The sequence below is a fragment of the Condylostylus longicornis genome, unplaced genomic scaffold (genome assembly GCF_029603195.1).
Source record: "Condylostylus longicornis isolate FDR11 unplaced genomic scaffold, ASM2960319v2 ptg000049l, whole genome shotgun sequence".
NCBI lineage: Eukaryota > Metazoa > Arthropoda > Insecta > Diptera > Dolichopodidae > Condylostylus > Condylostylus longicornis.
The window spans coordinates 2,622,415-2,694,503 of record NW_026578018.1 but is presented as its reverse complement, the minus strand read 5'-3'; the positions used below and the strand labels follow the sequence as shown (position 1 = coordinate 2,694,503).

At 24.5% G+C, this 72,089-nt stretch overlaps 1 protein-coding gene across 1 annotated transcript; it reads left to right on the top strand.

Moving 5' to 3' along the window:
• Nucleotides 1–29,625: 29,625 nt before the first annotated feature.
• Nucleotides 29,626–68,564, top strand: LOC129611370 (uncharacterized). Its single transcript, XM_055524494.1, has 2 exons — nt 29,626–29,739; nt 66,189–68,564. The coding sequence occupies exon 2, from the start codon at nt 66,434–66,436 to the stop codon at nt 68,183–68,185; it is 1,752 nt and encodes a 583-aa protein (XP_055380469.1). The 5' UTR covers nt 29,626–29,739; nt 66,189–66,433; the 3' UTR covers nt 68,186–68,564.
• Nucleotides 68,565–72,089: the final 3,525 nt, after the last annotated feature.

Below are 72,089 nucleotides of genomic sequence, written 5' to 3'. Positions count from 1 at the left end.
TATGTAACGTACGTATTATATACTTTATATTACTGAAGATAAGTGTGCTTATTTGCTAGCAGAAGTCTTTTTCTAATAATAACTCATACTTTTTGTTCCAAATTTAATTGGAAATTTTGGTTGTTATTCAAAATATGCGTAAAATTAAAAAAAAAAACTTTATCTACAAATTTTTGATAAGAGATTGTCATTTGCTCGTTGTTACTAATGTTTATACGTAATATACATGGGTGTAGTAGATTTTTCTTAATGATTAGATTTTTCTAGTAGTGAAGCGTATAAATCCCGTACACTGAACGCTCAATGACATCATGTAACAAATTCTGCAATGGTAGAGTTTACATGCTGTTAAAAACTAGAATGGTTTTGTTAAATTAATTAAATTTTATTGATCTAATTGATGATTGACAGGGAAATCACAAATTTTCAAAAGAATGTGTTATGCAAATTCCGAATATCTTATATAAGAAATTTTAATTCCGAATTTAATTCCGAATATTACAATAGATTTAGTTTTCTCTGAAAAATTGAGAAGAAAACTGATTGAATTCTAATTTAGACTATTCTATACAATATTTGTACCAGTTTTCGTTCCCTAATTCTGATAATTAGGTAGTCTTTCTTGGAGAAGTATATTTAGCGAATAGCAATCACGTCATTTTTAATTTGATATCAAAAATTCGTCGCAATAGTAATTGTGATTTGAAAACTAAAACTCTCTACACTTTAATTGAATACCGTAAAATTTGTAATTTTCATCTAAGTGCTGTATACTGAGCGTTAATCATAGTTCATAATTCTATAGTATACTTAAAGTAAATGAGCATAAATAACATAAATAAAATTAAATAATGTATCCGTTTATTCTCTAATCTAAATGACTATAACTACTTACACATATTAACTAAGTTCCTGTCGCCATTTTTATTATTGTATCGTATATATATAAATGCAATTTATGTAATGCCTAAAGTTCTTATATCAGAATCTAAAGTTATTCATATAAGTTTTAAAATTTTATTTTATTTTTTTGCTTTTTGTTATTAATAAATTTAATTTACGATTTTCCTTTTAGTTTTTGCTGTTTTCTAACTAGTAATGCCAGTAGTAATATAAAAGTACGAGCTTTATTAAATTGATATTGTGTAATTTGGTCCAAAAGAAATAGTGCCGAATTGCTATACTTAAAATTATATAAGAGAAATATAATCGTTGATGTATATAAAATTATATAATCGTTGCTGTGCAGGATTCGAAAACCTAAATCAGGCAATATAACAGGAGAATAGACGCGTTCGAAAATATGAGCAATTTATTTTCAGAAATTTATATATAGGAATTTAAGGAAAATTTAGATCTTTTGTCGCCAAAGTCGGATATTATTGTAAAAGTTGAAATTTCAAGATTTTCGGTATATACCGAAAAGATTTTTAATATATAGCAAATTAAATAACTTCAATTCGATTGAATTTCGAATATGCACTTTGTATAATTTATATAAAATTTGTTCGCATCAAAGAGAAAAAGTAAAACTTATTTGGTAAATAAGGGATAACAAATGATATCAGTATACCGAAGCTTCCCACAATAATGTTTGTCAAATAATCAATAATTTCGCTAACAATAGTTTAGAACCACTACTAATTAACATTCTCAAATAAACAAAATTCTAATGAATTTCTCTGCATTTTACTGAAATTCATTAGTAAATTACTATAGGGAGCTCGACGACATTTAAAATTATGTGCCGTTAAGTAATTAGTGGATAAGAATCAATTTGATGTTATTTCTTCCGACCTTGCAATACTAGTACATCAATAACATTAAGTATACCATCTTGAAATGCATTCTTGAAATGGTAATTAGAATTAAAATATGTTTAGTATTTATAATAAATGCATGAATGCATGTGAATTTCTGCCATTTTTGCAAATAAAAAAAAATTTCAAGATTTTGACCGGATGTTTTACAGAAGATTAAAAAATGATATGATCATGATTATGAATTTAAAGGCCACCTTTTTATTTTATGCTTGCTTCATTCTTTCATATATATGTACACACTTACCTTTATATTATTTAAAATATTATTATTTTATTTAAATGGCCGTAAAAGTAATTATGGCTCAAACGGAATATAAATAACGGAAACTAAAACAGAACACGTAAATTAAAAAGAAAAATAAAAATTTAAAAATTTTTGATAAAGAAAGAAGCAAAAAATTTAATTATAATTTGAAAAAGTAAAAGCAAAATAAGATTTCCTTCCTTAAAATTCATATGTTTGTCTTAAAATTATAGTTTTAGTACAAGTAGCCCAGCCTATAACTTATTTATTATATGATATCCGGTTCTCTTATATTATATAAGAGCGACAATGATACAAGTAATACATTGTACGCGCACCATCCATTTCTAGTTGCTTCAATGAAATAAATTCGTAATTGCGAAAAATGCTTCCCTTTCTGTAACTGTTGTCGTAAGCCGATATCAGTACAATAACATAATGATTAGTCGAGCTGCAATATACTAGACTGGAAGGTGCGAATCATATGGAAAATGTTCTAGAATTAATAAATTGTAATCGCGTTCCATGTTGCAAATTAAGATTTTCTCATGTTTTAATTTTTGCCAAAATTATTTCGAACACTTGTAAACATTTTATTTTTATTCTGGTCCCATATGTATGAAATGAAAACTCCTCTAAGAACGATAATAAAAAGTGTCACTAAATTGCCAACGGTTTTACTATTACCTACCATTTATAATAATTTTTTATTTTATAGTCTCAAAATTTTTAAATTTAAAAAAAAATTAAGCAAATAAATACTAAAAAATTAACGATAAAGGTAAATCTAATTCAAATTTTAAATCCTGTGCATCATAATTTCAACAAAATTAGTCCTGCTCAGTTGTAGGCTACTATAACTGTCATTCCTATAAATATGAATAAGTTAAAAACTCCCATTATTGACTATATATTCAACTTACTTCCAAAATAAACTTCTAATTTTCTAAGTGATTTAATTAAAAAGATTTTTTCTATATGAAAACTTCATAACTTTAATTTACTCCTGAGACTTACTACTTATATAATATTTTTAGTGTATGTATTGCTAATTTATTGGTCAACAAATATCTTTATATATGTATGTATATACTTAACTTATTTACTTATACGATAACAGGAAAAATTATCAGATTCCTTCAAAAGGCTTTAACACACATAATATTTTTTGGTCTTTTTAGAATATTTTTGATAATTTTGTAAAAATTTCGTCCGTTCTTATAGAAAATTATTATCCGCGAAATATGCAATTTTTTGTACAACTCGTTTACATAAATTTTTTGACGTCTTCGCAGGAAATAAGGAACACATGAACATTTGAATCGAAATTTTCCTTAAAAATCATTTGTAATCATTTGCTCATCAAAATGGCATTTGGGAAAAATCCTACATTTTCGTGCGCTATTATAAATATTTTATTACTTAGTAGAAGAGGATTAACTTTGCCTTCTCCAAATTTCGAGTTGTTCGCCGTGGAAATTTACAAAAATTACAATTTTTTGGTTACTTATTTTTTCGAATCTATAAATTAAAGAATAAAACAATAAATTTAATTTGTTTTCAAAATTATTTTCTGAAGGATTCTCCTAAGAGTATGCAACATGAATATTAGAGTGAGATTTATATATTTGATCTCTTTGTAGTAGAATATTGTAATATATACTTAAAACTAAACTGACACAGTTCAAGAATCCTAAAAAATATAGTTATGTGAGAAATGTGCTGTCCCATAAACCCTGGTTTTTATTAACACTATGCAGTTTTAGTTCTATTCTTCATTCTTTGCCTATTTTTTTCATTTATGCTCTTGTAATGTATCTATCTTCGAGGGATATTTGCAAAATTTTTTATACATATGTACACATATCCTTATACTATGTATGAAAATAAAATCCTTTATGGGCTTGTACTCTCATACTTATTTTCTTAATATATTTTTTTTTAGTATATTTCCCTATTGAATTTCGATTATTATCAAAAGTTATAAAAATAACAAATTTCTAAAAAAACAATAACAACAACAAAAATCATGAATATAAATAAAAAAAATTATCCTTAAAAATTGTTAACATATTTAGTTCCCTATAGGGACTAATATCCTTTTTTTCTCTCTACAAATATATATGGAAGTCTACACAAAATGATGTGTAAAAAAAATAATAATAAAAATGAATAAGTTGCAAAAAATAAGAGAAAACAAACTAAAATTGAGGACAAAACTGATAATGTCCCAAAAGCGCCTCTTCTACTTATATACTAACGTACAAACATTTTTTGTTTTAAGGCAGAGAAACATGAGAAGAATATTGAATAAGTCGATTTTTTTGCCGTATAAATACCATGTCGGAGTTAATAAACAAACACACGAATATAATAATATATTTATTTTTAACCCTAGTGTAAACTATAAAATTTTTTGGCTATATAGGCATCTAATGAATTTCAGGACCCCCGGGCATCTCTTTTTTTTCGAAATTATAGTTTTGAGTATTTACTTTAATAATTGAAAGTAGTAAAAAGATTAACTTTATTTGATTCTTTTAAAATAGAAAACAAAACTGGCCCGATATAACGCAGCCGACTATATTTAATACAGTGGAAACATTGTGTCTCCAGAACGTAATTCTTTAATTGCCGTTTCGAATAGCTTAAGCCAACAAGACATAGCAAAACTAGCGAAGGTACTGTAAATCAGGCTTCGGTCTCTTCAAATTCTAAAATCACGCTAGGGTTAAATATTTATGGAAAATATCCTTATGTAGAGAAGTAAAAAGCATAAAAAGACATGTTATAAAATTATTTTCTATATTATTTATTCTTTTTGTTTTTCTATTTTCTCATATAATAAAAATTTAAGCCAATTTTATTTAAATGCCTAGATATGTTTCTCTATATTCAAAGTTTTCCTTCATATACAGACATACATGTAAACACTACAGTAAGTGGTATAGAATTTCCTTAAGAACAAAAAGAAACATAAAATATGTCAACGGTTAAATAGCTTATGTCAGATATCTCTCTCTAATCATCCACTTATATTTTGATTGTCTTTTTTTTTTCTCTCTCTCTTAACATTTTCACCCTACCTACATGTATATATATACAATGTTGCGTATATTGAATGCCATCTTCAGTTTATTTTTACTATAATGAAAATTGAAATGTTATACAACATAACAATAAAAAGAGAAAAGAAGAAAAATATATGTATAAAAGATTATATTAGAAAAATATAGAATTTAATAAGTTAAGATATAAAATAAACAAAAAAAAAATTCAAGGAAAACACTATAAAAAGAAGAAAAATAAAATAAAATAAAAATGGTATCATCCTTGATACGTAAAATATGTGAGAAAAATTTTTCACCTCCATTGAACTGAACTTTATTTTAAAATTGTGTCTGCATGGTCTGGTGTTTTTGAATTAGAAAAAAAAGTTTTATTTCCGTTTTTTTCTAATAATACACAAAAATATCACAAAAAAATGTGAAGGAGGGAGAGGGAACAAAAGAAGAGAACGGCAAAAGAATGTTTAGAAAATTCTTGGAATCAATTTAGAATTAAAGACGACGATAATAACAAGGGGAAATAAGGTTCCTTTTTTATTTTATTTTTGTAATTCATTGATATTTCATTTTAAATATTATTCGGAATTAGTTGGTTCTTTTATAACATAAGAACCCGGAATTTGAAACTAATTTTTTTTAAGAGATTCTTATAAATGGCGTTTGAGAGAGTAATAAAAACTCTTACGTTGAGACCTTGATAAGAATGAGAAAGAATCGGATATACTTCAAATATAATTGGGTGTTCTCTCTTGTAATATTTACATTTCCTTCAGTGATTTGACAGTATAATATTTTAGATGAAATAGAAATTTGTTAATAGAAATTTTTAACTGCTTTGTTCAAATTGTTTTCAAAATTGTTTGTAGAAATGATAATTCGTGTCATATGTGGCAATTTGTGTAGCAGGTATCATTGGAAATATTTGTACTGATTATTAAATTTCTCAAAATGCCTAATGGGTCACTTATTTAAGTTGCTAATATAAAGTTTAAATAGCTGCCATAAGAGCTTGTATTCTATACCGAAATCAATGTTTTTGACTCTTATTTATCAAAAATTCCTTTGAAAAATATATTGAGAATTTTCTTTTAATTAAGTGATTTTGTACAATTTCAAGCTTAGTCAAATTTAGTTTACTTTTAGTAACAGCTTTAATTTTTGGGTTACAATTACAAATTAAACAACTATTAACACACTACGTAATTAAATAAAATTTTACTTGGAATATGCTTTATTACACAAAGAAATTTAATTTATTTAAAGAATCTTAGATTAAATATGGTTCAGGTATCTTAGAGTAAATATGGTCAACTATAAAGCATGTTTTTTTATTTATTTTCTTATAGTATGTTTGTTTATTCAAAAAAATTTCTCATGTGGTTTGAAAAAAATTTGTTTACATTTTTTTGGTTTTTTTTTTAACATTTTACACCTTAAATCCCTTTTGTTAACACAAGTGTCAAAATGAAAAGAGCGCCCTTTTAACAAACATTTACTTTAAATTTATTCAAAATTCTTTTCATACTTGTTGAGGTTTTTTGTTTTTTTTTTTTTTTTAATTTTAAATTTAATTGTAAATAAGCCGATTTATAAATAATAAAAATTATTTGCAAAAAACGTTTGAAAATATAAGTGTATTGTCAAAATTAATTGGACACAAGTGCCATAGACAGTCATAAATATTTGAATGTTGTTAGACAAATAAGAATGAGCTAGGATTAAACGGTCTAATCAATATAGATTTGTAGGACAGTTCAACATATCAAATATTTCATACAACATTTTGTATGATAGCATTGAATTCGAACACAAGATTTCATACAATAATCAGTATTGAAGTAGAATTCTTTTTAAATTAAATAATTAATTGTACTTTAATTTTAATACTTTTATTAAGTTTAATTCGAGCTTAACTGTTAAAACCTTGAGTATTATTACTAATATTAATAGGATTTAAATCAAACTTTAATTTCCCTTCCTATTGTATAAAAGGCTTTTTGTCTTAGTAGTATAACACTTATTAATTTACTCAGAATTTATCCAATTTAGTTTTTTGAACGTTTGCTTCAATTTTATTGGCATCGTTTGTGGATAATTAAAAAATTTATATAAATTTGAATTAATAAAAGCAAGTAAGTGATTATAGCACAAGACGAGAATGGATATAGTTGAGTGTGTCAACTCTTTGAACCCGTACGAATAAATAATTTTAAAGTTTGGGTGATTTTAAATTGGCATACCGTTTCATACAACCTCTTGCCTTTTATATGTCTAGTACAATTTTATACATGTATGGTAGTTACATTATAAGTCCATACATTCTAAAAGAGTTTTATTGAAAATGGTGGTCACATCACGAAATTCCTTTCGATCTCAACAATTTTTAACGAATATAGCTGCCATTTCATCACATTTGGAACAATTTTAACAGGCGGGCAGACATTATCAAATTGACTCAAAATTCGACGCTAATCAAAAACATACACTTACTTATGTCTATACTTCAGACCCGTATTTTTTAGCGTTACAAACAGTAAGGCAAATTTAGTATACCCTTAGAACATACGTTCGTACTGGTATAATTAATTTAAATTAAATATAATTTCAATTGCCTGAGTGCATTTTGCATTTTGAAAATATTAAAATTATTTGTTTTGTTTAATACTATAGAAGTTTTAATTAATAAAGTTAAATACATATTAACAAATAAATAAAATTAAATTTTAAAACTGTTAAAAAATTTATGATATACGTACTTGCAAAATAGATTAACTTTTCAATTATGTTAACCCTTTAAGCCCCGTTGTAAATGCTTGCGTTTATAAAATATAAAGTAACACCATAAAGTTAAGCAATACACGTACAAACAACATTTTTTATTATTTGACAATTTACTGTTAAGAATGCAACTCACATTCGAATAAACGTTTGACAGGGCACATTAAAGAGTTAAAGATTCTATTTACTCTCGTTCCAATTTATAATAAGTATGTTTATAGTTTTTTTTTTTCAATTAAACCTTCTTTGTTATTCTCAATTTTGAAATTTGTTAATTAACTAAAATTTTTCGCTTAGCAAAGAAGCGAACCCATTGAAGAAAGTCATTGTATTTGTTGAAAAATCCAATGCATATTCGGCACGTTCTTTCTTAATTTTCTACTACACGTATAAAATCCTACGTATATATTTGCAATAGACATCCAATGTACCATAAAACCAAACTTTTTAAATCCAAAATCTTCCAAAATATTCTCTAGCGTTTTCTCTTCCTTGTTTAACAAAAAGAAAAACAAAATAAAAATAGCAAACAAAATAATCCAGTACAGAAAATAATTCGAAAATTTTTCCAAAAATGAAAAACTTTTCTTCCCTAAAAATAAAAGTAAAAGTTAAAAAAATATTATATAAGTAATAACATTGTTAAAGAATTTCAAAAAACAAAAATTAAGAAACCAAATAACAAAAAGGGAATAAAAGTAAGGAAAATTTTTATAATCAAACAACAAAAGTTTAAATGAAAAAAAAGTACTAAAAAGATTTTATATAAGTACACATGCTTGCATATACACACATAATAGGTTGTTATAAAAATTTTTATCGCACCCACCAAAAGTAGAATATTTTATTTTAAACTTGGAAAATATAAGCGAAATTGTTGATGATATTAAAATAGAGGTTAGGTAATGTAGGATGGTGTACTAAATTATAATCATTTTCAAATATTACATTGATAATATGTGGTCTCATGTTGATATCACCTCCTCAGTTAACTCAGGAACTGAAGTGCTTTAAGAATTTTCCATTTACTATAGTAGAATGCGCTGAATACTACAATAAATTCAAAGGAAATATGATTATGTCTCGTTTATTTGGATAACAAAATATTCTTGTTCTGATACTAAAGGAACCTAACACAGTTTTCATTCTAACACCAAAGAATAAGAGATATTGATTCCACTATATTGAATTTTTGGATAATCTAATTATATTTTTTTTCATTGTGGGTTACTTATAAAGCGCAAATCAGCGAAAAGAATATTTTTCTGCAAAATTCCTTGATTTCCAAAATGTAGTTATACGGTATTAATACACAATTCAGCTAATAAGTGTTAATTGCTGAATTGCTTACTAATACCATATTACACCATTTTGGAAGTGAAGGATTTTTAATATTGAGGGGGTGCAATATATTTTTTTAATATACATACATACATGTATTTATTATTATTATTATTATGTGTGCATGTAAATAAAAGTAAAATAAAACAGAGAAAATAAAATTTATAACAGTACAATTTTCTATGATATTTTCAAGTAGGATTAAAATCTAGAATAAGAAAAAAATAAGAATAACAAAATTAAGAATATTAATAAAGAGAAAAAAAAAGAGTACAGTTTTTGATTACCTGCGGTTCTACCGACTAAAATAAGGACACTTTAAATATTTTTATAGACCTAGAATTGAAAATTCTTTGAAAAATAATTTTAATTCTTACCGTGCTAGTTTTTATTTTAGAATTTAGACAATGCTGTTATGACACTACTGCAGAATACCATATGCCATGCCTATCTAAAATTATATTGTTGCTTAAAATTATAAAATTTCATCTTTAGCCAATTTGTTATTGAAAATAACCATGGCAAAAATTAATAAATTTGCTGAGGGTCATTCAAATTTCGCAATTTCAGATTCTGAAAGACTAAAAATATTAGGTTATTTGGTAAAATTTTTTGTAAAACATTAAAATGTTTCGGAACATTAAAATTGTGCGTAAAATTATAAGCAGTTTGAAACTTTTGAGTTATCCAAATTCTGGAATTTAATTAAACTCAACCCGTATTATTATGATTCCAAATTAAATAGTTAATATTCGGAGCAGCTAAGGGGTGCTTATAACATCTTTACAATGTTTTAGATCAAAAAACCTTCTACTATTTGGTCAAAATGTACATATGTAGTTATTTATTTACTTACCTTTACAGGAGTAGTACAAAAGAGATGCTTATAATATACGAATAACAGCTTAAAGTTTTTGTTGAAATGAAAATTTATTCATTTCATTCTTGTAGGTACCAAAAGCAAAATCAAAAAAAAAAATTTTTTTTCTTTTATAATATAATTTCTTTATAAAATATTTTTTAACTGAGATTTTCATATTTTTGCATTTACATTAAACAAAAATATTAAGAAAAAAAAAAAAAAAATTTGTAATAAAAGAAAACCAAGTTCAACTGACAACAACTACCATTCATAATAATCAAGTGAAAGAAAGTATACAAAATACATACACTTTTTTCATCAGACACAGTAGGGGAGAGAAATATTTTAGTAGAGTACTAGAGTAAGAGTTGTCATCAGTCGTCACATTTATATTGAGTGGAGAGATTCCTGTTGTTTGTTATCATTATTATTGTTATTTTTTATAGTTTGTTTTGTTTTCATTCTTTGTTGTTCTATTTCTTTATTACAGAGTACAGCCCTGATAATATACTAACGGGGTGTAATGTTTGTGTATGTGGTTATACTTTTCGTTTTTTGCACCTACCAAATCTTTTGTGCACCTTAAAAAAATATTAAATTTTTCAATTTATTTAATTTTTTTTTTGTTCTAATTTTTTTTTGTGGGTTTTTTGTTTGGGGTTTATGAGAGAGTTGTTATGCATGTTACTTTTTTATGAAATTCGTCATCATACATAACTCTCACTATATAACAAAAAATTGTAATAATATTGTATTATGAATAACAACCACAAAAAACGAGGTAGAAAAAAAATATTAAAATATTTTCTTTTTTATTTAGAAAAAAAATTTTCAATATTCTTTTCGTAAATTTCGTAATTTGAAATACGAGAGAAAGAGAGTAAAATGTTTAAAGATTACTTGTCTCTAAAGAACTTTAAAGTGTTCTCTTTTCTAACAATATGAATTGAAATTTGATAAATTCTCTTTTGAATAAATTACAGTAAGTTGTTCGCATGATTCACATTACATTACAAATCTATGATATATATACACGTAATTATAAAAACTCTCAGTGTGTATCGGGTGAAAAAGAGAAATTAAATTTTTTCGACAATTTTGTCTCAATATTCATAGTTGCCGATTTATAATTAATTTATTCGTTATTAATTTGGTGTAATTTCGTTATATCCTTTAGATTTAGGGAATATTACATTGAGTTAAAGAGAAAATTAAACAAAATTTTCTGGTTCTCGGATGAGATAAATTTTAAGAGTGTATTTAGTATTAAATGGGTACATGTGCGAGCAATTAATCTCTTATACCCTAGGTCTGCGGGTAATTAATCTCTCATATATCTAAAAATAATAAAACCTGAATAGCTTTAAAATTTCATTGGTTCAGCTGTCTTCTTCACATATCTGGAATACTTTGGTTTCAGATAAGTACACAATTTACCCCAAATTGATTTATAATACACATTTGGTTGTTTATAACACTTAAAACGTTTTCTTTGACTTTAAAATATTCTACAAATTAACTTCGGTATTAAATTATTATTAAAACATTACGATGACTCATAGTCAGCACTAAATAAACATTACTATTTTTAGTCTCAGAAATCAAACAACTCAACAAGATTCCAATATGTTTATTTAACATACTTCAAAAATCTTGTAATTATCGAATTCTTCTGAGCAAATAAAACTTAAATTTATGAACTAAAATCAAGTAAGTATAAACATTTTTGGCATTTCAAAATATTTCTTGTATTTATTAAAATACACCTGCAGAGTTTCTTACAATATAAGCATCACTTATTAAAGAAATTATTTTTGAACTGCCAAACAAACCACACATCCCATAAAAATCACATATTATATTTGATTTATACACAAACTGCTACATATACATAGTGTTGGCAAATAACAGAATTTAATTTTGATTCTCTTAAGTAAAATTATTCCAAAAACTTTTATTTACAAAAGTTGCAAAATAATTTTTTCTTTTCTTATGTTGACGTGTGCAGTATTTGAAAATTAAATAATTTTTCCAAAATAGCTAGAAAACAAACACATGCATACATACACAGTTTGCACAAAATTATATTTAATGTTGGAGCGCGTACACATTTTTTTTTTTAAATATTATGTTTTTTAAAATTAAAATATATTTACATTAAAAATAAGTAAAAAGTTTATAAATAACAGGTGTGTTTTGCGTTCTTTTTCATAAGGTAAAAATTAATACATTCAAAAAAAAAAAATCAAAAAAAATCATTCGAAACATAAACATTTCATTTCTTGTGTTTATGAAAACTAGCAAAATAACAACAGAACCGAAAGGAAATTTTGAAATTTTCTGATGAAAAGGTAAAAAAAAAATAAAAATAAATTTTCAAAACTTTTATTATTACATTTTCATATAGTAGAATATAAATTGAGGTTATGTTTACAAATTAAATGAAAAAAGGGCAATCCATTATTTAATTTGATAAAGTGTCGCTCTATATTATTCTAATATAGAGTCACAAGGCTTAATATACGTAGTCCATTTTAATTTCATTTTCTCTTTAAGTCGATCTTACAGTTGAAAATTGTTCTCTTCGATTTTGCAATTGAATTAACACTCCAAAAACCTTTAATTGCGTTTCTTTTCAGTTCGAACATTCTTAATATCTAACTACACAAATATTTTAGAATATTTTTTAGTTTTATTATTTAAAGAACATAGTGTCACGATAGGCTCAATAGTGTTGAAGTACTGATTAAACAAATTCGATTATTTTCTTCCATAATTTTCATTGCAAACTAAAATCTTAAAATCTACATAATCGATTACTTGTGTGTGGTAAAATTTTGGGAGCAAGGACGGAAGTTATAAGCAAAAAAAACTTAAGTATGTTAAAATTTCGGAAAGTTTCCTTGAAATTCCTGTAGCTTGGAAACGGTTTCGATTTAACACTATGTGTCGAACAAAAATTTTACTAATTTTCGTTCCTCTATCCGGTGGTATTAGTTGGTGAATCACCCTGTATATAATAATACACATATTGCCCACCTAAATTATGAATTGCCCATTCAATATGTTTAATAAACTTTATGTCTAGCATATTTAATACAAAATTTTCTATTTTCAAATAGATTATTGAAATTATTTGATGTTCCTCAATATCTCTGTGTGTTTGTGTGCATATAATAAATTCATTTTCTTTATGTTGAAATCAAAAATCTACTCAAATCATATTATTGAACCATGGCACATATTGAAAGAAACCAGATGTGAAAATTCATTTTCAGTTTGTTTTTATTTTTTTTATTTATTTATTAAAATTTTATTTTTTTTTTTGTATTTTTTTGTTTTATAGATCAAAAATTGAATGATTTTGGAAAATTTTATTTTCCGTTCGGTATTTTGTTTTTTTTTTTCTTTATTTGTGATAATAATTGATATAATTGATGCTGCTATAATATTTTTGTAGAGAAAATTTTCTAATACAATTGAAATGAAAATCGAAAACCTTAATAATAACCTTAATAAGGGAAACAGGATGTAATTTTGATTTCAACAGAAAATTCAAAAAAACAAAAAAATTTTTTTCTCAAAGGAACTCAATATCAAAAGATTGATTGAAAATTTCAAAGGAATGATTTGGTAAATTTTTAATTTATGACTCTGAAAAGCCTAAATTTAATAAAAAAATTGAGAATTTTTGTATTATTTTTTCGTTTATGATTTGGATTTAATTAAAATTCCTGAAATATGAATTCGGTTCAATATGGGTTTTTGAGAACATAATGTTCGTAGGCAAATTCAATATTATTTGAGAATTGTTTTAATCAAAGAAATTCATTAATTTCATTCAGATTTCTTTGGTTTTTTAAATGTTAATGAGAATTTTATACAATAAATATGTTTTCGATTTGAATCAATGTTTCCAGGTTAATTAAGTTTTTTGAGCAAAAAATGTTGCATACTTTCAGGGGTACTTAATGAATATGTGTTTAAGCAAGTTAATTTTTAGAGTAGGGTTCATCAAAAAAGTTAAATGATAAATATTTCAAATTATGGGAATATAATCAAATATTTTTAGTTAGTTGGTAGGCCAATGAGTGCTCGATCTTTATTTGGAACAAAACTTGATCAATATTAATTGATTAATTGAACATTTTTAATGTCAATTATTGGCACATAGGCTCTAAATTATAGCGGCGTTATTATGCTTTAAAATTTAAAAAAAAATTTACCAATTAATTTTTAACATTACTTAAAATTTTATAAGAAAAGATTCCATAAGTACAGTAATTTTGTGCAAATTCGTCAGATTTCTTTAGAAATTCTAATTGTTATGAGTAGTCTTCGTAAATATTTGCAGACTTGTTCACTTATTAGTAAAAACTAATATTATTGATGTAGAACTGAAATTGTTCGTTCATTATTTTTGCCTCTAGCTGTGCAATAATGTTTAGTTGCAATTAAATTTAATACTGAGAAATTGAAGAGAAATGATTTGCCCTAAAATTTTCAGTTCAAAACAAATTATTTAAACTATTGGAAGATTCATTATTTTTGTTAAAAATTTCCATTATTAAAATTGGTGTAAAATTGCTTTTTTACTAATACCTGTACTTCATTGGTCACAGCAATGTTACAGTTCCGAACCTAACATTCATTGCTCTTTAAACTCTTCATTTTTCCCTATAAAGTGTCTGGAATAAATTAAATTGCATTTGTATCTCGTCGCTTTTATTGCTTATGGCTAAAAATATTTTAAAACTTAAATTGTCTTATATTAAATATAAATATAACCGAAATTCCCATATATATATATTAACTCTCTCAATTTCATATACTCATAAAATCTATTCTCTATTCCAAAATGTATAAGTATATGTAAAATTGTCATTATTGTAACATAAATTGGTGCTTAAATACCTTAAGAAGATTTCATGAAGGTGATTTAATTTTTTAAAATATTTTCTATTTTATTACAATGTTTACTATATTAAAATGTTCATATACATATATACAAATTCATATAAATATACATGCATATTTGTAAATTTTTATTTTTTCTATTTCTTCATTCTATATAAATTCAATTTTTAAAATATTTTCTAAGACGAATAAATTTTGTGGTATTTCACTTATGTAGGTAAATAATTTCTGCTACTATATTATGTATATTAAGTTCTTATACCCATACTTATGTATATAATATGTGCATACATCTACGGTTATATTTAATATTACAAGGCATCATTATTCATATAACATTTTGTGTTCTATAAAGTACCTTACTTGAAATTGTTTTTCCCCATTATTTAAATATACTTACCTTACATATATAAAAATTTCAAATTAGAATATAAAGAATATTTGTTAGGTACTTGTACAGTATAACATACATATATCCTCCTATAGTATTTTTATGAAGTACAGATAATTTTAAATAATCTATAGGGTCGATCCTTGTTAATAAAGAAATTTGGAGCGTAATTGACGTGATTTTTTTGCTAAAATTTTGATATTTTTTTCAAAATTGCTTTTCTTTCAAAACTTTCGACTTAAAAAAATTTAAAAGTACAAAATTTTCAAATTATTTTCGGCAACCACTGCAGTTGTAACCGGTCATAAACGGTGAAACCCCTCTTAGTCCCCTGGACGATTTGCGATAACTATTGTTGTCCAGTTTTCTATGCTAACTATTTGGGTAATCAATTAATTCTGTGTCTCTTTTAATTACTTAAGTGTGGTTTGCTAATTTTTAATTATCAGGTTGAATTCTTCATAGCTTAGTCCAATAATTTAATATAGTTATATAGTTAAAAAAGTACTTTAAAAACTGAAGGTATTAAATTTTTCAACAAACACAGAGGCAGTATTAGCATTACTAAGCTCTAGGACTAAATGAGTTTGGCGAAAGTTTGAAGAATAAAAATTGCTTTCTGACTTTCCAATTTCGCCGGCTACTCATTAAACTGCTTATGGGAAACATAATACGAAAGTTAAGTTTTTGTTTATAAAATAAAATACCTCTGTTTTCTAAAATGGGAACCGTATGAATATTTAGTAGACAGACTTGATTATCCTTAAATTTTGTTATACATATAAATTGTATGTTAAGTACATTTAGGAAATAAAATGGAAACAAAAGTACAATATTCTATTTTTCTCTATAAATTTTTGTGTTTTTTTTTTTTTTAGAAAAAGCTCTTGTGAAATTATTGTGGACTCATTTTCTTCTACTTTTCATTTAAGTTTTATAAAATGTATAGGGAAAATTGTAATGAAATAAATTGTTTTTTGTTTTTTGTTGTTCCATGTTTTATGGAGCGCTTTTCTCATTCAGTTATTAAAATGATTTAAAAGAAAATGTTAGGAAAATTTTTGGTCATTAAATTGGGAAAAACAACATCTTTATATTTTATGAAACATTGAAACAATACCAAAAAAAAAAAACTCAAAAACAACAAAACTTCAACATAAATTAAGTAAATAATATATATATATACATATATACATACACATATATGCTATTCTGTATCACAAATATTTTTGTTAAAATTTACTGTTGATTCTTTTTTCTACCACATTTTATTTAGACACACAGTTATTTTGTATATAGATTTACTTTAAAGTACACTCAAGTACATACACTTAAAATGTATAAAAATAGTATGAATAAAATTATTTGGTTATATTAGAAGTTATTTAAATTGCATAGCCGCCATAATACTTACATTTAAGTAGTATAGCCGCCATAATAGTTATTATACTAGGAAAAGATTTTTGATTGTCGAATCTTATATACGTAATTTTCAAATTAATATAAAATATTAAAGAGTTAATGTCAGTCTATTGCCAAACTCCTTAAACAGAAAAATTAATTCTGGGTTCGAACATTAATTGGTTACTTATTCTAAAATTTACTTTAAATTACTTGATATACTATAAGTTTCACTATTTGACGAAGATCAAAATTTTAATCGCTTTTCCCGAATTTTATACAAGAAAAAATGTGTTATACTTGGGTATATTACAAACTGGATGGACGAAATTTAGTTTCAATTTGAAAGGGTTGAAATCTTTACTACTTGGCTAAATTAAAAGTATTCATTATTTATAATATTGCATACTTTTAGGGGTATATTTTAAAAAATATATATTTAATAAATTTGCATTAATATTATTAGTTTTGTCATAAGTTTGCTGCATTAATTTGTACATTCATTATGTAAAGCTTTTGAACAAAAATGGTCGAATTTCTACAAAAATATTAATGCTTAGTCCCAAACTGTGAGTAGAATAATAGCATGTTCCAACAAAATTACTGACAACATGATAACACCAATAAAAGGGAAGAAGAACAAACATGTGAGAAAATAAGAAAAATTAAAATTGTTTCCCACCTCCTTCAAAATAAACACGTGTTTTAGTTAAAGCAATTAAAATATTACACACAACATCCTTTAAATATATTTTTTTTTGGATCCTCTACTATACGATCTCATATTATTCCTAATCGGATGTGATTTGTGGTGTTTTTTTTTTTTTTTTTTTTGGAATTTTGCTTTTTTTTTGTACGGTATAACAATTATATTTTCGGAAATACATGAATATTTTTAGCATTTTGTTTATTTAAGTAAAAATTATTATCAAAACATAATGGATGGAGGCGGGATGTATGGTATTTTATGAGCATACAAAATGTGTTTTGTAGTTAACGATGTATTTTCCCAACATAATAAGTTTTCCTTAATTTTAGGCATTTTATATATACACATAGGTGTACATGGGTGTGGGCTCGAATAAATTAATGATAAACTGAGAAAAAAAAATAAAAGTAAAATAAAATAAGAGGAAAAAAGAGAGCTAAAAATCCCGTAGTAAATTTACAACTCTCTTTTAACCTTTCATGTTATTTTTTATTATTGCAAGTTTCTTTTGAATTCTATATAGTTAAAGAGCTTCATTATAGGTACATCAAAAAATTGTTGTTATACAATAGTAATTAAGCTTGGGATATTAAAAAGAACTTGAACGTCTTGAGTGCGCAATTTGGAATTAACAGCAAAATATATGCTCTAGCCATACTATTCGTTCGTTTGCAATAAAATCCGAATTTAGTGCCAACCATAATAATTTAATACTTTCATCTTTTTTGGTTCGATCCGGAGGGGGTTATTAAGAATATGCAATTGTATACAGTATGCTACTTGAGGTTTCAAACGTTATCTGGGGTTAAACTTTCATGTTCATGCTTTTTTTTTTAAATTTAAGGCTGGCTCCCGATCAGCTCTTTTATATTATTTAATATTTAACAGAAAAATGTTAAATGAGGATACCTGGGTGCTCAAATGATTTTATATTTCGGACTAGTTGATTGGCTGGCGAGATCGTTTCAATCATAACAGTTTTGATAGGATAATTATATAGGAATAATTATATATCAGATTTTTATATAATACTTATAATGTTTAACAGTTTTATGTAAAAATCATAATAACTTTTAATATTTTGATATTAATGTTCTCTCTAATTGATTCAGAGGAATACGGTAAGAATACGGTAATAAAACGGTTAAGAATTCTAACATTCACAATGCAATTTTTGGAGACTTAAAATTTTATAACCGTACGGAGTCTACTAACGTTTAGAGATAGAATCACATAATTTTAAATCAGATATCCGTTTTATGTACGGTTGATGGTCATCTTAGAGTAAGCCGAACTCTATCACATTCACCCTAATATCTTTTTATTACTTTTCTTTATACTTTTTACCTACACAAAACATACACTTATATTTTTTGTTATTTTCATTTTGAAAATTACTTTATGGTTTTTACGATTTTAATTATTATACGTTATTTGTTTTCTTACTGTTGTTTTCTTTTGAAACAAAAACTTCTTTTTTCAAAACAAAAAAACAAAAACTTGAAGAAACAGAAAAATTATTGTTTTATATTTCTTAAGAAGTTCTTTATTATTTTTATTCTCAACCTTTACATATCACTTGTACAACAACATACACATAAAGTGTGCAAAACGAACACTCGTGAGATGTGATGAATTTATTACAAAATGAATGAATTTTTTCCTTTATCTTTTTTTTTTGTGCATTAAAAATTATTTTTCTTCTACAACAAATTGGGTGAGAAGAAAATGATATACAGAGTGTCTAATATCACAGTACAATTGCAGTCTCTTATTGAATATAGACAAAACTTTTGTATGGACACCATGTTCTACAGCTCCACAGGTTTTGAGTTACAGGAGCTTAAAGTCATATAGGCCCATTATTAAATATGATTTGGAAACTTCAGAATAAGGGCTTTTTTATACTTAATCTGTTATAATCTGTTCAGATTTCGGAATCACATGATTTTGTATTTCGAAAAATTTTAACCTGTAATTTCAAACCGGTCATGAACTTATGAGCACCTATGCAATGGTGTTTTGTACTGCACTTTGATATTAGTCACCCTGTATAAAACGAGGAAATGAAATTTTCAATATTAAGTGTAGGCAGAAGGAAAATTTATTTTTTTAAGCACTGCTACTATTACTTATAACTGTTTGACTGGTAGCTGCCATAGCTTAGATATCATTAATTTAATTTTAGTTTTCCTACTATACGCTCTCGCCTCTATGTATATGTACAAAAACATAATGTAAGAGGTTAATTATCTTTTTTACAAGCGTTTGCAAATTTGTTATAGTTTTGTTTCTTCATCCTAACATTAAATTTAATATATTACACAACATTTATAACATTAACATTTTTTTATTTATTGTTTTACATTTTGGTGTAAATTTTTTGTTTTTGTATAGTTTATATCAAGAGATTTATTGAGATTTGTTCGTATATTCAAAGTAATTTAAATTACAACATAATTTTTTTTAGTATATAGAGATTTTTAGTTGGTGTCCAACAGTATATAAGTTGTAGTTTAAATATAAAGTTATTAATGTTCAATGTAAAATATGGGAGTTATCAAATATGGTTGAATATTAATTTGATTGTGGTAGAAGATTCTTATAATTACCATAATAAGAATAAGGAAATTAGATTTAAAAATAAATTTAGGAAATGGTCTGTGCGATTTGTAAGAATTGAATCAAATTATAAATGTAATATAGTAGAATAGTTTGCGAAATTAGATGAAAACTGAAAATGAAAGTAAAACAGGTGCGAGTGCTCGTGTAAAAATTAAATGTATATTTTTATATTTGGACACCCTTAGAAATCAGAAACGAATGTAATGGTTCATAAGAATTTACTCTAGGTCTTCACCTCACGGATTCTCACTTGCAAGATACCATCAGATTAATTTTGTGAGGAAAATCGTACGTATTTTTGTCTTCTGCTGTTGCATATTAGTAGAAATATTTCTTAATTGCCAAAATAATAGTACATATTTTGCTGAAAATTTTGTTATGTAGTTTAAAAATACTTAAAAACTACTGAAAAAGGAAAAGAGCTTTGGTCATGCGAAAACAAGCAATTTTGACAAGGAAACATTTACAGGGTGGGACTAAATACAATTGTTACTTCAATGTGATATATTCAGGATTATTATCTTACACAACCCTTCCTTACAAAAATTTACACAACCCTTCCTACATATTTAGTTTACTTTGTGCTCTGTGCGTAAAATCCGTTATGTTATAACTAGCAATTATTAACATTTTCATTTTTCGCAAAAAAAAAATATTTTAATATTACTATAAAATTTTAATTACAATAACATCTATTTTTATTTTAAGATTAAATTCCTTATAAAAAATTAATATTATCTTCACTTTATTCAAATTAAACTCTTTCAAAATCTCAATTATTTCTAGTAACTAAACTACTAATCATCATCACCTGGAAATTCATATTACAATGATTCTCATTATTAAAATTTCTTTTATATTCTTAATAGAAATGATGAACTAAAAATAATTTTAAATAAGTATAAAAAAAAAAATTTTAATTTAATATTTTATTCAGCATAAAATTTTTATTTAAAAAAAACAAAAGCAGGGAAAGAGAGCGAAAATTTTCCAAAAAGACTTTCAATTTTTCTTGATTACAATTCAAATAAGCATAATATAAAGAAGAGCATTATGATAAAGTACCAGGAGCAAAAAAGTAGCATAAACGAGAGTAGCATAAACAAAATAAAAAATTTCCTTTTTCTCTTAAAATATTTTAAAAGTAAAACATGAAAATTATATAATGTGAACATTTATATTTACAAAAAAAAACTGAGTTTAAATAAAATATTAGTTTTACCTCCCTGTAGAAGAAACACCTACTTCTCTCTCTCTCCCTATTTTCCTTTGCCTTTGCATATTTATTTCATACATGAAGAAAGTGAACGAAATATTGAGACTTTTATAACACAGAAAATGTCATCGTATTTATAAATTTACCTTTTGGTATAGAAAATTCTCAAGTGTACTACTTTCACAACACATACAAACTCTTATACTATTTATATATCTTATATAACATAACACGTTTCAATTTGAATAAAGTTTATTTCACCATTTCCACATATGCTATACAAATATGTATGTATGAATATTCTTAGAAACTCTTACTATTTTTATATACTGGCGGTATAACAGGTCTTATATATTTTTTATGTATTATATGTATAATACTTCTCAAAAATATTAACACATTGCCCTAGTCCTTGAAGACTAGATTTTATGAAAAAGATATGATGAGCGTGCAAGTAGAATTTGGTATATTATATAACAGTAAATAATAATAATTAAATTTTACATATCTATGCTACTTTTATGCTAGGTTATCCCTAGCATAATAAAAAATAAAAAAAAAATTCTATTAAAATATACATAAGTAACTGTTATGTTTTATTATCTATTTAAATATTTAAAAATGTTAAACTAAAAATATACTAACAAAGTGTTATACATATACATAGGTGAGAAAAACTATATAAGAAGGAATTGTATATTACATAGATCGAGATAGAATGTAAGAAGTAAAGGTACTTAAGAATATAAAATGTTGTACGAGTACATATAGAATAGTTAAGCAAGGCAATGAGTATACTCGTACTAAAAATTTAAAGATGACTTTAAAATAAAATGGGAAATTTTAAATATGCATTATTACCGTTTTATATATTACATATTCACATACATAAGTATACACATACATTTGTCCCGTTATAATATAATTTCTTGTTATTTAACATTTATAAAAACAAAATGAAAAGTCGAAGAGGGCAAAATTAATTGGAAATTAAAGTGAAAAAAAAAATAAATGATAACTGCATTTAAAAATTCTTAATTTTATATAGTTTGAACAAAGAAGAAAACAATATTTTGTGTATAAGACCTTCACCATATTAAAACTAATTATGTGTACTAAAGGTTGTAGTGAAACTTCCCAAATGCAAACTGTTCAAGGAATATAAGTGTTTCGCTCTCAAATTTAACTCTTTAGTTAATTTTTAAAAATTATAGTTTACTATTTTAGTAAAATAGTAGAAATTTAGTTATAATATTCTATTGATAGAAAACGGACATTTTTATATTTTTTGTATTACATATTTTTTTCAGACAATTTAAGATTTTAGAAGATTGTAACACGTACATGTTAGTAATAAGCGCCATTAGATGAGAATATTCAAATTTTCAAACTCACAAAATTCATTTCGAAAAATTTATGATAGTTTTATAAATTTCAATTACAGTTCAATTAAACTGAAACCACTTTTGCAGTTGAAATGGGAAAATTCCAGTTGAAACTGACTGCGTTCAACCACAATTCATATTTGTGAATCAAACATGTTCGTATAGAAGTTACTTGTGTCTAAGCTGTAGTTACTTTACTTGTAAGTTACTTGTGTATAAGCTTTAATTACATTAATAACTCAATATTATAAAATTTTATTAAGAAAAATTCAAAAATGGTTAGACAAACTTATAAAAAATAATAAACTATTTTTGCGGTAAAAGCATACATTCAACACTATCCAATCAAACTTGTATGGCTGTATTTTTGTTGGTGATCAAATATGATTTCATCTAAACCCTAAATTCACACAAAGTCAAAATGTCATTTTCATTTCATTTTCACTTGTTTCTAAAATTACTCTGTTTTTTTCATATATTTTTTTATTATAATAAGTGTGTCATTGCATTCTCACTAATTTCGTGTTTTAACATTGCAGCATTCACAAATTCCACTAAAATTTTCAGAAAAATTTTATTTTCTTCGAAAATATGGAATTGCATTAAAAGTGTATGAAAAAATCCCACTCAATTACCTTCATAACAAAGGCAGAAATACTCATATGAGAAACTAAAATTTTTATCTAAAAAAAAACTAGAAGTAAATCAAAAAATTTCATTTAAAATTTTGAAATATTATTGCTGTTTTATTTTTCGGCTAATTTAATTCTAAAATTAAATCCTGACCAATTTAATTTCAACAATAATTTATTAATATCTTTGAAAATTTTTTCATCTTAATAATAATGTTGAAAAAAACCCAAATCTTTTTTCTTTATCACTTCATTTCAACATTATTTTTAATGGAAATTCACTATCTCACCGTCTATCATACCCGTAAATCAGCTAACAAGTGACAAAAAATAAAATAAAATTTTTTACAAAAAAAAATCTAGTTCAGTGCACCACCGCTTTAAATGTCTAGCGATATGTAAGCATTCTTATAAAAATGTGATAAATTGTTGACAATTTAAAAATTATAAATATAAAAAAAAAACTATAAAACATAAAAGAATTATTAGAAACGGAACTGAAATGGGCAAAATATTTCGTAATTCAATTTATTTATTTAAATTTAAATCAGACAAATACCCCCACACACACACAAATACATTAATCAAAATCATTAATGAAAATCTTAAATATTTTTAAATTGAAAATTTTAATTTATAAATGTTGTACAGATTGACTGATGAGTGTGATGATTAATGTGTTGGCAATCAAAAGTTTTTGGTTTTTAAGATGTAAATGTGAGGTTTTTGTTAGTTTTGTTTTTTTTTTTTTATCAAATTTTAATGAAAAAAACAATCAACCTTTAAAAAATGGGTGGTTGGTTTGAATTGTACTTGACAATAAAATTATTCATTTTTCATTTCATTAAACTATTAATAAAATATAGAGTAAAACAAGTAAATTTAGAGTATTTTAGGTTAGATGTGTAGGATCAACGAATATTTATTCAGCAAAAAATTTATATGTGATTTGTAGAATGACGTCATATAAAATTTTAAATTAATTTCGACTTTTTTATGTTCTAATTTAAAAAAGAATTGTAAGTAAATGGTAAAAAAAAAATTTAATCAAATCTACTGTCAAGTTTGGTTTCTGAATTTTGAATATGAGGAAAATATTGACTTTAACAATTATAATTTGCAAACGCGTAAAGGCAGTGGTTTGTTTCTCCTATCGCGGTATACTATAGCGAAATTTGAAAAAAACAAAATGGCCGCTAAAATGTACCGTTACATAAAATCCGTTTTTTTTCAAATTTCTGATATAGTTTTGCCTGTAGACCCCAGGTTGTAGGAGGCGCTCTCCTCCACCCCCTCTCAAGTTATCGCCTTTTGAAATTTGTAAAATTTGAATTTTTGACACCTTATATTTCCGAAACCGCAAGCGTTATTAAATTTCTATAAACGCAGAAAGCTAACGGTAAATTCCATGCCATTAAAAAATATAACTATTTTTCTTAACTCACACAATTAACCCTTGAAACTGAGCATTGTGTTAACCCCTCTTTATATTAATTTTTGCGTTATTACAAAGACTGCATAAATCGTTCATCCTAAATATATGCAATCCTATAAATAGTTTCGGTTATGAGTGAAAATAATTTTATTAGTGTAGTAGGTATTCATAGACTGTTCTATAATACCAACCATTAGTTTGACCTATCTTTATTCTATCATAATTTTCTCTTTAAATCTTTGATTACTTACTCACTTTCACTTATTTAATTAGAACTCTCAATTTTCTTTCAAAGATATAAATTTTCTCTTAAAGAATATCAAATTTTTAATTTTCTCTCAATTGTAATTCTTTTTATGTTAAAATAGTGATTTCAAATTTAATGTGAATTGAAATAAATACGCTGATATTGGCAGTTGATAGCACGATGGTTCCGGAATTCAACGAAGAATACAACAAATTCTTCCGACTTTTAATCATAAAATTTAAAGCAAAATTTTTCCGATGAGATTTTCAATTCAACACTGGTTGAATCAATAGCATCACTGATTTCAGATCAATTTTAATCTCAATTTATTTAGAGTATTAAATGTAAATGTACAATAATTAATCCGAATCATTCAAATTGCTAAAAATCTAAAACTAAAAATATTCTCAAAATATTTAAAAAAATTCAAAATTTAAATTTTCTTTTCTCGACTCCTACAATTAATTTTTAAAATTTTATTAAAGCAATGAAAGTCCTTTAAAAAATTATTAATGGCAATGAAAAAAAAAATTTTTAAACTAGAAAAATGTAGTGAATGGAGAACAAAATAAATGAAAATAAAAAAAAACTTGTACACGAAAACGAATAGATTTTAGGTCCCCCTACTACCCTATTTTAAAAATATTGAATAACACGCACTATTTAAATATATTCATATATAAAATTTATTTATGCATAAGCCATATTTATGATCATAAATTTTCCAAGGATTCGTTAAGCGTATATCCTTTAAACATCATTATAAATCCGTTTGGTTGGTTATAGGTGGTTTCTATTTTTAAGTATACGTTTCATGCACATTTTAAAGTACACGTACATAGTTACAATTTTTGGATATACATAAACGATTTGAGTAATTTATTACAACAGTTTTTGCTATCAAAGTCGAGAGTGGAAAATGTCAAAATCACAATAACATCATTTTACATTAATAACAACCATTTTAAAAAGTCATTGATATCCTTGTAAGTTTCTATTACTTTTTTATTTTTATTGCTGTTATGAGAATTATTTTTTTTTATGCCTTCAATCATATTGTATTCTCAATGCTATCAAGGTTTTTCCTCTGTGTTACTTTCCTATCAAAGTTATTGTCATATATCAAAGTAATTTTAACAAAATAATCCTTATATGAATGGCAACAGTAATGTTTATTATAACTATAAAGACATATTTCAAAAAATTCTCTATATGATGCCTTCATGTACAAAACTTTGTTACAACACAGTACTTTAATAATAAAATTATGGATTGATTGTGTGGGCAATATTTCGAGTAATGATTTTATCGTTTATAGTACACTATAAAGAGAAAAGAGTACGTGTATAATTGAGAATATTTTGTAAATGTATTTTTGAGCAGTAAAAATTTTATAATTAAGGAGAGAAAATTAACTTGTAAGCTATAAAAAGCAAAAATTCATAAAAATACTGTAGCCATATTTATTGGAATACGGTAGTCGGGGTATGCGTTTATTGCTTTTACTCAATATCTTTTATTCTTTATTTTAGTTGACGTGATGGAGAGTATTGAACCAAATCAGTAGAGCTATCAACTAAAATAAATTGCTTTGGAGAGCTGAAATTGTTTGAATATTAAAATATTTTTAATTACTTGTAAATTTAAATTCTTTGAAGGACTCAATGCATGGCATCTGAATTTAAATACCTGAATTGTCCGAATTTGCTTTAAATATCGTAAATTAATGCTGGCGACTTTAAGTAGAAACAGGAAAAGCTCTTGTAATAATTAGATAATTTGTGAAATTTTATTTGTTCGATGATTAAAAGCAATTTTTTCTACATTCTTCATTTCACATTGTCCACATTTTGCTACTCAATTTTTAATTTATTTTTAATTAAAAAACTACTTCTTTTCAAAGATACGGATTATATAAAAATAGAATTTATCTGTGTCTTCCTAGTTTCTTTTTTCTCTCAATTACTTTCCCTCTTATTGCTAAGAGGAGATCTACTAGATAATTTAAAAGATCTTTTAAAAAGTACTTATTAAAATAAAAAATATTTATGGATTTAGAATTTTCTGTTTGAATATTTTAAGGACTGATGATTTACAAGTACTCATGTATAGACCTTATATATATAGGAAGGCAATTGAATTTGCAAAAAAAAAAGAAAAATCTAGCAAATTATTAAAGTGCCTTGCCTACCATAAAATTTTTATTTTTTATTTTATTAATAAAATAAAAAACTTATGCTTAAGATTCTTCTATAAATTTCATGAGTAACTCTTGAAAATCTTTTGCTTTAAAGGAAAAAAAAATTTTTAATTGAAAATTAAATTTTGTTGAGAGGCAGGCACTTATTTAAATATTTTTTATTTATAAATTTTTTTATTCATAATTTGATTTTGTTACATTAGTTATGGTACTTCTTTGGAAATAGTTATTCAATGGCTGAAATGAAAAATATTTTACTTTTTGCTAATTGAAGGTCATTGAAATTATCAGTCGCTTTTAATTTTTAACTTTCATAATTTGAGAGATTAAAACTGATAGTTGTAATATTCTTATCATAATTCAAAGGAAGTAGGTAAATTCAACAACTCTCTTTCAACAAAATATTTATTTCTCATGCAAATAAATTCTTTTGTACGACAGAGCGATGAGAATTTGAAGGTAATTTTGAGGAAAGAGAAAGTAACAGACAAAGAAGATTATTTTCGGTGGTAGAGAAAATTTTTCAAATGCATGTTATGTGGGGAAAATCTTTAAAAAAAAGGAGCCTGTCAGTTTGTGCTTAAAATTATTTTGCGTATTTTATTAATGAAATTCGTGCTGAAAGCAGTGTTGCCAAATGTAATACATAAAATACATGACAATAAAGTTAAAAACTAGTCAAAAAAAAAATACCAAACAATTTCGAAGAAACTTGAAAAAAAAAAAATTTTCTCATTCATTTTTGCAATTAAAAAATGAGTCAAGCTGGCAAAAATCACTTAAGAGTCATTATTCGAAGTCACTTTTACAAGTATGTCTGATTCTATGAATTTCCAATAATTTTTTGCTCAATAATGTAGCCATTTTGTAGCCATTAGAGCTTATTTCAAAATTGAGTACTACTAATACTGTAGTTGTTGCGTATTTTACTAAATTTATGCATGTTGTAAACAGTGTACTTACTGTTATAGCTGATTTTATACAATTTCAACAAAATTATTAAGAAATTTTATTCATAATTTGAAATCTTGTTAAAATTACGCAGAATATATTTTTCTTTTTTAATTATAATCAAAGAGATTATCAAACTGCTTATTATTCTGAAGAATTTTTAATTCTTGTGTTTTTTTTTCTCAACACTTGTTATTCAAAAATTAAAACTTCTTAAAATTCTATTTATAAAAATTATTACATAGAGCATATTAATTAATATTGTTTTCATGATTACCATCTATACTCTACTACATACTTGAATATACAAAGATGATTTTAGTAAATTTAAAAAAGAAAATAATAATAATAAAAAATAAGGAAATATTTTTAATACCGCGGAATTGAATTTGTTGATTTCTTTAAAATACGCTTTTAACTTTAACGCTTAATCAAGATTCTTTATATATAAATTTATTAAGTAATGATCGATTGATTTAATACAATAAAATTAGTTGATGTTTCTTTTTTTTTAAAGTAAATTACATGTCAAGAATTTTAATTTTTTTTTTTTTGTTCTTAACCAATATTTCAATTAGGTGATTAATTTATCAGGTGGCGCTGAATTCCAATTAATAAGTTAATTATGAAAGAAGTAAAAATAAAGAGTTTTATAGTTTTTTTTTTATTTTATTTTATAAATTATTTGTGGTGAATTTTGTTTTTTATTATTGGATGATTTGCTCAATTTTCCTTAGAATCGTACTGCTATAATGATAATTTTTGGATTGTTTTTAACTTATTACTAAAATTTATTATTTCGCCTAATTTCAATTAATGAGTTACATACTTTAACAAAATTATTTACTTATGTGTATATAATTTTTAAATCCGGGTAATTATAATTAATTATTTATTGAATTTTTTTTTCTGATTTTACGAAGAAAAGTTTAAAATTAATGTTATTTGACTATTACTACTTATTTACTATAGTTTGGCAATAGAATTGCTCTAACGTTAGTCGTGTCGAAATCTAAATTTGTGAGAGTCATATCTAAAACTTCTCTTGTGACATGTGTTGTGAGCAATGTTTGTATATTACCAGATTTATATAATTTTCCAGATTTTCGGAAAGTCTGTCAGATGACAATAGATTTCTTACGCAAAATACCAAATTTTTTGAAGTTTGCCAGACTTTTTGACAAAATTCTCCAGATTTTCTGTAAAATCAATGTAATATATTCTGTAATTATTCTGATTAGCATGCTAATTACTTTCATAATTTTTTTAATTTATTAAACTATAGTTAAATAATTTTATTTTTAATTTTTTATTGCAGAAATTCATGAAATGTCTCGGATATCAGCTTTAATTTATCAAAGATAAATTGAAATAAATACCATACTAAAGTGAAACAACAACAACAATATTAAATTGCAAGTATGATGTTTTGAACATTTTATGCAGGAACATCACCTATGTATAGGGGCCCTTGTTCTAAGAACAATATACACAGAAATCTGTAAAAAAAATAGGTAAGAACATTTTTTGACATAACATAATTATTACTTATATAAATTGTTATAATAATGTAACTGTTTACAAAAATCTCTCCAAAAAATGTCTTATTTTGGATTTTCAAAGGAATCAAAGTTTTAAGAAACTATTAAGAATTAAAAATAAAAAAATTGAGTGACCTAGCTCATAATTATTAGAAATCACCATTAATCATTATTGAAAAAATTAAAGTTTAAATTAGTTAGGTGTTTTTTCTCATTATTTTGGTGAGCTAAAATCGAGAGCATATCTATGCATTAGACTTTAGAGAGTTATTTTTTTAAATTCACAATAGTGTAAAAGTTCTTAATTTATAAATTTTTATTGTACTTTAATAATTTTTTTTTTAATTTTTGCTCCAAATTTTTTTCAATAATTTTGATCAATTAAGGGTTACGTGCTCAATAAGCAAAATATAAAGGGATTTTCGTTAAAAAATTTCCTCATTTTTATCATTCCTTTATATATAATTTGATGAGATTAATCTGCTATTCACAATAATTAAAGCCCATAAAATGATCATAAATTGAATTCAATGGCTATTATAATTCTGACAATTATTAAGATTATTAAAAATAATACTTTAATCTTCTCTCGAATTATCTATATGACATGTGTATGCATATGTGTGTGTGTGTGTATCTTCCACAGGCATTTATGCAGATTATTTGACATAATTTTTGAGATAAAAGCAAATTAAAGAAGAGAAAAATTCCAGAATGGAATTTTTTAATTTCTTTTTTTTTTTTTGTTTTATTTCCTACTTTTCTAACCTATTAACATAGAAAAGAGACAATAGAAAAACGAATTAGGTATACGTGACCTCTAGATTTTATATATAGTTTTTGTTTTTAGGAAAAGACAAAAAAAAACTGAAGAAAAGATATTAAGAGACAAGAAATTATTTTATGTTTTTGTTTTTTCTTTCGTACATCTTTCATAAGTTCTCGCAGTCGTGCATTTTTAGCTTGTTATTTTTTTTCAATATTTTTTGTTTTAAAATGCTTGTTGCAATTTACCGCATTCATTTAATTCTCATATTATTTTTAATTTCGAATTCCATTCCATTTGATAAAAAAAAATTTCTATTCTTCTTATAATTTAAAATCTTAGTTATTAACTTTTCATCTCACGAATATTTTTCCCTTATTTTTGTTTTTTAAGACTTTTAAGATAAGCGACTATCAAAAGAACTTTATTAGCCTCATTAGAAAGTTGTCGACATTTTGTTTTTGTTTGCATCTTTAAATCCTACTCGTACTAGAAAGTTTTTTTTAAAAAAGAGAATTATGCTTAGATATTTTGGCTATATATTTTACAAGTATTTTTGCTAGACATTATTCTTGTAAAATGTTTTAGATATTACCTTAAAAAATCCATTTTGAATTAAATTTTTTTTAAAGATGGTTGAACCATAAAGATAAAGAAGCTTAAATATTGTAGAATTCCTTTTTTGAGATTAATTTGAAAGATTTTATTTTTTCCTTTAACGGAGTTATAAAGCTTTTAGAAAACAATATTTTGATTTCTAGAATATAAATTAATGCTCTTAATATTCAAATTACTCTGAAAAATGTCAGAATCATATATTAAATCAAAATATGAGAACGTCTATTCTTTAGTTTTTAGTTTAAGAAATTTAAGTCATTTGCCGTGACAGCAATTCGCACTTTTCTTTAACGTTATGTCATTAATTGACTTGAGAATATATGAGATATAACCGCATTTATGGTGAGTACAACAGTAGTAAGTGGTTAAAACTCTCTCATATATTTTCGCATAAATTCTCTCAGACGTACCTATTCATTGAAATATATGTACTTCTAATTAAAAAATTAAGATGAAAGTTATTGAATTTAAAAAACGATTTACAAGTTACTGACCATGTCCTTAAATTTACTTTCAATTGTTGCATTCATAAATAATGTATTTTATTGATTGCATACTCTTTAGATTATTTAATCTCATTGCTCTCTTTCCCAATAATAAGAATGAGCACAAATTAATGATTTTATAAAGTTTTCAACACAACAAAACCCTATGTTACTATTAAAAATTAATTCTATTCAAATTAAATAAATCTTTTTAAAAAAGTCCAATTAAAATTAAAAATAAATTATCAAAATTTTCGCTCTAATTTAAATATTATTTTTATGCTATTATTGAAATGGAATGTTATAAGTTTCCACATAGGTATATAAACCATTTAACGTCAGCTTAATATTGAGCAATTTATCTATCATTAAAATAGTTTCAAAAATGCACACAACACACTTATTCATTTCATAACAGTAGATTTAATTATATTTTATTTTTAATTAAATTTGAATTAATTTAATAAAAAATAAAATATAATTAAGAAATAGGCATTAAATAGTTGTAATAACGTAACGTAACGTAATCAAATTAGGAAAAAAAAACTTAAAATTCATTTGTGATTACCAAATTATTGTAATTAATTAGTTTTATATAATAGTAATACATATAATGAGTTTGAGAGCTCAGACCCTCTATAATATGTAGCGCCTTTCTTCATCGGTTTCATATACCCACCTAAATAATAATTCTGTTTACAGTTATTCATCAAATAAAATGGAATGCAAATAATGCAAAAATATATTTTTCGATTTATTTTAATTTAATTTTTTTTTATTTTAAAAAAAAATAGCCTCGATTCACTTTGTTTCTTTTTATTTCGTTTTTTTTTTAAGCTTTAACATTTCCTTTATAATCAGCTTAAATAAAATAACAATTTTACACTTATTTATATTTTTTATAATCTCTATTGTGAATTGTTTACATATTATTATTATGTATTCACTGTATATTATGTATGATGTGTATGTGTTTATGGAATCAACCTAGATTCTATTGCATAATAATAATGCAAAAAAAATAATAATCAGATTTTGTTAAAATTTTATTCTCCACTGTTGTAGAGCTTCTTCTTTCTTTTTTTTTCTCTTTTTTCTTTGCTATACTTTTCTCATCATTATCATCATCATCATTTAATTTATAACTTAAAATGAATGTGAACGTAATAATGGTAATAATGTGTCAAGTACAAATTTTTCAAATGTATATTAAATACTTTTTGTAGTTTTTATATTGGAGAGTGCAGGGTGACGACAGAGAGCAATAAATTATGAGAAATTTTTAAGAAATCTTATTCACGAATTTCGTTATACCAAATACCGTAAGAAAAAATTCTTCACTAAAAATGGCTTATTAAAAATTAATTGTAAATTTGTATTGTATTGTTTATCGAATAGTTTGTCATCTGTCGATTAAACGTCAAACTATGAACTACAAAATAACTGAAGTTTTTGATCTGTATTGATTAGAAACACTTTGGTGACATTTAATGCTTGAATTAAGGAATAAATTCAAAAATCTAAAATTCAATGTTAGTGACGCTATGTAAAAACTATGTATATTAAAATAATGTATTTAACATAGACTTTGAAATATAAGTGATTCTTCTTATTAGAAAATAAACTCGTGTTGAACATTTTAAATGCTTAGCTTCAATTTTAAAAGTATGACAATTTGTAATAGTGTATAGTTTTTAAAAACTTTCCAATTCCACATATTTCAATTTTCTTAAAAAAAAACTCCTGAAATTATGCAATTTCGTATTTATTTATTACGATTATAAAATAAATTTTTTTTGGACATGTTTTGCAGATTGAGATCAAGTGTGAATGGACATACTTTCTGTTAATTTCAAAGTTTTTAAATTGTTGACTGGACAAATGCCTACAATTCTTGTTTTCACCTTATCTTATGAAAAACTCATTTTCGTTTAAATATCTGAGCTATTGAAAATTTCGTTATCTGAACGAATAATAAAAACCAGCCTAAATTCAATAATATTTTCCTATAAATTTTTCATTATTCCACTACAAAAACAAATAAAATTCGTGATTTTCAACACATTTGTCAAAAAACCTAATTTCACCACTATGTTTTTTTCAACACCTTTTATTTATTTTTCACCCTATATTTCACAATAATGTATGAAAATTTTAATGTTTTAAAATTTTGCAAAAACTTTTTACAATTGAAGATCTTATTATAAACTTGTTGGTAAATAAGAATAAAAATTTTTAATAAAAAAAAAAACAACAAAATTAAATAAAATAGGGCAAAAAGTAGCGATTTTCAATTGTTTTCGTTGCCTTTTTATTTAATTTTTTTTTGCTTTTTATAATCTTCAAGCTTCTTATTTGATTGTGAATAGTCAGTCACAAAGCATAGTAACTACATTCGCAAAAGTACCGATGAAGCACATAAAGTGGTGGCTGCAATAATTATTATTTTTTTTCTTCTCTTTTATGTTTTTCTCTCTTTTTTTTTAATAAAATAAAATAATTTATTTGATGTCATGTCAAGGTATTTCATAAATTTTATTATTAAAACTCTTTTGAACTTTTATTTTTCTATATTTAGCTACCACCAGCAATAACAGATGGCGTTTTTTTAAAAGTAGGTTCCATACAAATCAATAAATTTGTTGTAAATTACAAATAACTTAAAAATTTTGCAACTCTTTGATAAAAATATGAGAATTTCATGTATTTTAGACAAAAATGTAGTTAAAAAATTATTTTATGAGTAAATGAACTTAAGATTCTATAACCTTTTTAATCTTTAATCTTTAAAGTTCAGCTGTATAATTTTTTTAACAATATAGTAATAATACCTATATCAATCAATATGGACCGGAATGTTTAAATTGTAATTTTAACACTGATATTGCTGGAGTTTTGTGTTCTGAATTAAATCTTAAAAATTATTTGATATGAAATTAAATTTTAAGTAAATTATTTATTATAAAACTTTTGTGCATGCAATGTAATTTGTGGAATTAGCAAATCATAAATAATCTATTGAACTTGTCAGATATTTTAGGTTAAATTCACTTTTAAATTTTACTGTTAATTGTAATTGTGCTACGATCACTACAAAAATTGCAAGAGAAAGTGTCAAGGAAAAGAGAAATTTTGCAACATTTTTATTATGTCACTTGATATTGTGCCAAACTAGAATGTTCTGTCATATACGAGTATAATCACCGCTTTATAAAATTGCTAATTATCATTTGATTTGAAACAAGTTTATTTACCAAAAACTTTCATTGTACTCTTCATCCTAAAATTATATGACAGGCGATCAAAATATGACTTCTAAAATAACATAATTATTGATAATATTTATTTGCATTAATTGAATTTCACTATTCTTGCACTCGAACTGCACATCAATTTTTAAAATTTTAATTGTTTTGAAAAATTGTTGTTTCATACCATAAATGTCATATGTAAAAACATTAATCATTTTAATTTGACAGCATTAGAAATAATGACATAAATATAGACATTCAAAAAAAAATGTTAATTAAATTTTCTCAATCTATCATTTTTGTTAGAAGAATTTATGAAATAAAAATTGTTAATGAAAATTTATTGAAAATCACATTGTAAATCGTAATAATTCAAGTTCAAGATTAATTTAAAAAAATTTTTTTGAATACATTCAAAGTTAATTATAGAAAATGAGCGTTATGTGGTTATAGCTGTGTTCATTATAATTTTATTGTGATTACAATTGATTGTGAGTGTTAATCACAGCAAAAAATACAATTGGTATATGAAATATAATTAAAGAAAATGCAATTTAATTTGATGAAAGAAAAAAAAACCCAATATAACAGCAATAACGTGGGTTTTTTTTTATTAATTTGACGGCTAAATAATAATAAATTTTAATACAATTTTAATTAATTGAACAATTTTATTATATTATGATTGAAAATAAATTAGATTATGCAATTATTATGTATTAAGTTTTCTAATAAAGGACAATATGATTTAAAGAGTAAAATTATTATAATAATCAATTCGATTTCAAACAGAAGTGGTTTTGAAATTGAAAATTGTTGAAATAATTTCGTAAATTTTCATATAAAAGCAGAAAATTTCTTATTTTGAGTAGAAAATTATTAATTTTTCTCGACAATCCGTGTTAGTCTTATACGTTATGCCTAACGCATCCAAACAAGAAACGAGAAACATAATGCAAATGTGTCGTTTGCGTCGGACATCTGTGATTGATGCGGCATTCTACCAAATCGCGTACGTCAGACATATATGTCCGACATGGCTCATGTAGAACTTCCTAAGATTTTCTTAAGATTTTCTTAAGATTTTCATTTTGGCAATTTAAGGGTTCTTACTTTTTCTTCGACAAATAATAATTATAATTTCTCCTTATTGACCAATTACTCTTCACAAAATATTTTGAGATACTCATATATTCATACTTCATAGAGAGTATAAAATACTCATACAGAGAGTAATTACTCGAAATGAGGGTAATTAATTTCAAAAAAGAGTTTGAGTAATGTTTTTGTGATTTGAAGACATTTTCCTTGTTTAACATGACGTCAACTATGGCAATAATTCAATACCCCCTCACAATCATAATCATTCACTTGTACTACACACTTAGAATAAAAATACACTTAGGGTTTATCTTTGATGAAAAAAATTATGAATTTCTTAAACATGTCAATATAATTTGTTTTTTTTTTTTTAACTAATTTAAAATATTTTTTAATTTTACTTAAATTGATTACTCTTAACAAACCATAGACATTTACGCAAATAAAATTTACACGTATATTTTTTGTCATTATTCAAATATTTATTACAATCTTTCAAGTTCACTTACATCACAAGATATTCTAGCAACTGCAATAACAAGAAAGTATTAATAATTATGTATGCATTTTGCCAATCATAAGTTCAACGTAAACTGAATGAAATTCTTTAGATCCTTAAGAAATTATTAAAAATATTTGAATAAGAATTTGTATCCAACTACATCTCATTCGTCATTCATTAAAAAAAAAATATATGAAAAATTCTTTATAAAGAAAAAATTACTGCATTCCAAAACTGCTAATATTATCGGGTAATCAATAAAATTACAAACAACCACAATGAATTGACAGACAGTTAAATATGATAGAAAAATTATAAATTTCTGTCATCTCTGTTTATAGATATTTCTTATAGATATAGAGAAACGAAATATGAAATATGTCTAGCCGACTACAGAGAAAAGGAAAAAATTTATATTTTCTTTTTATTTACACCTCATCATGATTTGTGATTACTTGCGATTACCATCATCCATATAGTCTTAAAAGATGGAATACAAAAGATTTAAATATCTGATTGGGAACAACGACTATTTCACATGTCATTTAAAATCTTAGTTTTGTTGTATAACATTTTAACATTCTTTGTGTAAGTCATTATTTGTTAAACACGTCACGTATATTACATACGAGTTCGAACACAGAATATTTTGCTTTCTTCCTTTTACAAAATATTCACTATTAATCATATTTTTTTTAATAAAAACAATCTTATTCCACTATTTTTTTAACATTGTTTTAATTGCAATAAATTTTACTAGATGTCGCTTCTCTTAATTAAATTATAGAAAATATTTTGACAGTGAATAAGAACTTTTTTTACTTTTGGGATCTGTCACTCTTGGTTTTTTTAACTTACAGAGAGATTCGTCTACGACATGTCCTTCAAATGTCATACATTTCTTTCATTACATTCTTTTGCGTATATAAATATGGTAAATGATTGGAGTGAAATGAAGTGGTTGTTTAAATTTGAAACTGGACACGGTGCGACAATTCACTTTTTAGTATGTGAAACTTTTTTCTAACAGTACACGCTTAGTATTCGGATATAGGGCTTTTAACAAGTGAATAAATTTTATGATTATGTTAATGAAACTAAGAGAAAACTATTATTGAAACCGGTTTTTGTAACATGTTTGTAGAAATCACGCAAATTCATTACATATATGTATAAGCATGTATTGTAATCATGTAATTTAGAATTAGAAAATTTTGAACATAAAACAATTGAAAGCTTGATTTTAGATTAAGTAATTGATTATAATTTGAATATTGTTAGTACAAAATATACAAAATAAACAACAAGATGTCAATAATAGTGAATAATAGTGAGAATAATAAAAATGGTGGTAAATTAAGTGATGATTATGATAATGATAAATTAACAATAGTTAAAAATATCTATTTAGGTAAAATATAAATCTAGGTACTTATTTGTAAATTTATAGAAACTAAATTTAGGATTACTTTGTTACTAAAATTAAGTGAGATCGTGACAAATTTGTTATATATAACCAGGTTATATGCAATTATTCAACTGTCAATGAATTCTTTATGAATTAATTTTAAAAGTTTGCAAAAATTTCAAAATGTAGAATGTAATTTAAACGTTTTTGGATAAAAATTAGTGGGACCAAATGAATTTCTAACAAAATAAGTCGAAAAACGCACATTTAGAATTTAACAATTAATTTATGTTGTAAAACAATCAAAATACTTCCGGAATTCGATATTTCAATTTAAAATTTACTTCAAATACGTCAAAACACAATTTTGCCAACACAATGCCCACAATGTCAACATTTTTATAAAATAACGCAAGCATATTAAATGTACTTGTAAATGATCTTGAAAATTATAGTTGTATGCCTGGTTGATAAGATTTGCTTGAGATGAAGTTCAATTTCAAAATAAACTGAAATTATATTACAGGTTTTATTTATTTGCTATATTTTTATTAAAAAATATTAAAAAAACATAAAAGTTATTAGTTTTAAACTTGAAATATAAAAAAATTTAACATAGTATATAAAGTCATTGATCTATTAAGATTGCAACAGGTGCTTAAAAAATGTATATTGTGGAGTTCAATGACCTTCTGTATTTAAAATGAATCTTAGTTTTGTATTTTACAAATAAGAGGTCATATGCATATTTATATACGTATATATATGTAATAAATTTTATTATAGTTATGACATTTAAAGAAAAAAATTAACAATTCTAATCAAATTTTAGTCTAATGTTTATAATACCTTTCAAATACTCCAAAGTTGTATAACACTGTTAACAACAACGTATTTTAAATAGTAGTTAAGATACGTTGAAGGGGAAGGAAAAGAAGGAAGAGTAGTAACGCACATTAATTCCGATAGATGGCTTTGTATTTATTTTCTATAAAAAATAAATATTAAATATTAACAGACCACCCACGAGTGTTGCGAGGGGCAGCTTGACGTCTTACATATCAAGTCAATAAAAGGGGCTCAAGTGCTGTAAAGACATTTTTTGTCCATTATGTAAACGTATATGCTATCTCAATATAATGAAAACTTCTGCTTTAGTTGGATTTTGATTTCCAAGCATTTTGATAAATGATTTTGACAGATGACATTTTTAGCTAATTGTGATTTTCTAGCTATAACATATGTATGCTTTCTTCAGAGAACTTTCCATATTTTGAACTTTATATTACAGATCGCTAATGTCATAAGGCCGGGGAGCTGTTAATAAAATTTAAAAAAAAATAATCGTAAGAAATAAACGTATTCAATTTTTTGACACCCTACACTACTACTGTAATAATTTACATTAATGTGCTCGTATAACTGTATAAATATGTATGCGTATATATCTATAGCATATACCTACAATTTGAATTCTTAAATTACGGAAGCGAATTTTTACTTATTTACATTCCATATGGTAAAATGTTATGAATCGTGCAAAGTATAAATTTTTATATTTATGCAGAATTATGCCGCTTTTAGCCATGTTCTTAAAAAATCGTTAGCTTCTAGGTATATTTATGCTTATTTTTTTTTGTATTTTAATATTCGTGTGTAATAAAAAAAAAAATTGTGGGATTTTTTTTATCTTAATTTTTTTTTTTTGTTTTCACTTTGCTTCTTTGAAATTTACTTTTTAAATGATTTTTGTTAAAGAAAATGTGAGAATATTGTAAAGATTATCTACTCATCTATCTATCTGTAGGTCTGTCTGTATAGATATGGGTATATTTTTTGTCATCACATTACATGGTTATTACAGTAGCGACATATAAACGAAAATTTTATAGTAGCGACCCATAAACGAATCTTGTATTTGAATTATCAATCCTTCAATTTCAGTTTTAAGCGTTTAATATTGAAATTAAATAATACGCTTATTGGGTTTTGACTGTCAACAAGCTTCGGTCATACTAATATTTTTCGAAAACGTTAAATGTTTATCAATCATTTGAAAATTTTTGTCATGTCATTTAAATCATTTGACAGTATTTTTATATTTTTATTGAATATTTTCATTTTTGTCAAATGACAGTAATTTGATGTTTTCAAAAAGTAGTGCATTCTTAGCAGTAATTGTACAGTGTCATGTTCTATTTGGTGATATTGTAACATTTTCATACGTCATTTTTGACTATTCATGTTCAATTAGGTTTTGTCTTTAAACTGACGAAAATGCAAAACGAGAGATTTATTATGATTGACTGACGATAAAGAGAACTCTTAATATCAGTAACGTTCTAATGCACTGTTCATTAGCAAAATTTCCTCAAAATTACTTTAAATTTCCTCGGGAGAACAAAAATTTCAAAATGGTACATTTTTTTAGGCGATTTAATACTTTCAACTTTTTTTTTTTTTCCTAACTCAATTTCTTCTCATCACATCACTGTTTATTCTTTTTTTTTTTTGCTCTTTACATAATAAATTTACGTTTAAGTAGCTTACATGTATTTGCAATGTGGGTTAAACATAATAAAAACAATAATAAGAACAACAATAATAATATAGTTGAAATTTATAAGTATGTTTTAAGTTTTTATCTCACTGTTGGGCGCTATTTTAATATTCAACTAAATTACATATAGAGAGACTTCATAACCATATCTAGAGAGGAATTTCAGGGAAGAAGGAAAAAAAAAAAGTAATAATTTTATTTTAGGTGCCTCTACATAACTGTTATTTTTTTTTTTCATCTTAACTAGTTCTAGAATTTAAGCAGCAAAACTAAAGTTTTGTGTTTTCTTCATATTTTCCAAGAAATTCTATATCTATTTTTATGTTTTTTTTTTCTTCTAAAGTAGTAAAACTACTATGATATGTTTATATGTGTATATATGTATGTATATGTGAAAATATATCAACTTACTTGCCTACAATGTATGACAATGTGAGGTTAGTTGGAGTAACTTTTCTGTAAGTTTTATTTTTATATTCTAAAAATGGTAATTTAAATTTAAAATAGAAAGAATTTTTTTTATAAATTATTCAAAGACAATGAGAATGAGTAGCTTATAATAATAATAAAAAAAAGACAGAAGAAAAGTTAATAATTTTATTGAATTTAGATGAATTTTAAGAAATTTAAAAAGTGCCGATCTAAGAAAGAAGTGAAGAGAAGATGAGGTAAGAAAGATATTATCAAAGTTTTCATATTATCTACATAAAAGTTAAAGTAATTATTATTATTATTTAGAAGAAGTTGAGAAAATAAGAAATTATTAAAGAATTTTTTGATTATTTTAACCTATTTTTCTACTCTAATAGATTTTTGCTCTTAAAGTATATTCATACATTTAGTTGAACATCGGAGAAGTTACTCATGCACATCCAAATCAAACACTATGAAAAATTTTATATGAGTAATAAAAAATATTTTTTTAATAACTCATTAATTTTAAACTATACTGAGAAAATTTAGAACAATAAAATTTTCTCTCTCTCTCTCTCTCTATTTAATAATTTTTATTGCAAGAAGAGTTTGTTAACTTAAAAAATTCACTATTTCCACAATTCACTGCCAATTGACAAATCGAGTTATTTATAGTTTTTATTTGTCTTACTCCTTACTCATTGATAATTTTGCTTATACTTCTTGTTATTCAAACCCCTAACATGTAATGTCTCTTTTAATTCCAGTTATTCAAAAGTTATTCCGAAACTTACTTAAATAATTGAAAATTGTTTCCCTTGAATACTGTTTATTCAAAATTTTCAGACTATTTATGAGAAATCTCAACTTAAATACCTTTCATTTCAATTGTTTATTGTTTACGATAAGAAGCTATCATTTGAAATTGAGAATTAGACGTCGTTATTATTAAATCTTAAAGTATAAGATTAAAATTTTGTATTAATGAACGGCATTGTAGCATGCCAATATTGCTAATTCTATAAATGTTTAAAATATTTTTTAAATTTAAGCAATATTAATCTATAAATTGAGATGAGTGACGTTTCTAGTTTCTCAGTTTCTTTACAATATATTGTAACCGATTCAATAGACAAATTTGAAGTAAAATCAGAGTGTGAAAAAATGTTTAAAACAAAGGTGAAAAACTTGTTAAAGAAATGTTGAGAGGTGTGTAAAAGAGCTTTGTGATTTTCACTATATTGATTACTTTTTTTTTAAATTCAATATTATACAATTATAGACACAATTTAAATAAATTAATAGCCAAATTCGCATAAGACATACGTTTGAAATCGCAGATCTCTTCTAACGAGGAGTTTTTGATTTAATGTTCAATTAAAAATTATCAGATTTATATGACCAACCAGTTATTTTTACTCATGAAATATACACTTTTCTAGTATCCACTATCACGAGATACTAATAAACATGTACAAAAACTATTAAGTAAATATGGCATGTATTGCATTGCATTCATTCATCAACCCTGAAGTTTTCTCAATTTAGAAATCAAAATCAATCATTTCATCATTTGATTAAATTTCAAATAAAATGCCACTATAGAGAGCTTTCTTTAAAATTTTCCTTAGTTTTTTAAATACCAAATTCTGGGTTGTCGAAATCATTTTCCCCCTCATCTTGCAAAAAATCATCAAAATTTCCTTTCAACATTACTAAGTTTAATATTTCATACGCTTTTGTTGTTTCATATGCGTTCGTTACCTTCAACTCACTTCCTTTTATTTTTTTTTTTGAAAAAAGGATTTCCGGGGATAATTTTCGTTTGATTGATTGATACGTTAATCCAATTTCTAATCAAAATCACTTCATTTTTGTTTGATTTTAATAGTAGCCGAAGGCATTTTCATTTCATTCTATAATCCATTAATGTGTTCAATTTTTTGGCGTATACGTACCATATGTGTGTTTTAAAATGCAAAAAAAAAAAAAATGTGCATGACATATGTCACCATCCTTATCGTTTCTATTTATGTTTTTTTTTTTTTTGAAAATCCGCTAAAAATTTACAAAAGCGTAAATTTGATTTTTCCGTTTTTCATTTGAACATACTATAAAATTTCAAAGAGAAAAAAATTTTGCAATCTTAAACTAAAAATTGATTATATAGGATTTTAATTTGTTTTTGTGTTGTTGTGGATCAGGATTTGCATACCAGTATATGTGAGGGTAATGAGTACTTCAAAGGAAAAAAAAAATTATATGTTTTGTCTTTTTACTTTTTGCCATTATCGTGGCACCGTATAGCTTTAGCTCAAGAACAAATTTCATTAAAAAAATTTTTACTAAAAATAGAACAACACGGTACAAAAACTTTAAAAAAGCAACACGTCTAGTATAGGATTAAATTTAATTATCAGGACAATAAATGAAACTTATCATCATTAATCAGTGTAGGTTGTAGTTGATTACTTTTAAATTGTATTCGAATTGGAATGATAAAATTGCACATCTCACACCTGTACTTGAAAAATCCTCAATTTATTGAAAATTTCCCTTTTCTAAAATATAACAGGTTCATTTGTACACACATATATGTATGTAATAATTTTAGTTATCCTTTTTAAATTAGTTTTTCAATTATACAAGACAAGATACGAAATTAAATTTGGCGGCTATTCACTATATTCGAATGGATTGAACAACTGTGGAATTCACACTGAGCAAAAAACATAATTTCTATATTCGTAATAAAATGAATGTTTCGTAAAGTAGCACATTTCCTTTTCATATTTTTAAATTCTCCTGATACTTTATAAGCGATATTATCGCACTCTCCAAGAACAATATCGAAAATTCAAAATTATACATTTTCTGATCCAAAGATATTATTTCTTCGATTTTATAGAAGTTTATAATTTTAAAGAAATGATCTTCTGGAAATTGAAATTCTGCTCATTGTAGGGAGACGAAGAAATTTCTGAAGAATTAAATTATTCAATATAACCCTAAAGAAATAAATTATTCAATACCATCCACGAGCAGTAAACATTTCACTTCAGCAGTTTAAAGTTCAAGACAAAAATTACAATAAGAATGCGGAAAACAGATCCAGATTTAGCAGATGAGTGAAAGGGCAGCAAGAGCGAAACTAATAAGCACATTTTCTCGAGTCTGTATAAACATTCTACTGAATACCAAAATTTCTATTGTCACAAATGTTACAAAAATAGAAAATTATGCAATACACGTACATAACTAATAAAATTCGCAACTTTTATTTCATTTCATGTACGAAAATGCCGCAAACCACTACCACTTCCTACCAGTCTATTGAAATACTAAGGGGTTTCATGAGTGCTATATAATATATGCAAGTGCTTTTAAAATAATTACTATAATAGTAATTATATTTCTTATATATGTAAAGTGGCCTAGTAATTCCCTAAGTGTTTGTCACTATACAAAGGATGTTAAAATTCCTAAATATTTCTTTAATCAATATTTTCAACACAACAATTTCCATTAACAATTTGATATTTTATACTTGTTAAAATTTCTAACATATTTCTCGAAAATTAACATTCAAATAGCAGATAGACCGTGCTTCTAACGATAATGATAATAATGATCACCCAAAGGAATTAAATAAAAATTCAAAATGACATTTAAAATTTCAATATTTTTTAACATTTTTGCAATAATTTTCTCTTAACATTCCTAAAATTAAATGGGAGTTTCAACTTCATTAAATGAATTCGACATTTCACTATTTCATTTCATGATATAACTAAGTTTTGAAGAGTTGAAATGAAATGAAAAGGTTTAAAATTCATCTAATTCCCATTACTCAATTTTAACGAATATTAAGAATTGACTACTTTTCTATACTGATATGGGAATTGTATTTGATGGTAATCGAATTTTGTATTCTTAAAATGCAAATTCCAAATATTTTTGATTTTGATATTTTAAAATTTTATATATTGATATGCTCTTTTCAAGAGTAATTTGAAAAAACTCCAATTAGAGATTTTAATATATTCTGAAATTCTTGTATTACATGAAGAATTTTAAATTCAATATGCGACCATTTGTTAACAGTGGTAATGGACACAATACTGGCTTAAATTATTTGAATTGAAATGAGTTTGCTTAAATATTATACGTTCATAAAAAGGATAATTTTAATGTAATGTTGTATATTAAATTATGGTAAATGATATTATGATTAAAGACAATAAATGAGCAGGGAGAGAAGCTCTGAAATAAATTATGATAATATGATGCTAAAAAAATATTTAATAAAATATGAATGAAATGAGATTTTTATTGAACATATTTTTCCTCCAAATTAATTGTGTGAAGAAGTCTTACATTAATTCTAATAAAATGAAATTGGTATTGAAATCATAAAATTTATTTGCTAATTTGTCTTTCAATCTTAATTCTTTATTGGAAAGTGAGCAAAAATCACACTGTATTTGAATGTACAACTCAGTTGTAAATTGCAATTTTTGGATGAAAAATTTTAAGGAAAAACAAATTGAGCTATCTTAAAATGTAAATGGCTCGTATATTCTTAGTGTGTTGCAATTAAATAAATAATCGAAATTATATGGAAAACAAGTAGTGTAAGTAGTTATCCGAAAAAATATTCACCCTTATTGTGAATCTCACTCGTAGAGATTATGAATTTGCAATGGCAACATTATTTTTCGTAGTGTCAAAATCGATATTTCATTACTACCGTCAAGTGTCAACATTTAATTTAAATTTTTCGAATGTCATAGCAGATATTTAAAAAAGTAGTAGAGTTTTAAAAAAACATTGCGTATATTAATATTGTCTCTAATACTGAAAAAAAAAACCGTTCCTAATACCCTTAGTTTATACAAGAGTTTAGATTTATTAAATGTTTTAGACGTGTTTTTGTATTTGTTGCCTTAACAGAACTGGCTTTGCAAGTGTTTTCAAATTTTTGTCCAAAAATAATTTAAATATTGAGTTTTTTCAAACATTTGCCATTTAATTCTTATTTAGTAGCATTTTTAACAGGAAATTTGCTCGAAAATAATACTGAAAATATCAGAATTTTTTTTTTAATAATCCTCTTAGTCATTGTGAAAGTATTCTTATTAAAGAATTTATTTCAATTGTTAATTTATGATCAAATTATTACCTAAAATTACATTTTGATTTTTTTTTTTTTTTTATAAATTTATTGTTAAATCATAATTTCTACTTTCTGATTAAATTTCGTTGTTCGTTATTTCAATACACACATATATTGCGTATATTAAGAATTGCTCTATAAAAATTCATAACATTAAAATAAAAATTAACAATAAATTAAAATTTTATTTATGATTATGGGATACCCAGAAAAAAAAATATCATATTTTCTATTTAATATTTTCCGCAATTTCTCCCCGAAATTTCTATTTTCTATAAAACATATACGTACATACCACTACAGCATTATAGTATATGTATATACAAAAATTTTCAATAATTCACGTTTTTTTTTTGTTTGTATGTATAGAATGAAATTAAAATGAATATATAGAGGTCATGCTTTGGAAAATGTTGCAAAATCATCAGTTATTATTAATGATTTCATATAAATATGTACATGAACAAGCGTATGTTTGATTTTAATGAAAAAATGTAAAAAATTTCAATGAATAGTTAGTTATCCCCCTAATATTTCATATAGTTTAATAATAAATGAGCGTGATTTGATAAATGGTAGTATATACGAAAAAAAAAAATAAGCAAATATACCGAGATATTCATTTGCTTTTTAAGTAAAAAAATTGCAATTAAAACTGAAAATTTATTTAAATCGTCAACATTTACATTATTTTTTTTTTTAATAAAATATTGTTGATCGGAATATCATAAATAATAAAATTAATTATTTAAAAAAGTTATAGTAGAGCAGCGTTGTCATCATTGTTAAACATAAATCTCATAATGAAATGAAAAATTCTAATAAAGTTGATATTGTGTATGTATGTATGTATGTATGTAGGAAATAGAAAATAATTAAGTTGAAATTATTTTAGAAATTTAATTCATTTTTTATAGTTATACTCGTATATATAGCATTTAAAATATTGTTAGATTAAATGTGAAAATTAAATTTTTTTAAATGTTTAATGTGTAAACGATTCGGGTAAAAATCTAAAAATTTCTCCTCCGAATGGGTAATTTTAAATTAAATTGTGTGATATGTAAAATTCTCTGAAATACTGTACTTTAGCGATTTTATGTTATAGAAATTTCATTACAGATATCATACCTAAAAGACAACAATGATATAGATTCTAGAATTTGAGGGGCTCAGAAGTAAGGTGGCCTAACCATCACTCCAAAAATTTTTTCCACAATATGTGAGTTACGCAAATTTAGCAATGTGGAAAAAATTTAATTTTGGATTTAGGAAAAGAAAAATAACGGAATATAAAAAATATATGACTTTTTTGTCAAGAAAATTAAATTCGGGACCTAATTTTATATGAATTTTTAACAAAAAAAAAAGCAAAAATTTTGGTAGTGAGAATTAATTCGCTTTGCTTCTGAGCCCCTCATTTATGATGTCCCATTTAATTCAAAATTTTCAATTTAGAAATTGGCTGGGTAAAGAATTCCCAATCTCAACTTAGCAATTTTTTTTTATATATAAAAATAGAAAATTTTCTATTTTTAAAATACCGGCCGATGAATAGAAACTGAACTCTCCAATCAACCAGCTATTAATGTCCTTAAATTCATTTATTTTTCTAATCAATTTAATATTTATTATCAGAAACATTAAATTAAAGATCTAAATAATAATGTTAAATTATTTCCTATTTTACACATTTTTAAATAATTTATAAATTTTATAAAACAACTGCATTTGTTGTACATACAAATGTACGAGTACGTACACCAACATTTTTTTTCTGAATATTTGAAATTTTTATTTATGAATTATTTTAATTCTCAATTCCGACCCAAATAATTTTGCATATTACCATGCGATCTGTATAACATATTAAAACATTTTGGAGACCATTACAGAACAATGCCAATATTCCTCTTCTTCTCTCTCCCCCTTCTAGCTCTCTCACATGCCCTATGTTTTTGCAATTTTACTTAAATTTTGAACCTCGTTATAATATTTTTTATGTACATTTTGTTTGTAGATGCTATAAAATTCTAACTGTACAATAAATTTTTAATTGTTTCAAATTATAACAAATTATCAAATCAATCAAAATGATTTTTAATTTTATTTTTACGATATAAATACTAAAACAAACATATTTTCTATTCATATACATACACCATCAGTGCTTATGAAACAATCTAATAAAAAAATAAAATAAAAATAAATAAAATTCTAAAAACATAAATATAAAAAATTGCTAGCCAAAACTATTAATTTTTATTTTAATAACATTCACATTAAAATCATGAAAAAAATATTTATGAAAAATTCAAATAAAATTTATGACTTTATTGTTGAACAAAAGTTCTTTTTTTTTCTCGTTTTTGATTTGTTAAAAATTAAATTAGAAATATTAAATATTTAATGAGAATAAAGCGACATCTGTTTGATTCATTAATAAAAATTGCTATTACGTAAAATACTCGTATAAAAAGAAATTAATAATTTTTTAGCAAGAAAGCAAAACAAGAATTTTCAATTCAACTACTCTCCAAAAAAAAAAGAGAACAAACTTTATTCCTCTCTTCTCTCAAATATAAGCTCGCCATTCAATTAATAAAATGTATTTAGTTCCGGGCTGCCACCTTGCCTTCTCTAACTTTGTGTCTCTTTCTTAACTTTATTTTACTTTTAAAAATAAAGTGATTATTTGGAACAATAAAATTATTATTAGGTCAAAGAAAAAAAAAAATTTATATTGAAAACCTTAATTTAAGATTTTTCTCTTTTTGTATATACACACATTATGTAACAATAAAATTTAATAACATTTAAGAATATTTTTTTTTTGTTAAATTTAAATAAGGGTCTATGATCAGATTTGACACAAATTTCCAACCAAAAAAAAAAAAAAATGAAAAAAAAAGGAAATTATTTCAACAAAGAATATAATGACCTTCCTTTTTCTTGTTGTCAATCTTTACAATAATAGAAAAATTATATTGTAAATTTGTAGACAGTATAGGTCGAGAAAAATTTAAGTTGGTTATTGTAAACTTTAAGATATTTAAGTTACAAATAAAGAGTATACGTACTTGAGGGAATGAGACGAATCGGGCTGAAAATCTAATTCGCAAAAGTTGATTGGGTGAAAATGGAACTCTATAGAACATTTTCCGACATTTGTCTGAAATCGTTTGAGAAAAACGGTTGTTAATCTTAATAACGCGTTTTAAACAGATTGTCTGAAAAGAAACTCTTCCGAAAAATATGAGATTTGAATTTATAAGCTGTGATTTATAGAAAACTCATTTAATGATAATTTAAACAGAATAAAGAGATATTCAATAATAATTTGATTTCTAATTCAGTGTGGTTTAAACCTTTGATAAAAAGGTGTTGAACAAAGCTGGCATTAGAAGGATTTGAGAAAAAATAATATTCAAAATAAACAATAATCCAATATTAACACTTAAAATCATCATATAACGTACGGTTTACAACTGCTATACGTAATTCGTACGGAGTTTGTGACTGAAAGACAAAACAGTAAACTGGATGTTCAAGCCCGAAAACAGCTGTAAAATTCACAACATGTGTTCCAACTGAATTTTAATTCTATTCTAACATTATAAACAACTAGAAATTTGACATACTCAGGATATTTTACATTTTGAAAAGATATAGTATAAAAAAAGTCTGCTATTAAATAAAAATTAGTAGCATAAAAAAAAACATTTTTTTTTTTATTTGGGGTCGAAATGTGACAATCAAAAGTCACAGAATATTATTATGTTGTAGCACAACCATAAAAACAACAATAACAGATAACAAATACAAGGAATGAAAAGAAAAAATTTATAAAACGAAAATATCAAAACCAAAAAAACAAGAAAAATAAAATCGAGGAAACCTTAAATGTCCTTTTCAAATAAGGATACACACAATGGGAAGAAAATTAAAAGAAAATGGAAAATTGTTCATTTTAAACATGAAATCTGAATTAAGGAAATTTCTAATATATTTTTTTTCTTCAAAAATTTTTTTTTGGGAAAAAGAAGAAAATAACTTTAAAATTAAATTGTCGGGGTCCTTATATTCTTTTTTTTTTGCTATTGACTTCATAAAAATGGTCTAATTTTTTTTTTCTATTCAAATAATAAAGGAAACCATAAATTCTTAATATGAATGGGAAATTATCATTTATCGGTTAAATTTCCAAAAAAAAAAATTTTTTTTTGGAAATTTCTTTTAATCAATTGTGATTGCAAGGAATTGAAAATATTTTCAAAAATTTTCTTTGTCACCACAATAAGTTTTGCTCACAATTATAAAATTTAATTTTTACTATAGGCAGGCACATCGCGTGTATAAAAAATCATGAATTTATTGTCTTAGAAATTAAGGAAACTAGAACAGAAAAAAATTGTGTTTATTTAACAGAATTAAATTCATTTTCGAATTTTTTAGAAATTTTTTCTTTAAGAGGCAAAAATACGATAACTAAGTCACTAACAAGCATAACAAGAAGTTACAGAATGGGAAATCTTTTCTATGGGTGTAAAAAAAAATAATATTTTGATAAAATTCGTTCTGTTCAAATCTGATAATTAAAATTATTATCAAGGTGCTAAATTGGAATTAAAGAAAAATTGGAAATTAAGAAAAAAATTATCATTCCGTTGTTTCTGTAGCTTTTTCAAAATAATTTTGTTATACCAAAATTATTTTGAATTTATATTGAAATCTGCAATTCGGCACCCTCCCAACAACTTAATTTGAAGTTACTAGACACGAACCCCATTTTGTAAGGATATGGTTTTGATTATGCCCGATATTTTGGTCATAATTCCACTATCCGACTTAATTCATTAACTGACCGACAGTAACAGGAATTCTTTCACTTCTGTTATAATATCTTTATTATACAAAAAATGTACTCGTTTATTAAGTCATAAACACCAACCAGCGTTAATTAATATTTTATATAGCATTATACTAAAAATTTCTTTCTTTCCTTCTTATTTATTTTATTTTAATTCACAATAAATTTCAATTGATTCCTTTTATAAATAAAGACTTTAAATCAATCATTCATATGTCATTCAGCACCAACTATAATCGTATGTACCATTCCAAATGAATTTAAATTGAAATTATATTACAAAAATATTTTATCAATACCCTACCATATTGACTTATTTACTAGCATATACAAACAGAGTGTATACTGAATTATTGCAAATTCTTCAATGTCTTTACAAGATGATCAAATTATATTTAATATATAATATTATGTACAGAAAATATTTAAGTTGCAGTATTTTTAAAAAATTGTATTTTATTCTAAGAGACCAGAAATATTAAGCGAAGCAAACGCTAATTGAATATCAATTATCTTAGAAAAATAATAATTTCGAATTAAGTAAAGTAAAAATGAAGTATTTGATTTGAACCTCTCACTCTTTACAAAATATTATCATCTCAGATCAAAAATATATTAAGTAACATTGTGAATAATTTTCAGGAGTGTGCAATTTATAAAAGTTTATCAATTTTTATTCCATTCTTTTTTATTAAAAACCGAATTCTAAAATCTATTTTTTATTTATGTATAGGAATGACTTTAAATTACAAGCTTTTCGAAATGTGCGCATGAAAAATTTCGAAAAGCAAAGAAGACTCTCATGGATCTCATGTCTTCATTAACAGTAAAAAAAAAATATTTTTAAACAAAATTGACTTACAACAGTTCTGATATAGATCGTAAAATTGCATTCATTTTATATAGACAGTGATGACATTGATAATCAATATTGATTATCATCACTATTATCATATAGTTCTTAATAATATTATAAATAATTATTTTACATTTTTAAATAAACAGATGGCTCTAGTATATATAATAGTGTTTTTGTTCTATGTGTCTATGGTGTTGAAAATTATACTATTCAATTCATTTTTAATTATTTCATATTGAAATGGTGTGTATATAAATTTGTTTGTATATTTGGATCCATGTCGTCAATATTGCAATGAATATGGTGTAACATTTTATAAATTATTTTTAATTGATAAATAAGAATATTTTTGTTATATTTGTATTATACTCATGAACTGTCAATTTACATTAAGTTATAATGATTATTTTTATATAGTAAAATTAGTATGTTATAGTAAATAGGCATACATATGATATGAAATATTTATAATGCAGCTGGTATTTCCTATATAGTAAAGGTAATGAACTCTGAAGAAAAAAACTTAAAATAAATTCTATATTGGTATTCCATAAATTTAATGAGCAAATAAAAAATTTAAGTGTTATATGCACAAGTACTTATAATTCGAATAATGTAATGAAATAAAATTACTTGAAATTGAAAAATTTTTACATAAAAATCAATTCTGTATAGATAGTCATTTATGAATCATGTAGTATGCTGAGTGTGAGAACAGGGTAAAAGTAGAGTCTGAGTAAAAGTTTACACATCGTAGTGTATTCAAGTATGTCATTTAAGTTGAATATGGGTTGATGAAAATTTTATATGAAAACATTCCTGAATTTTGTTCAATGAGAAAAAATACAAGGTTAATGAAATTTTCATTTAATAAAATCCATGAAAAATAAATTAAATTTGGTACTTGTATTACAGTTAATCTGTATGAAGGTATAAGAATTTCACTTACGTCATTTTTACTCTCTTTTTACTCTCAACAATTACCGAATACTGTCGGAAAATTAATAACAAATAGAGTCAAATGTAATCAGGGCTGCCGAGTAATTACTATATTGCAACTTTTGCTGTATTGACGAAGAACGCACTACAATCAATTTATTCAACACATGTAAACGTAGTATTCCCCAAAATTGGATGATAACTGCTAAAACTACAAACAAAACAATTATTTTATAATGTACTCTGTTTTTACTGCACCTGTTTTTGTGAGTACGTTACATACTACTTAATTGAGTGCAAATATACTCTTTTTTATATTGCATTCAATGGTGTTCTCTTTCAAAACGTACTTGAAGCTTAAATTAAATTAATAATATTCTAGGGTTAAAATGGTTGGGTTTATTAATAATGGTTAGGGTTAAATGGTTGGGTACTAATTTCACTTTTACAAACATATATACAAAATATTTCAAATTAATTAATAATTTCTGAAAAGAAATTTAAGAGAATTCTGCATTGAATTTAATTTAGAAATTCCAAATAAAAATTTTAAGCAATTTTATTGGTAATTAAAATTCAGTAATTAAACACAAATCCAAAACTCATTTCATTAGAAAATCGAATATAATCTATATTCAAATATTTTTTTAATGCCAAAACTATTACTGTTTATAGTCAATGATAACATCAACAAAAATGCCTCATTAAATTTTCTCATTTTATTTAAATTTCATAAGTTTAACCCCTTTCAAACAATTTCCAATTTCGAATCTTCAAAAATTTAACAATATTCAAAAGCCTAATGATTAAAAAATAAAATATTTTAAAATAAAATTGTATTTTAAAATTTAAATTATATAGAACGGGAATATTGTTTAAAACAAATTTAAAGAACCTAAAAGTTAAAACCATATTTCAACAATAAAACCACAATAATTAAGGTATCAAAAAACGTAAAAGAGTTTAAACGAATAAAATAGAAGAAAAACAAGAATTAAATGACGCGACGCCTATAGTCTACGTGCATTTTTCATGCATTCTTCCCGCCTATATATGTATGTAGCAAAGTATACAGAAATTCATGCTTGTACAATGTAAAAATTAGTTGCATTTTTAGACTATACAATTGTGTTTTAGCTAGGGGGGGCGGGAAAAAGATATACAAGCATATGGTAAATGTATAGATTACAAAAATTGCAGCTATTATACAGTGCAGTGTAATTTACAAATATTCTTGACCGTCATGGAATATTTTTTTTTTTGTGAAAAAGCAACTGCAATTTCATTTTTTCACTCTCTTTTTTCTAAAATTGCATTTATGTTTTTTTTTTTTGTTAATTTTGTGTTGCATTTTTCTAGTGCAACTGAAGAAATAGTTGAACTAATATTTTCTCTAACTACAATGCTATAACCATGTATAGGTATTAGGCATGCAATAAATACAAGTGCAATGTATGCGCTATGATGGTAGTTATTTATAAAAAAAAAATGTTTATGGATACAAATAAAATTTTTAGAGCAAATATTTACCTTTTATTTAAGTAGAGCAAAAAAAAAAATAAAAACACTTTCGAATATTTTTCGATATATACAAGGTGCACGGGTATATAAAAAAAATTTCTATATTTATAATTTTATTTATAAATATTTGTGGGGTATAGCACAACGGACACGAACAACTTAAACTAGAAATTTACTTTTATGTTTTGAAACGTAAGTAATCTATGTAAACTTCTGTAAATAAATATATATGTATATATATTCGGGTGAAATGTTCATTATGTAAATATTACTGAAAAATAGAAAATTGAGGATAAATTGAGTTGTTTCAGTTGATAATAGGATACTCACATGATTTTTTTATTTATTTTGAAAAATTCAGAAGATTTTCTGATTATTTTCAGAAAAATCACTGATCGATTAGGGAATATGATATAATTTTAAAATTTAGTTCTTCAATATCAAAGGGAACGTCTTATGCACTTATAATCACAAATGTGTTAAGCTTTATGATCACAGAGTTTGAGCAAATGAAAAGTTTGAGCACTGCTGATAAGATGAACAATATTGGTTTTCAAAGCTTAGAGTGCCTGTATAAATGACTGACTTACCACAAGATAGATCTAGACAGATTTAGCTCCACAAGATAGTTCTCCAAATCATCCGCTTGCCATAAATTGATTTTAATAAACTTAGAATCACTGTTTAACTCTTAAACTCATGGTGAGTAAATAAGATATTCCGATGATGTCTGCATCAAATATTGAATTTTTGTATCAAATATAAAGTTTGTAAGGCATTCTACGCAAACACTTCACACTTTATCAGGAACTCCCTAAAAGTATGCAATCATATAACAAATAGAGTCAAGTGTAATCAGGGCTGCCGAGTAATTACTATATTGCAACTTTTGCTGTATTGACGAAGAACGCACTACAATCAATTTATTCAACACATGTAAACGTAGTATTCCCCAAAATTGGATGATAACTGCTAAAACTACAAACAAAACAATTATTTTATAATGTACTCTGTTTTTACTGCACCTGTTTTTGTGAGTACGTTACATACTACTTAATTGAGTGCAAATATACTCTTTTTTATATTGCATTCAATGGTGTTCTCTTTCAAAACGTACTTGAAGCTTAAATTAAATTAATAATATTCTAGGGTTAAAATGGTTGGGTTTATTAATAATGGTTAGGGTTAAATGGTTAGGGTTAAATTCAGAAGATTTTCTGATTATTTTCAGAAAAATCACTGATCGATTAGGGAATATGATATAATTTCAAAATTTAGTTCTTCAATATCAAAGGGAACGTCTTATGCACTTATAATCACAAATGTGTTAAGCTTTATGATCACATAGTTTGAGCAAATGAAAAGTTTGAGCACTGCTGATAAGATGAACAATATTGGTTTTCAAAGCTTAGAGTGCCTGTATAAATGACTGACTTACCACAAGATAGATCTAGACAGATTTAGCTCCACAAGATAGTTCTCCAAATCATCCGCTTGCCATAAATTGATTTTAATAAACTTAGAATCACTGTTTAACTCTTAAACTCATGGTGAGTAAATAAGATATTCCGATGATGTCTGCATCAAATATTGAATTTTTGTATCAAATATAAAGTTTGTAAGGCATTCTACGCAAACACTTCACACTTTATCAGGAACTCCCTAAAAGTATGCAATCATATATAAAATTTTATTATTATGAAATCAAATCTAATTGAAATCTTAAGAACTAAATTACAATATTACTTATTACGAATGAAGTATGAGAATATGTTTACAATATTTTAAGTCTAATTCATCTAATATTACCAAGATTTGAAATTCACTTTTCCTATAATGTCTACATAAATACATTTTTAAAAACATAGGTGAAATATTCGCGTTCACTCTCAATTAAGTGAAATCTCCGATTAACTACACTTGAACTACCTTTATATGAACACACATAAGTGTTATATATATGCATTTATATATGTATAAAAATTATAGTTTTCACTTAATTCTATTTAAAGATTTCTATACTATTTCTATTAATTTATTTATATATTATATTGTATGTACTTTTCTATTTAATGCATCGTGAAATAAAAAATTACATTAAAGTGCATTCGGAATTCAGTTAGATATTATAACTTGCATTAATTTTTCTCATTAAAATATTACAGCTTCGTGGTTTTAGTCGCCTGAACTTTATACTTTCTAAGTCAGTTCTAACATAATTCTTTGGTTCAATTGAGAAAACGAACTGTTATAGAAAAAATTTGAATGCTAACAGTTTTGTACACAAAATTTATACTTAAATTGTTAGGCAATATACGGAGACTCATACCACATCAAATCACTTAATAATTTATAAGAGTTGAAGAAAAAATGTTTGAAATGTGTCTGGAATGTACGATTGCGCCCATGTCAGTCACATGCAGAACAATAAATTGCAAGGCTTTCTAATTACTTCTTAGATATTTCTTTAATTTCTAGGAATTGAGTGGTTTGAACTGTTTTAATTCCAAAAAATCTCGAGAAAATTGCAATTCATGTAACAATTACTCAATTGCATATTACTCATTCACGACAGTGTACAATTAATATTTAGAATTAGTGCGGTATGGTCAACTCTACTACTTATTTTAATGGTATTACTGCAATGTTAACTTTAAATGGGTGTTTATTTTGAAATTTTAAAATTATATAGCAAAACAAGTAAAAAAAAAAGAAAACAAATCTTGATATTTTATCATCAAGAAACCCAAAAACATGTAACATGATTTTTTCATTTGTACCATTTAATCAGTGATTCAAAATAAAAGTGAAAATTATTACTTGTTTGCATTTGTTTTCTATTTATATAAATAATAACTATTATAATTTTTTTTTTGTATAGTAACTTGTTTTAATAACAATGATAAATTAAAAGAAATTGTGCAGTGAATTGAATGTGTTAGATATACGAACAGTTTACGAACAGTTTGTGTATATCTTGCAAAGTAGTTCATAATGTAACCATAATGTTTTACAACTGATGTTTGTAATGCTATTGGGAGTTGAATTTTTCTCGAATATGTGCTTTTAGTTTAATTTCATTTACTGCACCATGTTCCTTTAGCTCCCTTACAAAAAATTAAGTTATGACTTTCAATTTAACTCAATAATTAAACATAAAATATTGAAAATTTTTATTTTAATTTTATAAAATTTTTATTGAGCAAATTGAAAATGTCATCATATAACAATTCACAATATGACCACTGTCAAAAAATTTGTAAATAAACAGTTTGCGGTAGTAGAAAAGTGAAATTGACCAAATCAGTCGAAATTGCTTATAAATCAGAATTGAATTATTGCTTTAAATTTAATTGTTATTAAAAAAATTTTGACATTCATACGCCATATTTTACAACTTTGACATTACGTCAAGCAAACATTTCGCATTTTTTCGAAATTTTCTTGGAAAACGCGGCGCCTTAATTTACTCTAAATTAAGAATAATTCATGCATAACACCGTTTTGATAAAAATTTTAATATAATTTTGCATATTTCTGAAGAATAATAAAACTCCTCTTGAATTTTTAAGATTGCAAGACATTAGAAATAAACAACTTACGAATATAATTTTAAAGTGTAAACAATATTGGCAATAAAAAGTGTTCAATTATAGAAATTACAATTATTTTTGAATAACTGAACACGTTTAAAGTTTTAATATGAAATCATTTACATTCTAGCCTCATTTGTACTAGCATTACTTACACATAATTTGATTTCGTATAAAAATTTATATTAGTATATATGTACAATACTTTATGTTCTGAAAATTTAAATTACGTGAATTCTACATTTATATAAGGAACGCAGAAAATTAAAAGTAATTTTGTGTAAAGAATGACAATTCATTTAGCTGGACCCAGACACATTAGATGACTATTAGAAATTTATATATGTTGTGCACTGGTTATTTTCGAATGTTAGGAAAAAATTATCAACTTGGTGTGTTTGTTACAAAGGGTAACATATTTTGTAGAATGAACTAACAATAATTTTGGGGTATGTGAATGAACTCATATGACAGTAAAAAGAATTTCTTTTGAGACTATTTTATAGTTAATAAAATTGACCGTCTTAATAAGTATGTAAGCTTTGAAATGGGTGATTAGTTTACAAAATGTGCTGAATAAGGTTTTTTTTAATCCATTTTTGTCTTCAAATCGCCTTAGTCTTAACCTGGGACGCATTTCTAAATATTAGGTTAATATAGGAATCAAACAATAACGAAAACTAAGCGGGTCTTCCGTTCTCTTCTAAAAGAAAAAACGAAAACTCTAATGAGCCAAAATGAGCCTCTACTGCATTAGATTTAGTACGATGCTTAAAAAAATATTAATCAAATTTATAATTAAATAAATTTAGAAGAAGACCCTGAATGTTAAAAGAATATAAAATATTGAACACGACTATTAATAAGTAGAGTATGTTGTATAAATATTTATAATAAAACTTCATGCTTAATAATTACCAGTCTAATACTGTTATCGAGATTCACCATTATTGTGCCAATTATTTGACTCATCAAATACTTCTTCAAAAAAATTATTAAAATTCATTTCAAATTTTGATTTTAATTGATGTATCATTCAACTCTGTACGGGTCAGTTAAATTTCTTAACCTTATATATATTGTACATTCACCTGCCATAAGATGAGCTCAATTTTTTTAATGAAAATACTACCGCGCAATTTTTCTTTCAAATTCAATTCATTCCACTTAAATTTACTAATCAATCATGATAGATTTTGTTTTTTTGTAGGTACTACCATTTCTAACTCTTTAACGGTACACCCACAAAAAATCTTCATTTTTTTCGTTCGTACTTCTCAAAAAAACCTTTTATATGTTATACACACGTATTACAATCAAATAACAATAATAAAATTTTAAAGCGCCATCCTAACATCAATTCAAAAGTAAAATCAAAATTCTTGAAAATTTTCAAATAGGCACTACAGAAATTTTTTTAAAAAATCAGTAAAATTTATAAAAGAAATCTAAGAAAATCAAAGAAATCTAAGAAAATCAAGGTAGAAACTAAAAAAAAAAAAAAGTATCATCAATTATCGTCAGCAGAGCATAAAAACGTTCTTTCTCTCATAAGTTCATTCAAAATTTTTTGATGGTTCTTTTTTATTGAAAAATAAAATTTTTTTTTTCTTAATTTCAAACTACACTAACACTTTCATATAATGTTCAAGTGTACATAAAAATTTTTTATGTTAAAAAGTTCTATGAGCCTTCAAACATAAAATTATATTCGGTTTTTGTAGTGCTTTCGCTCTTTCCTCTCCCCAATGCTCCTCTCATCATTCGAATTTCTTATATTGGTATATAAAATTTAACGCAGTTATGCCGTGCTAGGCACTAATATGTGTTAAAAGCGTCTAGGGTTTTTTTTGTAAAGGTGGAAGTCAGAGCCCAGAGGGGTCTTTAACGAATGATTAAAATAAAAAATCTTGAGAGGAAAATCAGCAAACACTCCAAAAAATTAATGCTTTAGTTTTAACAATTCAACAAAAAAAATGTAAAAGAGAAAAACGGGAAGTCTTTTTTTTTCTCTTACATTATCATTTTGGTTTGTTTGTTTAACATTATCATAATAATCATTATCACTATCATTATCAATATCATCATAACATAATCATCATCATAATTTATAATCAAAGTTCAACGTATTCCTAAATAGATTTTTTACCCTTGAATTTTGTAAATTTTTCTCTCTTTTCTTTCTTTTTCCTTTTTTTTTTTTTTGTTCTCTTTTATTAACCGTTCAGGTTGAAATTTTAACGATTATAAACATTTGTATTCATACACACACCCATACCTATACTGACTTACTCCAAACACATATGCAAATCATCTATTTGGTGTAGCTTTTCCTATAATATAAGGCACTTATACCGAAGTACTGTTATTAAAGTAGACAAGAAAAACAAAAAATTTCACATTAGGCCAGTTGCCATTTCTTTTTGTTTTTCGTTTTCTATACGTTCAACTCGTTTAATTTTTCTTTGCTTATTTTTTTTTTTTTTTTGTGCTTTTTATAATTATAGAATTAAAATTTTTCCATGCGCAAATAATTACCTTTACTATATTTGGACACCTTTTATGATTTTTTTTCTTTTTTGTTTTAATACCACATAACATTAAAAAGAATTTCCATATCAAGATTTTTTTTTAGAATGAGAATCAAAAAAAAAAAATGTGAAAAAGATTGGGATTTTGCTAAAAAAAAATAAAAGAAAAAAAAACAAGCCCCCATTTGCATACACTCGAATAAAAACTTTTGTACAGTACTGTACCGGTATATTGATCAATTGTCTGATTATTTTGCAAAGAGTTGAACATGTAGTTTGTTTTTAACTCATCCATGTACATATTGTTTTGTCTTTAGAATTCATAAATGACGGAAAGCAAATGTCAAATTAGTTATTCGTACTTTAGTAAGCGTGTTGACGTTTTAAACAACTATTTCACATTCTCATTCACATTAACAGCCCAATCGTGTATATCGTTTATTTTATCTAACTCTTTATTCACTTTTAAATCAGAATTTTCCGTTTATCTCCGTTTATATTTCATTTTTCTAAGATTACAAATTTTTTCAATTGGATTTTTGGATTTCTTTTCTCAAATTATCGACTGAACCTTCTTAAAAACATTTTAGAAAAGACGAGACACGTATTTCCGAATAATTCTTCTCACTCGAAAATTACATTACACAAATATTTGATAGTTACTCACATTTCTCTCACTTGGCGAGTAAAATATCGAGACAGACAATCAGACTCTAAATTATTCTCTCGTGCTCTCTTTGATTGAGTTTGTAGAGAAGGAGATTTAAAATAGCGTGTAGAAAATGAAGTATCAAATTAGCATCTTGGTTAGCGTAGCCTACATCTGGTGAAACATTTTCTTTGTTTTTGACGGAAACAATATGTGATACTTTTCAGTACATTTTATTCCTTCTTTCTTCTTAATATTTTGACAATCGATTTTAGTTGGAAAATCTTAGCATTATGAGAACCAATTTCATTACGGTTTATTCTCATAAGCATTTTCAGATCTTAATACAAATTATAACAATAATAATGTACAGGGTTTGTAGGTATTAATCATCATTGTGTATTGTTGAACTGTTTGAAATTATGTTAGTTTCAGTGCTTCCAATATATTGGATCAAACTAGGCGTATCTCCTATTTTATTTTGCTTGTTTGCTTTGCAGTTTTTCCCTGAATTTTTATTTATTTTCACAATTTGCCGGCTGTTAAACCGAAACATTTCATAGCGGCCTGCTGTTTATTATTTAATTTTGAAATTATATAATGTTGACTTCATGGCTCCAGTTGCTGGGTTTCATTTAATTTTCATGAAATTTTTCATTTTGGCTCCTCTTGTCAAGATCTACTCCATGTTTGACTCAATTTTAAAAACTTATTCTAATAAATTTTGTACATTACTGTAAATGTAAACGTTTACTCATTGTATATAATGGAACCAAAAAGGTCTCAGCTCAACATTTTTTTTTTGTAAAGGTATGTAAAGTAATGTCTTTGAATAGACATATTGAATGTTTTTATGCTGATTATTTTTTTTTTTTTATTTTGTTTGTTCTTTCCTTTTGCTATTTTTTTTTTTGCGTGTTTTTTTCTATATTTAAAAATCCATTTTTAATTTCCCTTCATATTTAAGTAAAGAAAAAAGAAGAAGAGTGACTAGAATTGGCTGTGTGAAAAATTTTTAAACAAAAAACCCATTTTTCACATTTTTCATGCAACACGATAAATAATTTGTTCGTTGTTTTTTGTTCTTTTCTTTAATTTCTAGCCGTTTTTCTTCATTTTATATAATATGTAAGTATAAAAGAATTCTCAAGAATAGCGTATAATATTTTGAACCTCTTGACATAAAAGTCAATAGATGTTTATGTTTGTATGTGTATGTTATACAAACAATGTAATGTGAATTTTTAAGTAAGCAATATTCATTTATGAAGTAAATAAAATCTACCACAAAAATATCTACAACATTCACATATACACATATATAATAAATACATACACATGTATATAAATAAAAATTTAAGCAAATTAGAAAAATTTTTATTTTATACAATAGAATACCGCAATAAACATTCAAATATTGTGCAATTATCGTGATCATTAACATTAAACTCTTAACACTTTGTTCTATAGGCAAAACAATAAAACAAAAAATATTTTGATATTGGTAAAAATTTTTCTTCTGATATTCTGATAAATCTTAATTGTAAGATAGTGGGAGATGGACCCCTAGCGAGTTAAGGTTCAGAAAACAGTTATTATTAATTTTATTAAATTACGAAACTTTATTTATTAAATAAACTGACATTTGTAGATATTGATTCCCAGATTTAGAAACAACAAGTTTCGGAAGTTCTTTAAGTTTTGTTACTTTTGTATACTTTTAATTAATTTACAAGTCAGTAACAAGCGAAGCACATAAATCGAATAATATTCTTCTTACTTGAGATACCGAGAACTAAAATTACGTACCTTCTCTCTTCTCTCACCCAAAAGTAAGAAAATGATGATATAATTTCTTTTTCGCCTCAAAGTATGCAATAATTTTTTCAAACACGAATGGAACTTTAATCGGAAATAGAGTATGGTAAGCCGACGTTTGATGCTTCAATCGAGTTTATTTTTATTACAATACGAAAGAAATGACATTTCTGGTAAAATGATATTTGTTTGCTTGCATTAAACCTTTCTAGTAGCCATTTTTTAATTATTTTATAATTATTATTTTCAGAATTTCTTTTAAATTTTTCAAGAAGGCATAAGTTTTTTCAATTACATTTCGGAATAAGAAGGCTTCAAAATTTCAATTAACCCACTTGGAAGGAATTATATCAAAAGTTAACACAAATTTTAAAGTTACGCTGAACAAAGTAACCGCTTTACGTAGTTTAGAACTATTTGCTAAAAGCAGTGTATAATAATATTGGAGATAATACAATATTTTAGCTTTAAACAAAATAGAATTGGTAGATTCCAAGGGAACCGAATGGAGCAAGAGGACACATCTCCCGGATCACTGTAGCAACTCGCAATTTATTGTAGCCACCCCATGCTCTCTCCAAACTAGAGATACAAATCAAATTTCTATGAAATTTTCCATTTCAAAATTTCACATTTAATATTTTAAAATTTTCTAGACATATCACTTTAAAATTCCTCAATTAAAATTTCAATTTTTATAACTTTTAATATTTTAATTGATTTTTTTTGGCTTATGAAATTAAAAAAATTCTATAATCATTATTTTTAAAATCTCAATTTTCTTTTTTATTGCTTTCTCGTTTGTGTGTAATAAATGTAATCGTATACTTTTATAGAAAATCATCATCATCATCATCATGGAGATGAACTTTTACAACATTTTAAATTCATTATTGGGTTCTTTATTCCTAAAACATTTATTATAGGCGCTAAAACCAAAAAAAAAAATTCAGTTTTATTGTTGTCTCATACATTGACACCAAACACACATTGATAAAGAGAGGACTGTAAAAAACTTTTTTTTTTTATTAAGAAATTCTTAAAATTTTTATTACCTAATGTTTATATAGAAAAAAAAAAACAAAATAAAAATCAACGAGAATTGGCTATTCTAAAATTTAGAAGAAGACAGACACTAGGTTATTGTTCAATAGTAAATATAAAATTGAAAATAATTTAAAAAAATTTTGGGAAAGAATTTCGAAACAATTAACTTTAATTTAATTGAGATTTCGTATTTTTGTAAACGAATTCTCTAATAGAATCAGAAAAGCAGACCTCGAAAGCATCGAAGCGTCATGTGTACAACATTCAATTATTTTATAGAAGAAATGTCAAATTCCCATTTACAAGACTATCGTAAATTGCTCGTACATCACATACTCGTAATTTTGAATTACTTTTATGGAATAATGAACTTTGTTATTCAGCTAGAAATGAACATTTACCTTTCTAACTATAAATAGATTTTAAAGGAAAATTTATATTTAAAAGAGTCATTAAATAGTCCCCAGAAAATAATAAAAATATACAGGTTAATTATTTAAAATATAATTGAATTAATTTCGGTAGCACTCTATATATTATTAAAAATTTTAAATAAAAATATTCTGCACGCTGTAAGATTTTAATTGATTATTATTAATTGTTATAATAAATAAATGCGACATAATGAATATTGTACTCGTATTTGCATTAACAATAATAAAATTTTTGAAAATTTCTGACAGATTGCTGACAGCATCATGATCCAATAATCTCCGCAAAATTTACTGAACGGTATTGACATTTTAAAATGTTCGAAAAACGTCATCGGAGAGATATTTATTTAGAGAGAAAAAAGTTTGTTTACATCAGTGCATAAACATTCTCCCCGATGATGTCATCATATTCATTAAAAATTTTTAATTATTCAGCGCAGATAGTTAATTATTAGACCATGTTTTAAGCTGCTTTACTATATTAAATCATACAAAAAAATTGATGCGTCAGTGAAAAAAAACTTCGTCGGTTAAAAGGCAGAAAGCACTAAGTGCATTTTTTGAGAATTCGAATTATCCAGATGAATTAAATCAGAAAAATATATTCTTTATTGTGGCAAAAACCATGCAAATTCAGAATATAGTTTAGAAATTAAAGAGATCGATCCCATTGCACTAATTGCTTAGTTTTACAATTTTACGATTTTTTCAAATTGAATTTACTTAAAACACGATTTCCTGTCTTAATGCTTTCTACTTCTTAGCCGACGACTTGTAAATTGCCGAAGTTATTACCAAAATTTTTTGAAAAATCGATTTATGGACAATCATAAGCCGATAAATAGCTATTTGAAATCATAAAATTTTTTTGAATATTAAATCTTTCACTTCCATAAATAAATTTTTTTCCCATCTAAAGTCTACAAGAATTTATTACAACATTTTTTTTTTGAAGGAAACCAATACCTGCTTATACATTAATATTCAATATTTATAGATAGAAATCATTACAATCATATTTACATAAACTTCAATTTTTATTCTCAAAGAATTTTTTATTTAAAATATTGAAAATTCAATTCTATTTTGAAATCTCTAATCAGATGAAGTATAATAACATTTATTAATTGGTGAGAATCATATAAAACGTGATGGGAACCAATAATAAATTGAGAGAAACAAAAAATATTTTTGTTTTTTAAACATTATTCAAATTTATGACATTTTTATCTTTGGTTATGAGAAATATATGCTATCAGAAGAGTAAATTCGGTGTAATGATGAATTAAATTACATTCTTATTGATGAGTATGAGAAAAGATTTCTTAGAATTAATTTATGGTTTGATTTTCGAAAATGCTCTTACCACAAGTCAAAATTCTTTAAAAAACATTGTCGACTTCTGGATACAAAATCAATTACTAAACAGAAATACTAGAATCTGAAACTACTGATTTTTTCTCTCTTAAATACATAATTAATTTGGCAAGACCAACAGTTTAATTTCCAGGTATCAAATTTTGAGTACCAAAATCTATTGCATATTAGTCTATGGAAACTTAGATTATAATTGAATTAAAATTATAATTTAATTGAAAAAAAATTAGTTGAAAGCCCCGACAGGTATGCAATTTTCAATTCTCAAATTGTTTGATTGCTTAATTGTGTTTAATTGCAGTTAATATTAAAACACATATATATATGTTCCAATGCAACTGCATCTGATCAAACAATCTCAAACAGTTTGTAATTTTTACAAGCTGATTTCAACTTATATTAAAAAGAACAAGAATAAGCTTTTAATTAAACAATGTTAATAAGATCCTGATTTTCAAATTTCTCATTTAAGTAATTATTTCTTATTTTTATTTTATTTACAGATTATGTCAACTAGATGCATTTTAACTAAGTCAAATAACAGTACTGCCGCCGTATAACAATCAAGAATATACAATAGCAAAACAGATTTTGTATACAAAACAACAAAAATACACGAATAATTCATTATCCTAAACGAATAATTCATTAAAATCGAATTCAACTACATATGAAACTTTTAGTATAGTTACAAAGAAAAAACACACAACAAAAAACCATTTAAAATTATTTAAAAAAAATAGCAAAAATGCCAAATTCAAAGATAATTATTAAAATTTTATTCTCGCTATCAATCTGGTCAATTGTATTAATAGGTATATTAAAATTTCATGGCACTGGTATTGTATCACAAGATTATATACAATCACCAATAAATGGTAGAATATTATTACAAAAAAATGTTAAATTTTATCCAAATGGTGATCCAACATCAACAACAACTGATCGTTTTGATCCATCTGAAATCTTAATTGATAATCGTTCAAATATGGATGATGATCAATTGGTACATGATGTTGAATCAAGATTACCATCATTACCAATTGCATATTGGAATAAAAATAAAAATTTTATACAACAAAAATCATCAACATGTGCCAAATATCCATCAATATTTGAATTAGAATTTAATAATATTTATTGGCAAACAATGCATACAACAAATGGTACATTTCAATTATTTGGTGCATATTATGATATACGTAAAAAAAGTTTATTAGGACCAACAGTACGTATATTAGGTATGATTGATCGTATCGAACCAAATGTTAAAACATATTGTCAATTTTGGTTTGATGGACAAAAAGAACCATATATTGTTAAAACATTTGAATATAAATATATTTGGTATAATAAATGGGGTAATTATAAACAAGGTATTTATCAACCATATTTAATTGCATGTCAAATACCAAAACCATTTCATGGTATTGTACCATCATCTGTATCAATGGTTGAAAAAGAATGTGATACAGCAACAAATAATCTACGTGTTATTTATAATCGGCCAGAAGATGATAAAAAAAAAGGTTTTGCTGTATGTGTTAAAGGTTTAGATTTTTTATATGATGATTTATCAGTACGTTTAATTGAATGGATTGAATTATTAAATATATTAGGTGCTGATAAAATATATTTTTATGAATTACAAGTACATCCAAATATAACAAAAGTATTAAAACATTATGAACAAATGGGTAAAGTACGTGTAACACCATTAACATTACCAGGTGGTCAACCAAATGTAGCCGGTTTTCAACATTTATATTTAACAAAAAAAACAAATCATAAAAGACAAAATGAAGTTATACCATATAATGATTGTTTATATAAAAATTTATATTTATATAATTATATTGCATTATTAGATATCGATGAAGTAATAATGCCAAAACATATAAATGATATGACATGGTCCGATTTAATGAAACGTATTATACCAAAAGCAAATTCAAATAATAATAATAATAGTACTGGTATACCAACTGGTGGCTATCAAAGTTATAATTTTCGTAATGTTTATTTTTTGGATGATCATCAACATGAACATGGTTGGCATAAAGATATACCACAATATATGCATATGTTACAACATGTACATAGAGCACAAAATTATACAAAACCACATCAATATATTAAATGTTTTCATGATCCAGAACGTGTATTAACATTACATAATCATTTTCCATTAGCATGTTTAGGTGGCGTTTGTAAATCATATTCAACTGATACTGATGATGCACATTTACAACATTATAGAGCTGATTGTGTTAAAACATTAAAAAAATCATGTGAAGATTTTCGTGAACATTCTGTTGAAGATAAAACAATATGGAAATATAAAGATGAATTAATAAATAGAACAATTAAAACATTAGAAACATTAGGTTTCTTTAAAAAATCATCATCAGCAAATAATATTAATTATAATAATAATAATAATAATAATAATTTATTAAATTCATATAGTGATGATCATAGACGTAGACGCCGTCGGTGATTTTTATTATTATATTGGTTAAATAGAATAAGTGGAGGTCTTTTAGAACATTTAATAGATATGAATAATATTAATAATGATAATAATAATAATTTATATTATAATGATGATGGTAGTGATGATAATTTAAATGAATTAATAGATTCAAATGATATTGATGTAACAAATAATAATGATTTAAATAATAACGGTATGAATCAATTTTTGTGACTCTTAAAAATTTTTTTAACAATTTCTTTTAATAATCGTGGTAATTCTTTTTTTTTTGTAAATTTGTTCACATTTTAAATATTTGTCCTATTTATTTATTTTATTTCTAATGAAAATTTTAATTTGAAGTTATGTCACATATTATTCAAAAATCTATTAAACATGAAGATCCTTATTGACATATTTGTCAAATTTTAATAATACACTCATAAAAATGAGTCGGAAGAGAGTAAACTATTCTTTGTATCTTTCAAGTTTCAAAATAAGTTTTAAGAATGAAAATATTTTGCCTTATAATTAATTAATTATCAATATTAAAAATTTATAAAATATTTTTATGTAAACATTATAAACGTTATTATACAATCATAATATAAACTTGTGTTCCATTTGCACGAAAAAAATATTCTAGTATTTTAGATAAGACGATTCTAGAATTTTTGTTTTCTACAAATAACACGATAATTTTTATTAAAATGTGTAAAATATTAAAATAATTTCAGAATCAAAGAATTTTAAATGAATTTTTGTAATAATGATTTCATTTATTGTCCCCAGATGTCACTTTTAAATTTTTAATGTTATTTAAAAATTCTTAAGTTAAAATCAAATTTAAAACTTAACATTTTAGATAACCTTCAAATTTTTGTCAATTTATGAAAGCATATTTTCCGTGACTTCAATAATGAGCTTACTGCGTAAACTTTACAAAGTATCACATTTCAAAAAATTTTTAGCAATACCTTTTGACATTGTACACTTTTCTTAAATGCGTTTTCTATAACTAATGGATACATAAAATAAAAGTAAATCGGTTATTGAAAAAATCGTCTAAATGTCTTGTAAATGTTGCCAGAAATAATCAATTAAATAAACTAGCACATTTATTTTCAGCAATAAAATGCTAGGTTATTAAGTTTTTTTTTTTCCTAAAATGCAGCATAAAAATGCTATGTTTTTAATGATATGATAACTTGTGTTAAAAATTAACATTTGCAAAGAGCTTTTAATTAAAATTTTCAATTAAGTAAGTACATAATATTATAAAAATTGTATTCCAAAATGTATCAAAAGCAATTAGCAGTGTATTCAAAGCTCTGAGACGGTAGTACAATCGTATTAATACCAAAGTATTATTGAAGTCACGGTTTATTTACAGCTTAAAAAATTTTCTTATGTTCCAAAATGTGAAATACAAAATTAAACTAATATGTCAAATAAAATGTCAAATCAAATTCATTATAATTGTACTTTTATATTGTACTTTCATTTACAGAAATGTTATGAGCAATGGAATTAAAATATTAAATATTAAATTTTATTATAATTAAGTAAATTTTACAATAAATTTTTTAACAGTCGGAAAATAACTAATAAAATATTTAAATGTCAAAAAATTTTTATTTTTATATTTTTATATAAGTAAACAACAACAACAACAGAACAACAATGTCATTCACAATTTAATTGAAATTCTTTTTAACTAAAAATTTGCAATGTAATTTAGAATTTTTTTAGAAATTTTTAATAAATCTTCATTATATTTAAATAATTTTATTTATTTTTTAAAATAATTACTACCCAATTTTATACAAAATATTATTATTATTATTATCATTATTATGTCATAATTAAATTTTTTAATTATAAAAAAAATATTTGTTGTAAATTTGTTTTTATTTTCCTATTTTAAAATAAATATTATAAAACAAAAAAAATTCCTGTAAATATGCATATTAATTAATTATATATATATATATATATATATATATATATATATATATATATACTTAAAACTACAATTATGAACAAACATAAAATTTATATATATAAAATTTAAAAAATAAATTTAATTATAATGTAAAAATAACAAAAAAAATCATCCTTTATTTCATATCATAATTTTATTAAATAAAATTAAAAAACAAATTATATTATATAATTATAAAAAAAAATTATTATATACTGCAATACATTTAATGTATTTATTGTAAAAAAACAATGAAATACTTATATTTTTAGTGATAAGTTATCGGTTTTTTTGTGATTTAATAAGAAAAATTGAAAAAATTAAAAAAATTAAAATATAATTATTATATTACATATTTATGTATATAAATAATTATAATATACATGTTAAAAAAAAAAAAATTTTAATATTAAAAATAAACTTTTAATTGAAAATTATAAAAAAAAAAATAAATTTAAAAATGTTAAATGTGTAAAAAATTTAAATTTTTAACAAAACAAAATTAAGGACGCCTACCAAAATCTAAATTAAATGTCATAAATTTGAATTATTCAACAATTACAATTGTGTCAACTATAAGTCAAGCTGACATTAGATTTGCATTTTGGTAAATATCCTATTATATATAGTATGAGTTTAATATAGAGATATATTTGTAAAAAAAAAAAAAATATAAAATTAATAGTAATAGATAGTTACTCTTTCAATATTTTAATTAAAAAAAGAAAAAAAAAAAATTAAATTAAAATATTAAGAATCTAGTTTTAAAATTTTCAATCTCGATTTCAGCTCTTTTCCAAAAACACTCTTGAAAAACCAAGTCCTAATTGAACTGTGAATATTATTTTCTATGTTAAAGAACAAGAATAATCTTGTAGTAAACAATATTTTTACTCTTTTTCAAATAAATTGCCTTGAAACTTATTAGTCAACAGTATATAATAAGATTGCAATTAAATTATGCAGTCTAGGAATAGTTCAGTCAACACGTTCGCTACCGGAGCTTAAGAAGAAAAGCTTATACCACAGACCATGGAAATTTTTCTTATGAAATGACTTTAAATGGCATTGGATTTTTTAATATTGTATTTATAGCATTAGATTAAAAAATGTTATTATCTTTAGACCAAGAACAATTTGCAGTTATTTCATTGTTCTATAACCTATTAAACCTGTTTTTGCCACAAAAATAGTGCAATACCGTAGCAAAAATTGATAAGATAGTCACGCCACATATTTGCGACACCGGTTTCAAAAGCAAGAAACGATTCGTCGCATATATGCGACGTTGGTAGCGAACGTGTTAAATAAATTCCTCTTAATCGCTGATTGTAACACAATTTTAGCATGACTTTAATTGATGGTTTTAAATAAAATATTATGAATTAACAGAAGCGGTAAATGGACAAAGGGGTTAACTTAAATTTGAATTTTGACACATTTTTTCATTAACAAATTGTATAATTATTGATTTTTTTTTTTGTTACTTAATTCCTATGTGCATTGTCAATCTCGCCTTCTATTAAGTTTCTAAGCTATAATAGTAATCATAATTGAAAATATATGAAATTTAATGATGTTCTAGCCGAACAGCTCGATTTTCGTCAAAATTTTAGTTAATCACTTTGTCCACTTAGCCCCTTTAATTATTAATACATGCTTCTGGTTGAAAAATCTAAAAATTGTGTATATATATTAGTGTTATAAATTCAAAATAATTAATTTTCAAATATTAAAAGTCTATAATTAAGTAAAACTTTTGAGTATCTTGAGTTTTGTTTTGTATTTTGAATTTAGAAATTTAATTCCAGTATTTTGTTTAAAAGCAATTTACCGGTTTTAATATAACTGTTAGTAATCAGATGCTTTTGGCCGCTGATTTCATTTACTCTATTTTTTGTTTTCATAAGCTTAACTTTATTATGTTTTGGGGCCGAAATTGTC

Coding starts and splice junctions, on each gene's coding strand:
- LOC129611370 (XM_055524494.1), top strand. CDS start 66,434: ATGCCAAATTCAAAGATAATTATTAAAATTTTATTCTCGCTATCAATC.